The sequence below is a fragment of the Jatropha curcas genome, chromosome 5 (genome assembly GCF_041381405.1).
Source record: "Jatropha curcas cultivar XTBG-Jc1 chromosome 5, XTBG_Jcur_1.0, whole genome shotgun sequence".
NCBI classification, from domain to species: domain Eukaryota; kingdom Viridiplantae; phylum Streptophyta; class Magnoliopsida; order Malpighiales; family Euphorbiaceae; genus Jatropha; species Jatropha curcas.
Genome location: NC_143155.1, coordinates 8,421,214 through 8,487,429, shown reverse-complemented (window position 1 = coordinate 8,487,429; position 66,216 = coordinate 8,421,214). Strand labels below are relative to the sequence as shown.

Genomic DNA, 66,216 nt, shown 5'->3' with positions numbered 1-66,216 from the left:
GAAATTCAAACTACAAGAGAAGATGGATTCGGGGAAGTTGAAGGCAGTGAATTCAGAGGTAGTCAAGACAATGGGAGTTGCTGCTGATGTTCCATGTTGAGTGGGGTCTTAGGAAGGGAACATAAACTTCACAGTGGCTCCGATGGATGACTTCTATATTGTTTTGGGATTAGATTTTTTGAATGTGGCGAGGGGCATGCCGATCCCTGCTGCGAATTGTCTTCTTCTGATGGGGGAACAACCGTGTGTTGTGCCAGTAACTGTTAGTCCAGTTAATGAAAAGAAGCTGTTATCAGCCCTCCAGTTCAAGAAAGGGATAAAGAGGGATGAACCCTCGTATGTACTAATCCCAATCCATAAAGAAGAGACAGAGCCCACTGCCCACCCCGATTTCATCAATGAGGTGATGTTGGAATATAAAGATATTATACCGGAGTAGTTACCTAAAACCTTACCTCCTCGTCGAGATGTTGATCACCAGATTGAGCTGCTACCTGGGGGCCAAACCTCCTGCCTGGGCCCCCCTATAGAATGGCACCACCAGAATTAGCAGAGTTGGAAAGACAACTAGATGAGCTTTTAGAGGCAGGATTTATCAGGCCCTTTAAAGCTCCTTTTGAGGCCCCAGTACTATTCCAGAAGAAGCAAGATGGTAGCCTGAGACTTTGTATTAATTATCGAGCTCTGAATAAGGTCACGGTGAGGAATAAATACCCCATTCCACTGATACAGATCTGTTCGACCAGTTAAGACAAGCTCGGTATTTTATCAAGCTAGATCTTCGATGGGGCTATCACCAAGTCCGTATAGCCGAAGGGGATGAATCTAAAACAACATGTGTGACTCGGTATGGAGCATTCAAATTTCTTGTCATGCCTTTTGGTTTAACTAATGCACCTGCTACTTTTTGTACTCTAATGAACCAGGTATTCTATGAGTATCTGGACAAATTTGTGGTGGTGTACTTAGATGACATCGTGGTGTACAGCAACAGCCTAGAAGAACACAAAGCCCATTTGCAATTGGTATTTAACAAGCTTCGAGAGAATAAACTGTTCCTGAAAAAGGAAAAGTGTGCCTTCGGCCAGCAACGTATCAAATTCTTGGGACATGTCATTGAACAAGGCCGGGTTAGAATGGACAAAGCAAAAATCCAGGCCATTAAAGAGTGGAGGATCCCGTCTTGCGTGACAGAACTACGATCCTTCTTGGGATTGACCAACTACTACAGGCGCTTTATACAGGGATATTCGAACGAGGCTTGGCTGTTGATGGAACTATTAAAGAAGGGGCAGTCTTGGGTATGGTAGCAGAAGTGTCAAGAAGCTTTTGAGAATCTCAAAGGGGCTGTAATAGCAGAACCCGTATTGGCTCTTCCAAATATGCTACAGCCTTTTGAGGTGCGGACGGATGCCTCTGACTTTGCCTTTGGGTGGAGTGTTGATGCAAGAAGGCCATCCAGTAGCGTTCCGAAGCCGGACGTTGACTGACATTGAGAGGCGATATGCAGCACACGAGAAAGAACTATTGGCTATAGTTGATTGCTTGGAGGAATGGAAGCACTACCTTTTGGGATCGAAGTTTGTGGTGAAAACAGATAATTCAGCTGTTAGCCATTTTCTTACTCAGCCTAAGCTAACTAGTAAACAAGCTAGGTGGCAAGAGAAACTAGCTGAATTTGATTTCTCCTTGGAGTACAAACCAGGATCGACCAATAGTGTAGCAGATGCATTTTGTAGAAAAGCTGAACTCGCATCCTTGAAAACAATTGCACATTTATCCAGGTCCCAAATAGCTACCTCTCTTAAAGACAAAATCTGAGCACAACTGATCAAAGATCCTCAAGCAGTCACAATCTTGAATTTGGCAAAGGTGGTGAAAACGAGACAGTTATGGATAGAAGATGATTTATTGATGACGAAGAAGAATAGAATTTATGTCCCAAAAGCAGGTAATCTTCGGAGACTACTCCTTCAAGAATGTTATGATACTTTATGGGCAGGTCACTCAGGCTGGCATAAAACCTTGGCACTCATCCAACAAGGATACTACTGGCCACAAATGGAGGAGGATGTACAGGAACATACGAAGACTTGCTTGACTTGCCAACAGGACAAGGTAGAAAGACAGAAACTTGCTGGGCTCTTGGAACTGTTACAAGTACCAAGTAGACCATGGGAAAACATCTCTCTAGACTTCATCAGCGGCTTGCCCAAAGTCGGAGAGTTCGACACCATATTGTTCATCATTGATTGATTTTTCAAGTATTGCACTTTCATTCACATGGCAAAAACATGCTCAGTAGAGGACACGGAGCGAGCATTTTTCCAATGTGTGGTCAAGTATTGGGTGTGTCCCAAAGAGCATCGTCAGTAACAAGGATAGCAGGTTCATGGGATCATTTTTGGAGGGTTCAAGATGCTCGGCTCACAGTTGAACTTGTCCACCAGCTTTCATCCCCAAACTGATGGTCAAACAGAACGGTTCAATAGCCTGTTAGAGGAGTATCTTCGCCATTTTGTTTCTGCTAGTCAGAAAAATTGGCCCACTCTACTAGATATTGTCCAATTTTGTTTCAATGCTCAAAAGAGCTATGCTACTAATCGAAGTCCATTTGAAATTGTTACAGGTCAACAGTCATTGCTACCTCATATACTGGATAGATCACACACTGGGCGAAAAGCAAAGGCATACTTTATCTGTGTAGAACACTGGAAGATTCCTGTCCTTGGGGCTTCTTACTGTTACCCATCACCCATGTTTATACAGATTTTCATCAATATTAGATAAAGAGGGAAAATTATTAACTCAAAATAGGACTCTGCCATGGTAATGTATAGAAGAAATTGCTTCTCTGACGTATATCTTCATTTATGTTCATCTCATAGAGACATTACAAGTGGAATAACCTGCACTTTGTTGTGGGATTTCATTTTTTTTATTTTTTATTTTTAAGCTTATGAAGAAATAATGTGTAAAGTTGGTGCTGTATTGTGTTCTAGAAGGATTGATATATAATAAAAAACAATGTGTAGAACTCAAAAGTACTGTTAGCACTTTGTATATTGATATATAAGATATAAAATACATTGATTTTGTAAGTTTAGTTGTGTTATACTTTGATTTTGTAGTATACATTCTCAAAGTTCAAAAGCTGAAACTTTTATCGTGTGACTTCCACTGAAATAGACTATTTATATCTGAAATAGTTAGATTGTCTTCTCATCTGTTTGATAATACCAAATATAATAATAAAATAGTAATTAGAACTTAGATTTGAAAAGTTAAGTTTGAAGATGAATTACATTCCATGCATACAAATCATACTTTATATGTATTGTTGTTTTACATAAAATAAAATGTGTCCCAAAAGTCACCGTCAAAAAGGCTATTTACATCTCAATAATCAAAAGAAAAAACAATGCATACATCGTCAAACATAGTCATAAAGAGAAAAGAAGTTTAGTTAGCATTAGAATGATGGCAGCAGTCTATTTATCTATATCTAAACTACATAAAAGTAGATGGTAGCAGTCTATTTATCTATATTTATACCATATATCAAAGTGAAATAATGGGATTAACTCTTGAAAGTTTAGAAATCCTATAATATCCTTAGTCATTGGATAATTGATAATAGTTTAAGTTTATAAAATAACTTGAGTTTTAATAATTGATAAATTATAATTTTTTACTACTTTTATTATAAAAAAGTATATTGTTATATTATTTTAATAATATTATGTTTTGAAAGGTAATATTATTATTTTAATATATTATTCTAATTCAACTTTCAATGATTGATTATTTACATTAATTGTTTAAAAAAATATATTATTATTTTAGTTTTAAAATAAACTTCAAAAATGCAAAAAAAAAAAAAAAACAATACTGTTACTTTTAAATTTTAAATTTTTTTTTCTTATTTACATCTATTTATCTATATCTAAGTATTTCACGAACTCAAATCAACATTCAATAATATAGGATCATATTATTTAATTTTTTTTAAAGAAATTGATGCTAATTAAAGTTTGACCTTATCATTTTTTAAAAAATTGAAGTCTAATCTTATAATTAATAATGGTTTTTTATTTTATCATCTATAATTATTTTACTTACTATACTTGACTTTTAGTGTTGCATATCATATTAAAGTTAGTCTAAGAAAAATATTATTCGCTTATAATATGAATATTATTAATCATATCTTAACATTATATAAATATTAGAGAATAGAAGAGAAATATTTTAATCATACTTAATACTATATACTAGTAAATTAGTGAGTATAAACAACGTGCAACACACGTTACAAAAAACTAGTATTATATATAAATATGAGAATAGGGAAGGAATACTGAGATTTCGTATATCACCTTAATGAAATTAAGAATATCCTAAAATAGACTTTGCATTTTATACCAATAAGTGTTTGAATGAGGAGTTCGAAACTTTTCTTCCTTAAGTGAGGTCAAGGGTTCGATTATCATGGATGAAGCAAATATTCGTTGAAAGCACTTTCCTCTTCTTAGGCCGACCTAGTGCTAGCAGGGTTTAGTTCTAACCCAGTGGACTTGAGATAACTGTGGTTAAGACAAAAAAAAGATACATGTGGTTAAGACGAAAAATCACATTTTACTATTTGATTGGATATGATTTCTAAAAATTATTTTTAAATAAATACATATAGATAATAAAAAAAGAAAAAGAGTATACTGTTCTTTTCATGTATGGTTGTTGAGAAAATTGAGGGTTTATTTAGGAGGATGGAACGTTTATGTAATCTTTTTTTAATTGATTAACTTATTTATTTATTTTTTTAAATTTGCAACTTAGAAAAGTAGAGAAATAAAATTATCCTAGCATTATTTGCATTGTAATTTTCATTTATGGAATTTGGCCATAATCTTTTTTTTTTCTTTTTTTCTTTTTTTGTCTATCAACTTCAAATTTCATTAAATTACAACATTTTCAGTTAAAGAAGATTTATATGTTAAGTTCTGAAATTCTTAATAATAATTTTTTATTTTTTATTTTCTTTTTCGCTACTAAATTAATTTGTAACTACTATCACTTTAATTTAGTAAGAGATTTATATCTCTTTGCAATAAATAGATGGCCTCTTGATGATTAAATATTTTTAATTCTCTTAAAATTTTTTCTATAATATTCTAAATCTATTTAACTTGAAAGAAAATATTGTTTAGAAAACTGAAAAAAAATAGAACTATATATTTCTATTTTGGGTCACTTTCAGGATTTCAAGAATTTGTGTGTATGTGCATATATTCCTTTCTCTAATGCACTAGGTAAGTAATAATGTCATTATAGCCAAAATAATTACCATTGTCAATTTCTACTCATTTCTTTTCTTTACCAAGTAGTAAAGTAAATATTTTATTATTATTATTTTTCATTACAGTTGTATATAGATATTGATTTATGATTGAAGGCAGGAGGTTGGAGATTGAATGATGGCTTGATTTTTTTTTTGAGGAGTTTTAAAAATCCTCATTTATAAATTAGGGATTGAATGATTAGGTATAGAGATTGGATTTAATTTTATTTTTAGACCACTTCATTATAAATAAAATAGAATTAAGTGCATAAGCCTTTGCATTACAAGTAGCTTGTACTATAAAATCCAATATAAATTAAGCAATTATAATTATTTTAATCCAAACAAAAATTTATGTTTTAATATTACATAGATCAAAAAAATTAAAAGAATAATATATAACTAGTATAATCAAAGTGCTAAGGCACGTTGTAAAAAAGACTAGTCATATATAAATAAGCGAAAACAAAATATTAATACTTATTTTTGAACAAATTTATATCTCATGCTTATACTACTTAATAAAATAAAATAAAAAATTATACACTTTAATCATAAATCTTAAGAAAATTTATCAGAATGTTAAATTAATACATCTTAAAAAGAAATCAGTAAGGCATTCTCCCTTTTAACACCATCGGCAGATAACAGCAGCAGAGCTGGAGGCTTTCTTGTGGCCTTAAGTGGTAGGTATCCAAGGCAAGGTGGGAGAGATGTATAACACCTACTTCAAACAGATATAAATAGTTCTAGCGTGTTGATATGAAGTATTAATAAACCGTATACCAAATGGGTATAGAAAGAGTTGCTAGTATGAAGATATACTGTATACCATATACCATATACTATATATATATACTCAGAGTTAATTTCAACTATCTTATACAAAGTAAAGGTAATATTTATTCTTTCCAATATTTTGCACACAGGTGCTGTTATGATGGGGAAAAAGCTATTGGTAATAACTAAAACAACATACAATTGTTGCATAAGAGGATATAAAAAGAGGATATTGACTTCTAGATTAAATAAGAATCAACAAAAAAATAAAGCTAATAGAATCCTAACTAAAGACATCTCCTATCAATTTTAACCATTAAAAAAAACAAGAAAATAAGATTTTATTAATGAATTAAATATTTTATTTAATTTCATTCTTTTATATTCCTTCCTCTTTGGCCCGATACCATCTCTACTTCTGAAATCATGTTATGTAAAGTATATTTTGCATAAGTTCAAATACAACCTTTAATCAACATTTTCAACATACTATGCATATCTTTTATATACACGATATCAAAGAAATTATAAGTTGAAATATTTAAGCTTAATTAATTTTGTACTACATCACACCTATGTATCCCTTTTTTTTTTCTTTTTTCTAGTAGGAAGTGTGTTAGATAAGGGGAGGGAGGGTGGGAAATAGTTTTGTCAAAATCAATAAACAACAAAACATAATTAAATGAGTTAAAAAACAATGATCATATATAAATAAAACCTGGTTTTGGCAGTTCCATCTTCAGATTCCAATAATGTCACGCTTACCTAACTTATTTATTAGGAGTAAAGATAAGATTTCAACCAATGACAGTTGTCGAAGCTACCAAAAATAATTCCTGCTCTTTCTATTCTAAGTAATTATAGATAAGGGGAGGGAGGGTGGGAAATAGTTTTGTCAAAATCAATAAACAACAAAACATAATTAAATGAGTTAAAAAACAATGATCATATATAAATAAAACCTGGTTTTGGCAGTTCCATCTTCAGATTCCAATAATGTCACGCTTACCTAACTTATTTATTAGGAGTAAAGATAAGATTTCAACCAATGACAGTTGTCGAAGCTACCAAAAATAATTCCTGCTTTTTCTATTCTAAGTAATTATAGATAAGGTGAGAAGGATCAAACCCTAGAGACTAGTTTTGATTAAATCTTTCAAAAAACTAGAAAATAAAATAATAAAAATAAAAATGGGGAGGGGGTGGTTTGTAGTAGAGAATGAATCAAACAAAATTAATTGAAATAAGTCAAGAGCGCAATAAAAGGAGTGGGTTTAAATGAATAGGAGATAAATTCAGTCAAAGACAATTCTTAGTAAGAAATTCTCTTGATTGATCATTGATTCTAAGATAACTCAATAATTCCAAGCAATAGACAAGTTATAATCTTTGAACGAGTGTAGTTGATTAATCTTTTCGTATTCTTAGATTAGACAAGACAAGCACTATGAATAATCCTTAACTAGCAAACAATCCTAAACAAGCGACAGAATTCAATTTGCTAATAGCAATAAGAATTAGAAAGACCCTGCCCTAATTAACAAACTCTACAAGCAAGGTTCATTTAAACTAGATTGTGAATGAATATAATCCAAAAGTTTGGTTACTATCAGATTATATTATTTGCTACTTCAATCAACTCAAATAAACAATTATGGATTTAATCTTATTGATTAGCTATATGCTATCCTATTAAATTCAACAACTGGCCACATTAAACAAACAATAAGATAACAATAGAGATGAAGTTTCTCATATATGCAAAAAAATAGATGAATATTTATGGAATTAAAGAAGAAAATAAATAAATTAAGATCTCACAATCATAGAAGAACTTCTACATCGAACTCAACCTTTGACTGTAATTAAATGTTTAGCCACGCTTGGCCATGTAGAAAACGCAGAAAATAAAAGAAAAACCTAAAAGAACAACTGCTATTCTAAAAACAAAAAAGGATCCTCTATTCAATAGACTTAAGGTTCTATATATAGGAGAGGGAAAAAATCCTAAACTAGGAAAATAAATCTCAAATTAGTTATAAAAATAAAATATTTGATTTTGAGTATCTTCCTGATTTCCAAATTAGTGGTCTAGTTGCTTTAAATGACTTTCTAGAGTAAGCCCGAAGTAATCCTACTTGGCAAACACCTTGATCTCTATCAGCCCTGGACGCGTCTCCCTTAGCCTTGCCCGAGGTTAATTTGTAAACTTTTAAGAGGTTATGAATCTGTTCTGGACGTGTCTCCCTTAGCCTTGCCTAAGGTTAATTTGTCAACTTCCAGTAGATTTTAGCAATTTCTTGGAATTTAGCTCTAACTTAGCATATTTCTCCAAAACTTCGAGAATTGACCTCAAAAGCTCCTTGCTAATGAATTTAGCATCATCTAAGAAAAATATGAAAACTAGGTGAAAATTCTCATTTTAAAATAAAAATATCCACAAATAATATTTTAAAAAAGAGCATATTATGCTAAATTAACCACTTATCAAATTTCTCCACACTTATGCCATGCCTATCCTCAAGCATGACCAAAACTCTCAATCGACCTCACATAGAAGTTCACTTTACCGTATCACAGCATTCTCTAGCAAAAGATTGAAAAATTTTAGCGAAAAGGCAAGTAAGGTAACAACAATTCATAATACATTCCATCAAATCCATACTAGTATATAGCAACCTCAAGCATCCTCTTCAGCACAAAACATAAAGACTTGGATATTTTAGGCATGCAGTAGATGTTGGGTTTTAATATCAACAATACGCAGTGGAAAGAGATAATTATAACAAAATAATTATTTTAACAGAGATCCGTTTAAATGATTAAACTGATAAAATTGTTTAGAAGAATACCTCTTTTGTAGATTCTCCGAAACTTCGATCTATGCAGCTAAGTTATCACAAACCAAAAGTCGTCCAAGTGTCCGGCTTCTAGTAATATCCATACGAATGAACAATCGAAAAACTCTAAAACTGTTTTAGAGGGTTGAGAGATTAGAGAGTATGATGTTGTTAGTTATTTTACACTCTATGTTTAGTTTTGTGGCTATGAACAACAACTGTCTTTAGACAGTATCTTAAACCTTATATATAAAAATCCTAGGTCATAAATAAATTATTTAAAATTACTTATTTAAACCTTTTAAATAAATAAATTATAACATCTATTTATTTATTTAAACAATTAGATAAATAAATCATAATACATACAGTAATAGGATTTTCAATTTAATCAATTATATTTATTTATTTAACTATTTAAATAAATAAATCGTAATTAAAATATTATGTTTGTTTCATCTAAAATTTATCTTAATAAATTTTAGACATAAATCAATTAAGTCAATACTTAATAATTTCGGTAAAGTTGTAATTAAATATAAATTACAATTTTGTCCATAATATCCCAAAACTTATTTGTAATCAAGTTATATTTGATTCGATTTCTCGTTTTCATTTTCTCATATTCATTCTTATATGTGTGACCTTCTAGGTTTTAAATATGTTGACAACAAATATAAATTAATATTTAAAGGTCAAGTACATTGTCTAGCAACATGTCATGACTACCCAAATATTTGAAAAGTCAAAGTGGGTTGACTTAAACCTTTCTATGCATGATTTATCAGTGTAATTAATATCCCTTCATCATTAATGTTCTGATTTAGTAATTAGGCATGGAATATATCTGCTTTACTAAATTATGTTAGTTCTCTTAATCTTAGCCATTGATTGTTTGAATGAAATTTCAAATCTAATTTGCTAATTTCATTCTACCTTGCGCAAGGATTTCTTAATCAATACTAATAGAGAACAATTAGAACATTTTCCCTGATTTACCTAGGGTGATGAATCCTCTCTTAATTACACAGTATCTCCATACAGTTCCTATTATGTCAAACTAATCATTGCTTATTATTCATGAATGAATAATGTGAACAAAGAATCAAAACATCATCATCTCCATATAAGGTAGCTTAGTAATTTCAAGTCAAAGGATCACTTACATAACCATTACTTGAGTATTCCATAGACACAGGTAACTCTCATATGGAATTCTCATGCAGGTCAATTCAATGGACTTGTTCAAATACAAGCACCTACATATTAATTCCAGATATCACGTATATCTTAGCTTATGAGAACAGCTGCTTCCCTAAGGAAGGAACATAATATGTACCAATCTCAACAGCTCTAATCATCGTCAAATAATGAGGAAAACATTAACCAAGAATATTTAGAGACATTGCTTTAATACAAATATAAAACTCATAATTATAACCACATTACAATTTATTTCGTGAAGCAATATTGTCTTATGGACTTTATCTTTTACCAAGATTCAATAAGCAAAATATAAAAGATAAATATATGCCTTTTATTAATAATAAAATATTTATTATATGAAATGTTATATCCCAAAATACAACCAATCAAATTGGCTATAAGGCATATAACTAATAGTAGATTAGGTTCCATAGTAACTTAAGGTGGTGCACTTCAAAACATAAGCCTAACTTGTTAAAGCACAATACTCTAGGATTTGGTGCAAATATTTGAAAGGGAAAAAAAGAGCATTTTTCTCTGTTTTTTTTTTTTTTTTTTATGGAAATTTTGGAGAACTCATGTGCATTATCGCTTTTTTCATTCTCTTTTATTCTTCACTATATGCATTACCGCTTTTCTCTATTTGCATCTTTCAATCCCCCAAAACATGCAACCATGTAGCCAAGAATAGTGCCTTAAATAGGTTAAACAAAGTTTTGAAACATACACAATAGTGAATTAAGCACAAACAAATTGATGATTTCACCTATTAACTCAATCCTAAATGATTTATAGAAAAGAGAATGATTAAGGAATAATATCTTTGGTATGGAGAAAAGGGAAGTCTATCATTAAGGTTACTATTACCTCGCCTAAAATCTCAAGAATTCAACCTAATGTAGAAAAATCTGCTTTAGGACAAAGCACTTCTCTCAAAAGGTCAAAAGAAAATTATTAATCAACCTATGACAAGAAAGAAGTCCTGAAATAAAAATCTTCGTTTAAGACATCAAACAATCAAAATTTCCATGGGATAAGCACTAAAATCTATCAAGTTTTAAGAGCACTTGCCAAAAGAAATATTTAAATCAGGTTTTAGAATATAGATAAAATGCTCAAAAATTCAGTGCTTTACAAAATATAAATAAAAATTAAACAAATAAAAACACCTCCAAAATCAAACTCCTCCCCACACTTACTTCTCACATTGTCCTCAGTATGGAATCATTAATTAGGCAGAAAGGAGTTTTCTACAACTAAATAATTGAGAAAAAAAATAAAAAGAAATGATTAAAGAGTGAAAAAACTTCCCTGTGGAGGAGGTTGTTGTCGCCTCTTTCTAAGTTGGTGGTGAAGGGTGGCTCACCGGCAAAATGAGATGAAGGCACTAACAGCGATGGTGATGACAAGACTCTTAGATTTTCTGAATCGCAGGATGTGGCTTTGGAGCATCTTTGATGGAGATAAATCAATTATGGAAGTTGCGCTTGTGGAGGTGTAGAGAATGACGGTGCTGGTAGAGTAGAGGAGCTAGGGTTCTCTTGCTGTTTCTTTTTGTCCTCTCTCTCTCTCTCTCTCTCTCTCTCTCTCTCTCATAAAAGTAAAAAGGACAAAAGTGAAAATAAATTGCGACTAATGGTAAAGTAAATAAGGATGATAAATCATTTAAGAGAAAAACAGATTAAAAATATTTTAACAATTACATAACCATTAAAAGCCTCTCTTTTTACCACCATAAAAATAAACATTAACCATTAAAAGCCTCTCTTTTTAAGTTTTTCACCATGAAAGAACTACTTTAACCTTCAGAAATTCATTACTTACCTAGTAAAGAAAAGAATAGACTACCTTAGGATAATTTAGGAAGAAGTTCACTAAAACAAAATAAAATAAAATAATCTAAAAACAAAATAAAACTATGAAAATTAGGCTTGGGCAAGCCTAGAATTGGGTTGCCTCCAACAAGCGCCCTTGTTTAAGGTCATAGGCTAGACATTCTCAAAATTCAACCTACCCCTTCTAGACCTTCTAAAGTTATTTCCTTGATATCATGATTTAAGGGATCAATAACGTCAGCACCAAAAACACTAAGAACATCACATGGATCATTATACACATTAAATTTAACTATTTCTCCATCAAATTCCATAATGAGTGTCCCATCATGAGCATCAATTTTGCTCTAACTGTGCTAAGAAATGGTCTTCCAAGTAAAATTTCTAATGAAATAAAGGATTTATCATCCTCCATATCAAGCATATAAAAGTCAGCTGGAAAAATCAACCCATCTACTTGTACTAAATATCATCCAATACCCCTTTGAGGTAGGCATGGCGATTTTCTAAAACCGTCGGTTCGAAATCGATGAGAATCAGAATCAAAACTGTGCGGTATCAGAATCGGTCTGAACCGGGGGCTTGCGATTTCGATTCCAAGTTTTGAAGAACCATGAAACGTCAGTTTCAAGAACCGGCCGAAACCGGCCATTTTTCCAACCGGTTAGAACCGGCGGTTCCAACATAATGTTTCTTACTTTTTCAAAATTTTTTGTGAAATCCCCAAATTAACTTTCCTAACAACTAGATAATGACTAGTTTTAAGGGTATTTGTAGAAAGTTGATTTTGTGGATTTAATATAAATACCCATTATTTTCATTTATCCTCACACAAAATTATTTCTCTCTACTATTCTCTACTCTCCAATATTTCTAAGCTCTGCCATTAATTGTCCAAATTACTGTCAAATAATTTCTCTAAAGTCCAATATCTAATTATTGTCCAAGCCCTTTTTTTAATTTTTTCTTAAAGTTTTTTAAAAATTATTTCATAAAAATATTTAAATTTTAAATTTTCAATAAAAAATGTTCCCTAATTTTTTATTTTATAATTATACGATTCACCAAAAATCGATTGGAAAACCAATTGGAACTGTTGATTTGGAACCATTGAGGAATCTTAACTGGAACGGTAACCGTTCGGTTTCAAACCATAACTGGAACCGTCAATTTTCGGTTCCGTTTCCATTTCCACATTTTTTGATACTGGAACCGGCTTCCTACTTCAGGGCAAACCATGGACTTGTCCACCAATTGAATTTAATAGATGTTTCTTTCAATGGACCAACATTTAAAGAAGAGTATATGGACAATGGTATAACATTTATTGAAGAGCCTAAGTCACACATAACTCTTCTTATTCCAATATTGCCTATTTTACATGGAATAGAAAACGTATATTGGTTCTTGCATTTAGGGGGCAATTATCTTTGTAACATAGTGGAAACATTCTCCCCTACACTTACCATTTGATAACCAGACAACTTCTTCTTATTTGTAGAAAGTTCCTTTAAAAACTTTGCATAGTAGGGAACTTGCTTAATTGCATCGAGCAACGGTATATTCACCTCCACTTTGCGTAAAGTCTAGGATTTCTTTTTTTTCCTTATCCTTTTTTTATTTAGCCAATCTTTTAGGAACAGGGGGCTAAGTTACCATTGGTCTGGGCAAGTTTACTTATGATTTTTCAGTTTGTCCATTCTACTGAACTTCTGCTTCTTTTTTAGCATCTTTTTTCAAGCTACTGTCACATTTATTCAAGGTTGGAATTCCCAGCTCCTTGCCATTTCTCAAGGTAATTACACTTATATTTCGCTTGGGATTGATGACAGTTTGAGAAGGAAGCTTCCCTTGGCACTCCAATTTACTCAAAGAGGTTGCTAGTTGGCTCACTTGGTTCTCCAAATTTTGAATGCTAGCCTTGGTCTCTTGCTGAAATAATTGAGTGTTAGTTTGCAAGAGATTTAACAATATCTTCAAGGGACATACATGATTTCAAAACCATTTATGACTGTTGTTAAGGCGGTCCGAGTTAATATTGATGGGAGTTTCGTTGTCTTGCTCCATAGCTAAAATTTTGATGATCTCTCCATTCTGGATTATACGTGTTTGAATAAGGATCATACATCCTTTGGGGCTGTCTAGGAAATCCTCCAATTGCATTTACTTGTTCTTGAGATCCTTCTTGTAGTGTAGGACACATATCGGTTGGATGTCTAGGAAAAACACAAATTCCACAAACCTTAGCTTGTAAAGACATACCCGTGTTAAATCTCTTGCTATTTCTCATCAAATGGATAACAGATTAAATAATTTAAATTCAAATATGGATGGAGTATCGCTAGCTTATTGTTATTGTTATTGTTATTATCTCATTCTTGTATTCAAATATAAAACACAAATATAGGGATTAGTTGTAAACATATTAATCATTGTACAACTATAAATTCGGATGCTTAATGAATACAGAACACAATTCTTTTTGCTGCAGTTCAATCTCTTTCAGTTCTCTTTATGGTATCAGAGCAATAAGCTCTAAGCTTTTTTTATCCTATAACTAATCTTTCTTTTTCATTGCTATGGCTTTGTCAACCAATTCCATTATCACTCATTCTTTTGGCTAGGTTATAATTGTTATTAATGCTATCCAATTTCATCTCAAACTTACAACTCAAAACTATCCTACTTGGCGTGCTCAGGTTTCTCCATTACTTCGTGGGCACAATCTTTTTGGTTATGTAGATGGGACGAATAAACCTCCTGCTGCCACTATTACAAAAGATGGCCAAGAATTAAGTAATCATGATTTTGATGGTATTGTCAAAAATCAGTTGATTGTAGTAGCTTTGTTTGCATCAATCCATTTCTCGGTTATACATATTATTTCCAATGCAAAGACTTTTGTGGATGCTTGGGAAGAACTTCAGGTTTCATTTGCTAATAAATCGGCTACAAGGGTTCTTTCTCTCAAAGAGAAACTCTCCAACACAAAAAAGGACACCAAATTGGTAACTGAGTATTTGCACTCTCTCAAGAATATGGCTGATGAACTTGCTCTTTGTGTCAACACCGTTTCTGATGTTGATTTGGTGGTATATGTTGTTAAATGGCATCGGTAACGAGTTCTGTGATATAGCTGCGGCTGTACGTGCAAGGGATACTGTTATCACGTTTGAAGAGCTTCAAGATAAGTTGTTAGCTCATGAATTATATCTCAAAAGAGTTGATCCGTCCTATGATCCGATTCCAATGATTGCCAATGTTGCTCAGAAGAGTTTCTTACCAAAATAAAATTATCATCGGTAATTCTAGTTTTTCATCATCTAATATTGTTACTACTAATGTTTCACATTCTCAAGGTACTTGCAATCCTAGGTATGCTGCTGGTAATGGTGCCAATTCTAACTTTAGGCGTGGCAATAATTCAAAAGTACAATGTTAAATCCATGATGGACCTAAAGAGATTAAATAATAATATGATAAAATAAATTAATTTTAGATAAGAAAAATAATATTTTTATTTTTTTTCCTAGATTTTTCATTTTTGGAGATAACTCGGCTATTATTTTAATAAATTATTTTTTCACTTTTTCAATTTAAAAAAAAAAAATTAGAACTTCACTGTGAGAGAAGATAAAGTACCCGTCCAGGCATGAGTGTCTTGGGATAACTCTGCAGACAATAATAGGACAAAAAATTAGTTTTTTTTTTCTTCTTTCAAATTAGGACAAAAATTAGTTAGTAAAACAAATAAACAACAAAATTCTATTTTTAGGTTTTCTGTTTTTTTGATAGAATTTTTCGAAAAACAATGTAAGAGCCAAGAGGGTAATAATCGAAAAAAAAAAAAAAGAAAAGCAAGAAAAAACCCCATTTTCTTTACCCTATTGCGTGGCGGCCACCATCATAAACAGCTTGAGAAATCAAACCAACACTCCTCCATAAATCAGATCAATATTTCTTGATGCCTGTGAAAGAGGAAAATTAGAAACAAAAAAAGAACAAGTCTTTATCTATAAAATTCAATTACATTTTTTAGGCAGAAATAAAAACTTAGAGAACACACACACACACACACACACAAAATGAATGAAATTTTATTTTTAATACTAATTTAACTAAGTACTTTTAAATAGAAACTTGTTAATTATCTAAGTTGTGCTGTTATGTAGAATGTAGTTCCAAGATTGATTGCAAATTCATTAATATCCCCATTAAAATTACTAAAAACCCATTATATTAATGTTATGAAGGTTAAACAAATACATTTTATGAAATTTATTTTACAATCAAAAATGGAAAGTTAGAAGAAAAACAAAAATAAAACAGAGCAAAAACAAAGGAACCAAACCAGAGTAGGAAAACCAAAACAAGTTAATGATTCCAATAAAAGAAATGAAAAAACATTTGGAAAGAAACAAATTAGAAAAACGAAACCATTTTGGGAAGCAGTTTTTAAATTATGGAAAACAGAGGAAAAAACAGAGAAAAAAAAGTTTCTTTAATTTCATTTTACCAATTCTCTTCCAAGTTCAATCACAGCATCTTTGTAGCTACTCTTCTTTCGCTACTCTTCTTTCCAGGAGTACTACCACAAAAAACACAAATTCTTTTGAATTTTGATTGTCTCATCTCTATCTCCATTATCTCTGAAGAAAAGAAGAATGAAGAAAAGAAAGAAAGAAGAAAGAACACTGTTTCAAAAAGACCCACAAACAGAACACAACTCAGGCTTAGGTGAGCTCTGGAGAGTGGGTTCATATATATATATATATATATATATATATATATATAACCGGAGCACATAGGCGTACATTAGCACCCGTAAAATCGCATCCTCAATAGTTCATTATTTTTTTGAGAGGGTTTTTTTTTTTTTTTTTTTTTTTTTTTTTTTTTTTTTTTTTTTTTTTTTTTTTTTTTTATGTTACTCATCTGATGTTTTTCGTTACCTCACAGTCCAATCAAATTTGCCTCCGTTTTACTTTGTTTTATTCCTATTTTTTTGGATTGCTTAAATCGTTCGTTTAGTGGAAATATCAATATAAGATTTTTTTTAAAAAAGAAAATTTAATATATTTAGAGATGTATTGAACATAGGCTACATATTATTGTGCTCCCACTTCTATTTTTTATTTTACAAAATTGATCATAATTATTTATCGGAAAAACTAAGCTATTGATCCTCAGAAATCTCACATCTATTATAGGCGTGTATGAATTATATAGATTAATTTGTTTTTATAGAATTGCTATAATTTTATAAAGAAGTTTCTTCTGTCTCTAATTGGTATATGAATTGCATGTTCCCTATTTAAATGATAAAAAAGTCATTTTTTTTATATGCTAAGTGAGTGTATTATTTGGACAATTTATATTAGATACATAACTCGTAATTTTAATTATTATTACAAAATTTAATTTCTATTGAAATATTTCAAAATTTAATTATTAGACGATTTTTTTTATATATAATCAAGAGGTGTAATCTTTTTCAAATCGTAGAGCGTAAAAATTCTTGCCTTTGTAGTAAAGTGTGTTTTTCAGGTATTGAATTTGTATTCTTATTTTTACAGAGATTGAGATTGCTTACCACTCCGATCAACATATTATTAGTTATGAGATGATTGTTTTATTAAAAAGAGTACTAATTTTTTTTCAAAATTTTAAAGTGGAGACTTAGACTCAGACTCAAGTGGAGACTCAGACTCTAGCACGCCCAGACCATGCTATCTAGCACGTTCGTGCCTAAGGACAACATCGACACAAAGGCGTGCTTGCCTAAGCAAGCACCGTGATGCATTTCATACTGGAAACCCAGAGCCTAGCACACCCTAGCCGTGCTATGGGGCACGCCCATGCCACAGATTCTTCTCTAGACATGCCGCTGAGTACGGTCCGTGCTGAACCATCCTTAGAACTCAGACTTTGCCACGCCCAGACCGTGCAGAACTGCACGCCCGTGCTATGAATTAAGTGCTGTCTTAAGTCGAGAACGCCAGCCAATCTCTATAACTTGCATGAGCTCACCTCAGATACTTTCCTAACGTACAAATCAAGATCTAATCCTATTTAGGCAGATGGAAAAGTCCTAATTGAGAAGAAATACAAAGTCTAAATAGTTTTCTATCTCTAAAAAGACTTCTTACTTAATAAGGATTCTATTTCCTAAACGAAGTCGGATTTTCTCTTAGGAAGTCTATATAAAGAGAGGAGTCATTCATTATATAGGATCTCGAGCTTTGATAGTTTCTTTTTCTATTGTTCTTCTCTCTTTCCAAGACTTCAAGCATTCAAGATTTGTGCAAGGATTCAAGGAAGCCGCCCAGAATTAATTATTGACTAGTTTTTATCTCTAAACTCTGAATCTTGTTTTACTTTTCATTATTCACATTGATTATGGAATTTTTATCAAGTATTATTGAGTTTTATTTAATTACTATGTCGAACTAAACTCTCATAGTTTTTTATTACATGATTAATCATATGAAAATTTTTGGGAAATTAATTCTTAAAGCTCATTAGGGACAATGTGCTAAACTAAGTTTGGGAAAGGGAAATTTTTAGTCAAAATTTTTTTTGCTAATTTTTAGTCAAAATTGTTTCTTTGTTTTGTTTCATTAGTTTAATATGGTTGAAATAATTGTCAGCAAACTTGAAAATTATCATAATTTATTAAACTATGATGAATTTAGTTGTTCTTCGAAATTAATTATTTTTAGCTTAAATTTCAATTTTTGACTTAACATGATTCTTTAGTTTAACTATTTGTTTCTAAGATTATAAATACTAATTTTTGTGAATTTTATGATATATAGGTATGTTTTAATCAAAATTTATTTAACTTTGGAATTCCTAGAACAAATTAGAATTCCCTTTGAGACAAAATTTTAAATGCTTACAATTAGAAAGAGATGATTTAGGCATTCTTTGTTGAACTTTATTTTTAGCCTAGGCCACCTAAGTTAAAATATGACTTTTGCAACCAATTTGAAATCTATACCCAAAATTTTTCTTATTTACCTTTATTAAACCTAGCCATTGAACCAACTTAATTTCCTACCCTAAGTGTAATAATGTATAATTGAATGATTTGATTTCTATTAAAACATAGTAACAAAATGGACAAAAATTTCATTAATACTAGCAAGTGAAGCAAGTAGAAAAACAAAGAGAAACACCGCATAAAAGAAGAAATCAATCAAGAATTCAAGTTTGGGGAATTAAAGCAATGCAGAAATTATCAAAGTATTAAGAAAAGACATTGCCAAAGTATCTTTAATTTTGAGCTAGTGAAGAACTTCAAGATTAATCTCCCTTTACAAAGAAAAATTTGTTTTGATATAATGAAAATCTTGATATTATGCATTTTCTGTGCTCTTTGTCTATCTTTTTATCATTTTTCCTTGTTTAGCTAAAATTATACCTCTAAAACCCGATTACAACCGAAATAAAGACCTTTTAATCCTTTTAAATTGTATGCATTACAATTGTGGAGAAGGGATGACTAATTTTGCTTATGGCAATATTGAATTTATATTGTTAAACATCTTAATTAAAGGTTAAATAATTTTTGTGAAACTTCATATTCTACTTGTCATAAGTTGAATAATTATTGGTGTTGAAAATCTTATTAACTTATGTTTAAATTAATAAATGTGTTTCATTGGAAATTGAATTTTTGGTAGAATATAATTAGCATGGGAAACACTTGATTTATTCTCATGTTAATGATTTTTGATACTTTTGAAATTGTGAATAATTATCCCCAACCATATTAAGCTAGCTTTGTTTAGTTTGTTTAGCTTGTATTTTTTAGTTTTTAGTTTTGTTGCTTGAGGACAAGCAATGGTTTAAGTTTGGAGAATTTTGATAGTGTTATTTTTTACAGTATTTTTACTATAGTTTTATTAGGATTTTTAATATTTTTATTACTTTATTTAGTTTTTATTTAATTTTTACTTATGTTTTAGTGTAAAGCTTCCTCGAATCATAATTCATTTAATCTTAAGGAAATTTGTAGGTTTTGGCACAGAAAAGAGCAAAATAAAGCAAATACAATCAACCTCTAGCACGCCTTGCCCCTGCAATCCAGCACGTCCATGCTAGATTCAAGGAAAATTAAATGGAGACTTAGACTCTAGCACGCCTAGACCGTGCTATCTGGCATGCCTGTGCCTAAGGAAGACATCAACAAAAAGGCATGCTTAGGCACAGAAAGGCATGCTTGCCTAAGCACGCCCATGATGCATTTCATCCTGGAAACTCAGATCCTAGCACGCCCTAGCCATGCTACGGGGCACGCGTGTGCCACAAATTCTTCTCTAGACGTGCCGCTGAGCACGGCCCGTGCTGAACCATCCTTCAAACTCAAGCTCTGGCACGCCCAGACCGTGCAGAACAGCACGCCCGTGCTACGAATTAAGTGCTGTCTTAAGTCAAGAACGCCAGCCAATCTCTATAACTTGCATGGGCCCACCTCAGATACTTTTCTGACGTACAAATCAAGATCTAATCCTATTTAGACAGATGGAAAAGTCATAATTGAGAAGAAATCCAAAGCCTAAACAGTTTCCTATCTCCAAAAAGATTTCTTACTTAATAAGGATTCTATTTCCTAAACGAAGTCGGATTTTCTCCCAGGAAGTCTATATAAAGAGAGGAGTCATTCATTGTATAGGATCTCGAGCTTTGATAGTTTTTTGTTCTATTGTTCTTCTCTCTTCCAAGACTTCAAGCGTTCAAGATTTGTGCAAGGATTCAAGGAATCCGCCCAGAATTAATTATTGACTAGTTTTTATCTCTAAACTCTTAATCTTGTTTTACTTTTCATTATTCACATTGATTATGGAATTTTTATCAAGTATTATTGAGTTTTATTTAATTATTATGTCGAGCAAAACTCTCATACTAGAAATTTGATGTAACTTAATTTCTTCTCCAATTTATAATATTAGATTTGTTTTTCTTTGTTCAAAGTATAATTTGTTATTAAACTTAATGCTTTCAGGCAAAGTTTCTCCCCTGAATTGATTTATCATTAATCACTATCGGGAGTAAGGGTTTTTGATATGAAAAAGGTAATAAATTACATGAGAATAATAACTTGATGCGGAAGCTATATGGTTTGACTCATGGGGGGTTTTCATACGTTAATGGCGTTAGGTTATGAATTCACAAAATAAACCAGGAAACTTAATGATTTAATTCATGTTTGATTGCGCTCTTGGAAGATAGGTAATTAGACCGGATTAAAACAGTTAACAATACATCGAGAGAGCTTGTTAGTGATTTTAGGGTTGTTTCCCCTACTTGAACAATTAAAATTGATTAACGAACTAATAAAATATATTAGATAGAATTAAGTGAAGTCAAAATCCCTAGTAATTTTTAATCCTTGGTTTCTTTTAATTAAAAATTACCTTGCTTGATTTCTTTTTATTATCTTCTATTTGTTGAATTTAAAAATTGTTTTTCTTAAGAACATTCAAAAAGATTTGCTCTTGCTGAAAGTAATATGAAAAGGAACTACAGTCGACCTAAATTAATATTAAAGAAGGCTTTGATCCTTTATTGGAAGAGATTCCCGCCTCTAAATTTTGCTTTTTCCTTTTAGTACATCATCTTTTGAAAATAATTTGTTAAAAAAATAAAATTATAAAAGCTTTATATTTTTAAAAATATTATTAAATAAAAAAATAATAAATAATAAATAATAAATTGTGATACTCATAGTTGAATATTTCCGCTACTTGACATCTGAATGTTTCACTATCAACACAAGACTTTATTGTTTACATAAAGACTCCCAAATTCAGTTTAACAACACAATGAATCTTATTCGAAGATGGCGGTGGCAAAGCGACAATTCTTTCTTTTTTTTTTTTTTCCTTTCTCATAGAATAAATTACAACATTCCACGCATTTTAACCGTTATGAATCCCATATTGCTTAAATATCAAATCTACAAAAGATATATAAGAGTGACGAGTTAATTGGCTAATATATTAATATTAACTCAACTGCTACTCTTTATAATTTTTTAATATGATATTAGAGTAGGTCCGGTCTGATTCAACTGCATTTCAATTTGGGCACATCCAAATGTAAGGGCCAAATAAACACATTTTTTTATGACGTGTATAGCATATTGACTATGTTTGTTATATACTTATCTTTTTATATATTTTTTTTATTTTTTTATCTATACAATATTAAAGCATAAGTTTCTCTTTATATTAAAATAAATACAAGTGGTTAATTTGTATTAGATTTTGTCGTACGAACTACTTGCAGTGCTGCTTCTTATTACTTAATTTTATTTTTATATAATGAAATGGTCTCAAAATAAAGTTCAACTCAATCTCCAGATCTAATATTTTAGTCCCTAATTTTTAAATGTAGATTATTAAAATACTAATAAATGCCCCAAAAAAAAATCAAGTCATCACTCAGTCCCCAACCCCTTGCCCTCAACCCCAAATCAATATCTATATATAACTATTATAAATAATAATAATAATAATAATAAATTATTTTTTACTACTAGGTAAAAGAAAAGAAATAAGAAGATGATCTGAATTGATAATGATAATCACTTTGACTTCGGTGGTAATATTACTTACCCAATTCATTAGATAAAGAAATATATGCACATACACACAAATTATTAAAATTCAAAAAGTAACCTAAAACAGAAATATATAATTCTAATTTTTTTTCTAGTTTACTAAACACTATTTTCTTTTAAGTCAAACAGATTTAGAATATAAAAGAAAAAATATTAAAGAAAATAAAAATGCTTAATCATTAAGATGCCATCTATTTAATGCAAGGGAGATATGCATTTCTTATTAAATTAAAATAATAGCAGTTACAAATTATTCAATAAAGTAAAAGAAAAGAAAATATTATTATTAAGAATAAAATTCTTTTCAAAACTCATCTAACAAAAAAGTTTCAATATATATAAATATATATAGATGTATAAATATATCAATAAAATATTATATATATTTTTAAATTATAATTTTCAACTGTTTGCCATCCCAAATTTAATTACGTAAATTCTTTTGAAATTTTATTTTTAAAAAACATCCAATCAAATCATATAAACATAAAGGAAAAAAATATTACATAAAGACAATATACTTTTTTCTCTCTTTTTGTCTCTCTCCTAAATAAAATATTTATGTATGTTCTATTTCAAAATTTATTAATAAAAAGAATATTTTTTTTATTTCTCTCCTAAATAAAATATTTTAAATTATAATCAAAATATTCAAATATTTAATAAATAAATATAAAAAATTTCAAATGTATGATTATCATATATATATATATATATATATATATATATATATATATATATATATAATAAAAAACTAATTTTTATAGATATATTCAATCAATTAATAAAATATAATTTTTTAATTGGCTATGACTCAGTTTATTTTAGAATATTTCAAATTTCATTAAGAACATTACCAGAAATCTCATTATTCCCAATATTTCCACATTTATATATAGAATAGATAGATTAACTTGCATTGTAACTTTATATTATACTACACCAAGAGAATTATAAACTATTTTTTTTATCTTATTATATAAAATTTGAATTTGAAATCTATCATAGTTTTTATTTTTTTCTTTTCAATTATTTGTTGTCTTCAATTTATACATAGCATAGGCACACGATGTCATTGAGGAAAAGAAAACACACACATATATATATAAGTGTTAAAGTTCATAATTTTGTCCATTAGAGTGAAATAAATTATTGATTTAATTTCTATAAATTCTCATAGAATCAAGAGACTTCTTAGAAGAGCTTCTTCCTTGCGTTTTGGGTGATAAATTTGTCGTTTTCTCCATATATACACGCATAAAAAAATAAATATATAATTGCAAATGTTAGGACATGAGATTGTGGACAGTAGATTGACATGAGGTATCTGTTTTGCCTCCTGACCCATCTTAGTTGTATCCCTAACCACCTCATCTCACTAGACATACTTGTTCTTTGCATGGGAAATATATTACTCCCTTCGTACCATTTTGTTTGCATGATTTGATAAAATACACATATTAAAAATTTAGTCAACAAAGATTATTTTGCCCTTCTTTACCCTTAATAACTCATTAAGATATTAAAAGTCCTTCATTCAATGAACAATTATAAATATTATTACGGAAAAAATAATTGTTTACATGTCTAAATTTAGAAATCTTGCAAATATTTTGAGACATCTAAAAAAGGAATAATAAACAAATAAAATAGGACGGAGAGAGTATTTTTTTCATGTAGAAGGCCAACCATAAAGTGACACGTTAGGAAGTCCTATCCAATTTGGCTTCTCCAAATTAGAAATAATATTGGGTACCTCAAAAAATATTTTCTCTATTACAAGGGCTTTTCTTTTTAAAAAAATTGAGAATTTTAGGACAATTATATGAGAGATTGGAAACATCACTAATTGAAAAGCACTCATGTACTTTTTTGCTCTTCCAAATTTGACAAAGAACAAAGCTACTGCTATTTCTTACTATGTTGGTGGTTGATACAAGCATTAAGGAACATAATCTTGTGCTTTCTATCATCAACGATGTTCGGTAATATTGAATTGATTGGTTTTTTTTTTAACTTGTCTATTGCAATTATTATCTTCTAAGTTTGCTTTAATCCAATTTATCTTGTTCCTTTCTTGCTTTTATTTTGTTTTTTTTTTTCTCTCCAAATTATTGGGAGAGAGAGAGTTTGTTATTTTTAAACTTGAATTACAATATTTTACTTTTATAATTATATATTTTTCAATAAAAATTAAAATAATAACACTAATTGATCCACATAGATATAATCTATATGTCATAATGGTACGTAACGTAACATAATAAAAAATATATTTAATAAAAAATATATTTAATTATGTTTAATGTAACGTAAATGTGATTTGGATATACACAGATGTAAATCGCTTAATTTTCAATGCTAAAAAAACAGAAAAAAAAAATACACAAAATATTTTAAGTGATTTAATTTGAACATGTGATGGTTTACTTTTTACCTTATTTTTATTATAAGCTATTCCAATTCTTTTATGTTCGCGAGACAAGAATGTTTAAGATGAAACAAATATGTTAGCAAGATTCATGAATTTGAGATTCAAATATGAAATTGAAATCCTTAATTAATTATGAAACTTCTAAAAGAATGTTGTTGCACAAAATAAAATAATTAAAGAAGTCCAACAAAGAGGAAAGAAGGAAATTAGTCAAATTTAGTTTGCTTAATTAAAAGTATGACTATTAAAAATGCAAGGAAGCATATATATATAGAGAGAGAGAGAGAGAGAGTTCCCCTTAATTCTTGCCCTATTTCTTTGGAGTTCCCATGAAAATGGTCTAATTGTTATTTATGTAATAAACAAAAATTGGGTTCCACTTTGAAGTGGTGGGATTCCTACTCGAGATAGCTTAACCACAATTGCTTCATCTCCACTATCCTTGTTTATGATATGCTTTTTTTTTTTTTTTTTTTTTTTCCTACTTAGAAAACATATACTAACCCTTGATATCACTTCTTGTTCCTATTCAAAGGAACACCTATATAAACAAACCAAACCAAGTCCATTCTTTCCATTTTCGGATCAATTTTAGATGATGATTCAAGAAATTCCCTATGTTTGTTTGCTTAAGTAATATAACCCATACAAATAAATAAATAAATAAATAAAAGTCATCTATCTTCTTTGTTGTTTAACTTCAAATAATTATCACCAATTTTGTTGATATATGAATTTTATAATTTTAATTCTCAGAGTGAAAATAAATTGCTTTTCATTTTGGTTTTCCAACCGATATAATATTCGTCGCTAATTCTAGCGCCAATAATTCCCGCCAGTTTGGTTTTCATTTTGCGACTCCATTGTGACTAATTTTGCAATCGATTCTGCGACGTATTTGAGACCCTTTAAAAGTCTGTCGCAAAATTGTGCGCTACAGTTCAGCGCTAAATTTAGCTTTCGTTCTGCAACCGATTGGTGATAGATTTGTGACTGACACTTTTGCGACAGATTGTATTGGTCGCAAGTCAGTCGCAATTTTTCTGACCATAAAACGACATCGCATGATTAAAAATTGCGATCGACTTTTAAATGAATTGCAACCATAGGGCTTTATAAGCCCTTTGTCGCCTTGCGTGAGTGCAGCTCTCCTGCTTCCTTCCCCTTCTCCTCTCTGTCGCAGCCGTTCCTAGCCCAGCCGCCTCCTCCTCCGCTCTCTTGCAGCGCCGGTCGTCAGAGAAGCCCCTGTCGCTGGAGATTTTTCCTCCTCGGTTCACATTCGCCTGGTCAGGTACGCCTCTTGCTGTCTTTTTTTTATTATTTTTTTTGTGGATTTCATTTTTTATGTGAATGTTGTTCGTTTTTTTTAGTTATTATTATTGTTTTTTTTTCTTTGTTTTTTTTTTTTTCAATCTGAATGCAATTGTAGAGTAATTTGTAGTGTTTGTAGTGACTAAATAAAAATTAAAACTACTTAGTAAATATCAATTGCAAATAATATAAGAAATACATAGTTGAGTAAAGAAATGACTTATTTTAAGAAATAACAATTATTTAACTAAAAAAATGACTAAATAAATTAGTAATGAATAAATTTGAAATAATATTATACATTTATTTTCTTTTATTAACTTACTTAGTATAATTACTTAGTAAACAAATGATTTATTTTATTAATTATTTAGTATAATCAATAATACGTAGTATTTATAATAATAGTATATAGTACGGGCATACAACTAGTATTTATGCAGTATTTATATATAGTTTGGTTCAATTAACATAGTTTGCATTGGATTATTGACTGTAGAAATTATCTAATATTTGTTTCAAATTTAAAATATAATCCGAAATATAAATGTGAAAATCTTAATTTAAGTTTTATTATTAAAATTATTAAAGGAATATAATGGGTCTCTACTCTCTAGTAATTATGTAAGGCTGAAAGATAAGCCTGAAAGAGAGTAAAACAAAATAACAATATTTCATTAATTGTAATTTGTAAAAAAATAATAATAATGACTGTAATTTATAACCCTAGTTATAGTATTGAAATAATTGTAATTTATAAAAAAAAAATTAATGAGTGTGATTTAATAGTAATCAAAATTTATACTAATCAAATTTTAAAAACCAACTTCTATATTGTGTATTGAAATTAATTTTTTTGAAATTAGTTTATGTTGATTTGTGTTTTCATTTGATTGGAAATCACATGAATGATGCGTTTGAGTTGGAGGCCTAGTAGTGGCCATTTTGACTTTGGTGGATGTTGGGATGATATAAAAGTATTTATATTAGTGTGTTTTGACTTGAGAATTGATTATGTTATGCGAAAGTGTTGCCGAAATTTTTTTAAAAACTGAATATGAGGAATCATACACTTATTGATATTACAGTAAGTTTATATATATATAGTTAACCTTAGTTAGAAATAATAACCTTAGTGAGTTTACATATATTAGTTACCCTTATTATAGAAATAACCTTAGTACGTTAGAAATGTAAATGGAACATTACTTTTGGCATGCTTTAAGGATGATTTAGGACTAATGCAATTACATATAATTTGCCATTTATAAACAGAGTGTTAATTAGGTAAAAAATGTGGACTAATCGAGATTGGATGTACTGGAGATACGAGGTCAATGGGATACTAAGACAAGAATTTTTACAAGGATTGTAATCGTTTATACAGTTTGCAATTAGTAATCCCAATTGTACGGATGGTAATAAGTTGAGGTGTCCATGTAATCACAAAAAGTGTCCAAATAGAGCCTTCTTAGATATTGATACAATTAAATTTCATTTATGCAAAAATGGGTTCGTGGAAAATTATTATGAATGGATACATCATGGTGAACCTCGAGTTTCCAGTGGCTCAGGCCACTCTATTCCTGTAAGTTCAGAAGGTCAGCCTTATCAATTTCAGTATGGTAATCGATGCGGGTAGAGTAGAATTTTATTGGGATAATATGGAGGAATCGCCAAACTATGCAGCACTACAATTGTTTCACATGTTAAGTGCAGCTAATAGTGAACTGTGGCCTGGATGCAAGAATCATTCAGTTCTATCTGTTGTGGCACGATTACTGCACATGAAAGTAGAGCACCATTTTTCAGAAAGGTGTTACGATGATTTTGTGCTGTTAGCCAAAGAAATTTTGCCTGAAGGCCAATCGATGGTTGATAATTTTTACCGGATAAAAAAATTAGTTCGGGGATTAGGACTACCTGTGGAAAAGATGTATTGTTGTCGAAATAATTATATGATATACTGGGGTATTGCTCCGAATTAAGAGAATGCAAGTTTTGTAATCGTCCAAGATATCAACAGCGGGGTCAAGGAATTGGTAGAGTACAAAAAGAGAAGGCTTTGAAGAAGATGTATTATTTCCCTCTTGTTCCTCGCCTTCAAAGGTTTTATGCATCTAAGGCGAAAGCTAAACACATGATATGGCATGCTTTGCATGAATATGAGGATGGTATAATGACTCATTCGTCAGATTCTGAAGCCTAGAAACACTTTGATAACAATCATCCTGTGTTTGCTACTGATATGAGAAATGTGAGATTGGGGCTTTGTACTGATGGGTTTCAGCCGTTTGGCCGATCATGACAACAATATTCATCATGGCCTGTCATTGTCACACCATATAATCTACCACCCTCAATATGTATGAAAGATGAATACATGTTTTTGTGTGTTATTGTACCTGGCCCTAATAATCCGAAATACAAAATTGATGTGTTTCTGCAACCCTTGATTGCCGAACTTAATTATTTATGGGAGTATGGGGTTGAAACGTTTGATATTTTAGCCAATCAGAATTTCATAATGCAAACTGCTTTGCTTTGGACCATCAATGATTTTTTCGGCATTTGGAATGTTATCTGGGTGGAATACGGTAGGCCAATTGGCTTGTCCTCATTGCATGGAAAACACTATGCATTTACACTAAAAAATGGAGGTAAACAATGTTGGTTTGATTGTCATCACAAATTCTTAGCAGAATCTCACCCTTGGAGGAGAAATCGACAATGCTTTAGAAAGAACGCGACTATTACTGATCCCCCTCCACCTGTGAAGTCTGGAGATGAAATATTACAAGAAATTGAAGATCTGGGGCTTATGAAAGTTAAAGAGTTAGGTGTAGAAGAGGTAAATGGTAGAATTGGCAGGAATAGCGGATGGAAAAAGCGAAGCATCTTCTGGGATTTGCCATACTGGAGGTCACTTCTTATCCGTCATAACCTTGATGTGATGCACATAGAAAAAAAATGTGTTTGAAAATCTGTTTAACACTGTCATGAACATTTGAGGGGAAATCAAAGGATAGTACAAAAGTGAAAGCAGACATGAAGGAAATTTGTCATCGACCAAAACTCGAACAATCTGTACTTACTGGCAAGTTTCCAAAGGCATGTTATTCTTTAGATAAACCCGAAAGGAAATTATTACGCAAATGAGTCCGATCATTAAGGTTTCCAGATGGATACTGTTCAAATATGGGTAGATGTGTCGACATGAGGAAATACAGATTGTTTGAGATGCCATGACTGCCATATTTTCATGCAAAGATTGATTCCTGTGGCATTCCGGGAATTATTGCCAAGGAAAATTTGGGAAGCAATGACAAAATTTAGTCTCTTTTTCAAGGAATTGACGATGACTGTTATCTGATGCGATGATATGAACCAATTAGCACAAGAAATCCTAGTAGGGATATGCAAATTGGAGCGAATTTTTCCACTGGCTTCTTTGATTCTATGGAGTATCTGCTAGTTCATTTGCCCTATGAATGTCGTATAGCAGGACCGATACAATATAAATGGATGTAACTATTTGAGAGGTGAATCACTAACATCCCATTCTAATCATTACATATTTTATTTCAACTCATACTTACATATTGGCTTTGTGCAATTACAGACACCTGCAGAAAATTAAAAAGAATGTGCGCAATAAGGCAAAGGTCGAGGGATCAATTTGCAATGCATATTTTGTGCAAGAAGCTTCCACCTTCTGTTCACACTACTTCGAACCACATGTTTACACTAAGCATCGGAGAGTGCCACGTAATGATGATGGAGGAGATCGAATATAATCTGAGTTAGAAGGAAATCTAACAATTTTCACCTATCCTGGGTGTACGATTGGTAAATAAAAAAAAAAAACGATTGACTAATGCAGAGATACGAGCGGCTCAAACCTATATTTTGTTGAATTGCAAAGAGTTTACCCCATTTATACAGTAAGTATAAATCTTGTAGAGAGTCTAAACCCGATCTAGGGCTTAGTTAAATCATATTTATGGTAATTTTGTTTATTCATAAACAGGAAATATATCAAGCTTTTACGGCTTCAAAATCCCAATTTGACTGATACTGCAGTTGATGCAAAACTGGACACTGAATTTACAGAATGGTTCAAATGTTATGTAAGTAACTTTCTAGTTACACAACATATATATGTACATTCTTAGATTTCACTCGTGTCATTACTATTTCCCATAGGCTCGAAGCTCGGGAAGAGATATTGATAACAGATTCATTACTGATTTAGCAAGGGGACCTCTACCGGTTGCTAATGCCTACTCTGGCTACTTTGTAAATGGTTATAAGTTTCACACCGAGGGTTATTGGACAAGCAGAAAGACAATGAACAATGGTGTTTGCATACAGGGATCAAACTACAGTGACATGTCAAATGATTTTTATGGCAAATTGGTTGAGGTTTTGGAGTTAGTATATCCATCCCTACCAATCAAGTGCACAATCTTATTCAAATGTGAATGGTTACACCAAACATTGGCATGAAGGTTCATCCTAAGTATAATCTTGTGGATATTAATCAAAGAAGAAGATATACGAAGTACGAACCTTTTGTGTTGGCGATGCAAGCTGCATATGTGTACTATGTCCCATATCCATCATTGAAATAAGATTGTGGCGATTGGATGGCAGTATGTAAAATCAAGCCTAGATCAGTTGTTTATGCAGTTGAAACCAAACAATCTGTTTGACTCGCAGTATCTGAGCCATTTTAAGAAGTTGCGGTTGATACGCAACCGATGCAAGTTGTTGAAGATTTAACGGATAGATTGGATGATGAAAGCAGAACTTATGTTGAAATAGTAGCATCGGATGATGAAGGAAGAAGATTAAATCATTATGGATACCTCAGAAGACGAATATCAAGAAGAGGAAGAAGAAGAAGAAGAGGAAGCAGATGATGATGAAGACACTTAATACTTCGAACCACATGTATTATGGATAATAAACTAATAGATGTATATATAATATTATTAATGAAGAATTTTAATGTTATTCACTTTCTTTATACATATTTACCACATGTTCTACAATTCATATAATTGTATACATATATATGTAAGTTTTGTTATCTGTAGTACAAATGGCTAGAGGCAGGGCGATTGATTCAAACGCATCTGGCAGTGTTCTGTGTGGAGGTTGTGGCCGAGGACACAGTACACGTGGACGAGGAGGGACTATCCCTCCTCCTTCTTTAGGTACGTCTGGGGCTTCATTCTCTGCTCAGCCTCCCGTGCCGCCAGCACTTCCTTCTTGTTCCTTCCTCTTCTATCCCACTTGCTGGACCAGTAGAGTCTTCACCAGCTTCACAGTCACCTACTGCACCAGGTAATCATAAATATCATTTACTGTCATTTCAGTTATATATTAATTATTTATCTGTATTGATAGCATTTGTCACTTCTTTTGCAACTTTATCAGAGCCACGTAACAAGCTAAAGTACTTATTTACTTTTTCCTTTGAACTTGGTTTTATTCAGATTTTGATGCTTTCGTCTACTTATATTTCACTTATGTTTTCTTTTTTCTTAGCATATATCCATCCTCTCGTGCATCAAGGCAAATTATGAGGATAATCAAGCTGCATCTCGAGAAAGATGGATACATATGGGATGCCGTACCACAGGAGTCGAAAAAATTTTGTTGGGAAGAGTTTCAAGTACGATTTGGTTCGAGTTATATCTTCATTCAATGTAATTAATAATCAAGCTACATCTCTTTATTGAAGTTTTATTTTTCATTCTTGCAGAAGCATTTTGTATGGGAAGAGGCCATTACGGCTATGCTAAAAGTGGCTTGGGAGAAATCATGCGCTCTATGGTAGACTGACTTCACCTATAGGATGCAAAAAAATGATAAGAAGCAGCAGTGCGTCTCTTAGGAGATATGGGAGAGTTGACAGAAGGCTTGGAAGGATCCTGCATTCAAGAGAAAGTGTGACATATTTGCACGAAATAGACGCAGTGAGACTGGGGGTGACAGAGCAGGACCTTCTCGACACACATGCGGATCAATATCTGCTATAGAGACATCTCGATTATTAGTGAGTCAACTAGTTATAGTTACATTTATTGATGTTTAATGAAATGACACCATATTAATATCTCATGTACAATTAAATTCATTACAGACCAAAAAATATGGTTCTGAGCCCACACCGATGAGGTGTTCACTTACATTCACACAAAGGACCACGATGGAAATACGTTTGTCAACAGATGTGCGTTGGGCGTCAATGTAAGTAACAGTGAAGAATGAATACATTTACCTTTTAGTCTTCTCTTATGTGTACAAGTTCAATATAATAAAGCTTGCAACTAAATTGATCAATTAATTTTATTGTTTTCAAGAGAACTACAGTACAGCTCGTGAGCGTGTTATTTCTTCTCAGGCTGGATCTGAAGCTGAGTCAAGAATGGATGAGCTAGCACTTTATCTGGAGGCCATATGGGGTGAAAAGAAGAGGAAAGTATATGGCATCGGGTCTCAGGCATCACAGTTTTACTGCGGCTTAGCCTCAGCATCTAACGCTTCTGTAGCTTCCTCACGACCATAGCCCAACCACAGTGCCGAGGAGATTAGTGCATTACAGGCTCGTGTTGATGAGCAGGAGAGACAGCTTGCGAAGCTTCGAGCGCATATCATGCGGATGTCCGATCAATATGGTGTTGGTACTTCTTCCTTTGATCCTCCTCCTGCTATAGATCGAGATGTTTCTATAGCTCTGATCAGCCATTACCGTCTCCTCTTGATCCAGATACTGCAGACGATACATTGGTCAGTCCTGCCAACACTACGACACATCCAGCATATACTCCTGCCAATGCTACGACACAGGATCGTGTAGAGGACCAACCTCTTAGATTTGATTTCGGACCTTTTTAGCTTTCTGTGATTTTTCATATTTTGTATAGTACATTACATTAATAGTTCTATTCTTACATTATTATTGTGTTGTGATCTTGATGATGATGATGCTTGTGATGGTGATGTATATATATGCGGATTTTTGACAGGTGCAAAAAATATTGGTTTTTAATATTATTCAAATTTTTTTCTGTAATTACATTTTGCTACCGACTTGCAATCAAACTGCAACCAAAATTATAACCATTAAATTCAAATTTGCGACAGATAAACAACCAATCACTTTCAAAATTTGCAACCGATTTACGATCACTTTACGTAATTCCGACCGACGCATTCTGCGACCAATTTGCGATAGGCTTTTCAGAATGAAAACACGATGAAAATTAGTGACCAATAGTCAGAATTTTGCGACCAATTAGTAGGTCACTAATTTGCGAACACTAAATAAATCGGTTGCAAAACTGTTTGCGACGAGCACTTTTGCGATCAATACATATCCGTCGAAAATCGGTCACTGATGTCATTTAGCGACCGATTTCTCTTATTTTGTGACAGATTTATCGATCGCAAAATCACATTTTTTTTGTAGTGAGCAAAATTCAATATAAGTCTAGAGGCTTAAATATTCATGTTGTCAAAAAAGAATCCAACTGCATGTATTACTATTATAGCCTAAATGTATAATTAAATTTACCTCTGTAATTTACAAGAAAAATCTTGTAATACTTCAAACTTTGAGAGAACCAACTGTGTCACTAAACTTTACAATTTTATTAACATTGTATCCCTTACCATGCTAGAATAAAGTATTGTATTTAGGTATACAAAGAAGAGAGTAAACATACAAAAAAATATTCAACATGGTAATCTCTCTCTTAGTTTTAATATTCTCTCCCACAAATTTTTTTCTATTTTTCTATTCTAACTCTCTCCCCCTCTTTTCTCAATCCCTAAACAACAATTGCTACCTCCCTCCTTTCTCTTGATCCTCCTTTGATCCATTTATCCTTTTTTTTTTTTTAATTCTAGATCTCGATATTTTTTAAGTTAAAAAAAAGAACTTAATTATCAAGATAAGAGAGATAGAAGAAAGTGACTATAACTATCTTCTAGAAAAAGCAATAAACATATTATCTTAAACACCATATCTCTCGATATTTTTATAGTTAAAAGAGGAGTTAACCATGGAGGATAAGAGTGATTGAAGAAAATGACTACAAGTATCTTCTAGAAAAGCAATAAACTCAAAAATTAGTGCTAATGCCAACATTCCTTGAAAGATCACCTTTTGCTTTTCTTTGGGTTATTTGTAAATATATAAATTCACACCTAAACTTTACAACGTTAATCTTATGGTATTCTGAAATGGTCTAAAGTAAAATTTCAAGGTACCATAAAATTTTTTACGCAAACTATATGAATGAATGAATTTATGCATTGAGTGATTAAAAAGTGACTATCAAAATTTGTTATATCTAACTTGCTAGACTTATCCTAGTACCTCACAAAAGGACTATAATCTGTCAAATTCAAAGCTAACATTTGAAGTCAATAATTTGGTCTTCTAAATAATTTAATATATTAGAATTTATAAATTATTTTTGCAGATGACAAGTTTGAAACCATAATAAGAATATTCTATTAAAATTTGTAGACTATAGCAAACACATAAACTTATTTGCTTTCTTAGCAAGGGATCCAAGTGCTAGCAATAGCATTAATAAAGTGATAAGGCAGACATCCCTTTCACTATTTATGAATTGAGAGACTTTTGTTGCCTTATTCTTTTATGAGGACCACTCTACTCAAACTTGTGACATTTAATTGTCTAAAGACCTTTATTAATTACTACTAATTTATTACTCCTTTTGAGGAACAATATTCAAGAATCCATGACATCTTCCATAGGAGACAATATTTTTCTGATCTTTCTTTAATTTATTACTATCTTTGTTCTATAATATTTATCATATTTGATATTTCTCGTCCCTTAAAAAAACATTAAATTTGTTTAAGTTACAATAAATTATTGAGTAAATTAATTATATTACACTTAACTTAATACTAATTCTTTAAGAAAACTATTAAATTGAAATAATAATTATCGATCATATACAAAGGGTAAATATAGAAAAAAAAAATTTATTACTCTTTGGAACTAAGCGGTTACTCCAAAATATCCGTCTCACTTCCATCCCCGTTGATGAGTTAGAAAGAGTTGCACTTCAATATTTATTAAAAAGTTTAAATAATTATAAGCGTTTTGCCTCAAAATTAAAAGATCAAATCGTTCATTGATCGAACTCCAATTAATAAAGAAGTGGAATTCCTATTTTAATCAATACCATTAACCTCTAACAGATAAATATTTTCCCCAACTATAAATCTTTACCTAATTAGTAATTAAGGGAATTTATTTTTTTCATAATGTTTATATAATACCTAAGTTCTAGTAATGTAAAATAATTTTATTCCTTAATTTCAACATTACATTTATCTCGATTTTTCTATATGAAGGTTCATCAACATTTTCAAACTAAGTTATGTATCAATTAAAATTACTATGCTCGTAGAATCAGAAATAAATTTTTTAATAGAATATTATTTCAAAAATAAAAAAGAAAAGAAAAGTTAGCTTTTTTTCTCCTTGACAATGACTATGCAAGTAGGTTCCATTGGGGATATTCCTTATCAAAGCCACTGCCGGCAATGCTTTATTGATGTTTATTTTTCCTATTGGTGGTAAAGTACCGATCATTAATCCGTAGCTTCATTCAATTTTTCAACATAAACTATTCTTTTCTTCTCTTTCCTTCACCGCCATTCCAAAATACCCATGGGAATCTTTTCCGTTTTCTTTCTGCCTCCATCCTTTATATTCTAATTAAATAATTAATATTCCAAAATGCAATTCTTCCCAAGAAATATCAATTTATCATTTTGCTACTAATTCTTATAAATTGCATGCCTATATCCTTATTAAATTATTTCATTTTAATATATAAATTGGTAATATATTTGAAATTTCTTCTTGTCAAGATTTTAATATTAATCAATCAGTTGCTGCTCTCAATAAAATTTTTTGTTAGATAAAAAAAAAAAGAATCAATCACTTGTTTATTAAAATGTAGCAATTATTATGGTTAAAAGATAATTTTATTCATACTCTCTATGTTCTTCTCTTACTTTAGAGAAAATAGAAAAAGCACTAGGATTAAGAAAGTTGTTAAACAAAAATCTTTGCTCATTTTTTGCCTATAATACCCTTAATCAGCTTTAAATACATAATTAATGGTGAGGAAGCCAATTCATTATTAGAGTATTTAAGGATACATTTATTAGTCAAAATCTTTAAGGATTGCAAGAGTCTCCTCAACTTAAGATTCAATAGATTTACATCGTTTTTAAAAATAGGGCACTAGTAAGTAAAAAGTTGTCCTCATACATGACGAACTCAACTTCTTCATACACTAAGTCCAGAAAGAAGCGCGTTGAGTTTGTTCGCTATGACGAAAATTTGTGCCAATATTAGTAAGGTGTAATGTCGATTTAAAAATAATTCTTAAAGATAGGATACAATAATATAAATCTGTGACCGTCTTATGAAAACTTTTCAAAAAAAAAAGTCATATTCGTGTTCACATGTGTAAAGTTGAGCACACTTCAATATAATGCGTATACACAAAATTCATGAAAGAATTTCAATTCAATTTGTTTGATAAATTTTAAATTTGTGCGTAGATTAATGAGACGTAACATCGTAAAGACTTTTTTTTCATATAAGTAGGATGCAACAATTAAAATGTGTGACTATATTAGGGTACCTGGTCGGTGCAATACTCTTATTCGTGCTCAAATTTGAAAAGTTAAACACATTTCTTATAAATTGCTCATAAATGTAGCAATTATTCATGTTTTGGAAACATAAGCTCATTAATTGTCCAGCTCACATTTTGTTTGCCACTATTCTTGTTAATTGAACCAAAATAAAGGCAATAATGAAAGTTATTGAAGGACATTTTAGACCTTTTCTTTTGACATCCTTCCCAAAATTTCCATTTATAGTTCTCTATATAAAATAAACACACAAAATGAAAATTTTCTCTAAAATAAGAGAACAGAGAGAGTATAGCTTTTATGTTATACCCATTTTAAATAATACATGAGCAATTATTATATTGGAATACTAAGTAAGAATTAATGAGGGTTTATTGAAAATAAGGTAAAATTTAACAAGTATAATAGATAATTTAAGGATTAACTATAATGCAAAAAAAAAAAAAAAAAAAAAACTATATTTTGGGATAAACCAAAAAGGAAAGATAGACTATTTTTTAAGAGGGAGGGGTATATAAAATTTATTGGAAGCTTACTAGCTCAACTAATTCAGAATAACGCTAGGTAAGCCCGTATTGGGGGTAAAGTGCTCCCTATCAAATTTTAAAAATGTTTATACCCATAATTTAAGCTCGAGACTTGGAAAAAGATCTTTATCATCTCTTCTCACCCTTTGGTAGTATTGTTAAGAATTAATCTCAAATAATTCAATAATAACCTAGATCGTGCAAACCACTAGATTCAACAAAATAGATTGAATAAGAAAAGGTTGCGTACCTGACATCGTTGTTCGTCGATCTTGATGTATAGAATTAGGTTTGCAGCCTTCCAGAGAATTGAAGAATCGATTTAGCGGAAGCAATACGAAAGGAACGTAAAACTGAATCGTATTCAACTCCTCTGGGGACCACGACCTTTATATACCTGTAGGGTTAGTACAATTCCTATTTCGGTCCTTTAACGAAATAGGAATTATATAATGGTCTCTACACTTAATATCTATAATTAGTTGATACCTCAATAGTCAATTATTCACAATCAAGACCACATTTGAAATTGACTTTACAATTAGACTGCTGTACATATTTAATTTTACATATTAAGCCCACAATAGAAAATTAAATCCAACAATCTCCCACTTGGGCGAACATATGTTAAATAAAATACATACACCAAAATGAGCTCAACAAACGCAGTCATACAAGGTATCCAAAAACAATCTCGTCCATTAGTTATATTGATAAAGAGCTGAAGAAACATCCGCCATAGATCTCATGACTAAGTTCATCATCAACTACATTACCAATATCCCTAAATGACATAGATTCATTATAGAAGTGTAGCATGAAAACTACATGCAATGTGATCATCATGTCTGTTTCCAACTGGTCACCAACAAAAGTGAGATCAAGCAAAACAATAATAGTAATACAGAGTGTAACCATCAACCAAAATGAGTACTCAACAAAATTTCATAATAAAACATATCCAAAACAAAATAGAGCATTCAAAAACATAATGTATACATAAAGAGCAAACTCCCACTAAAACTAGACAGTCTCAAACAAAACGATACCCATATGAGCGGTGTGCTCATGGAAAACTTTCGGTATCACTGCCTTTGTAAGCGGATCTGCAATCATAGAGTTTGTTCCAATATGCTCTAAGGATATCTGTCCACTCTGTACCCTCTCCTTCACAGCCAAGAACTTAATCTCAATGTGTTTTGATCGAGAAGAGCTCCTGTTGTTGTTGGAGAATAAAACGGCTGACCTGCTGTCACAATACAACTTCAGTGGTCTTTCTATTCCACCTACTACACGCAGCCCAGTGACAAGGTTTCTCAGCCAAATAGCTTGATTGGATGCCTCATAAGATGCTACAAATTCAGCTTCCATGGTGGAGGTTGCTACTAGAGTTTGTTTGACACTCTTCCAAGAAATAGCACCGCCAGCCAATAGAAAAACGTAGCCAGATGTGGATTTTCTACTGTCTTGGCATCCAGCGAAATCAGAATCAGTATACCCAATGATCTCAAGCTGATCTGATCTCCTATATGTGAGCATATGTCCCTTAGTCCTCTGAAGATATCTCATGACTCTTTTGGCTGCTTTCCAATGATCCATTCCTGGATTGCTGAGATATCTACCTAACATGCCAACTATAAAAGAAATGTCTGGACGAGTACAAACTTGAACATACATAAGACTTCCTACAGCTGACGCATAAGGAACCTTTTGCATTTCCTGAATTTCAAGTTCACTCTTTGGACATTGTTGATTACTAAATTTATCACCTTTTGCAATAGGGGTATCCAATGGTCTAGAATTCTGCATACCAAATCTCTTGAGCACTTTATCAATATAGCTCTTTTGTGATAATCCAAGAATACCTCGAGAACGGTCTCGATGTATCTGAATCCCTAAAACAAAAGAAGCTTCACCTAAATCTTTCATCTCAAAATGCTTTGAAAGAAAAACTTTGGTTTCATGCAACAAGACTTTACAATTAGTAGCAAGAAGTATGTCATCCACATATAAGACCAAAAAGATAAACCTACTCCCACTGAACTTATGGTACACACAATTTTCAACAGCATTTGCCTCAAAGCCAAACGAGACAATTACTTGGTTGAACTTAAAGTACCATTGACGAGAAGCTTGCTTGAGTCCATAAATGGATTTCTTTAATTTGCATACCAGATGTTTTGGATCTCCAATTACAAAATTTTCTGGTTGCACCATATATATTGTTTCATCAATGTCGCCATTGAGAAACGCAGTCTTAACATCCATTTGATGAAGCTCAAGATCAAGATTTGCAACTAAGGCCATGATTGTCCTAAAAGAATCCTTCGAAGAAACTGGAGAGAAGGTTTCTTTATAGTCAATCCCTTCCTTTTGAGTAAAGCCTTTTGCTACAAGACGTGCTTTATATCTTTCCACATTACCTTGAGAATCCCTTTTGGTTTTAAATATCCATTTGCAACCAATGGGTTTCTTTCCTTCAGGTAATTGAACAAGATCCCAAACTTGATTGTCTTGCATAGACTTATACTCTTCGTTCATTGCCTCAATCCACTTATGAGAGTCAGAACTCTGCATGGCATGATAGAAACTAACTGGATCATCATCTATCATGTCTACAGTATCCTCATGTTCCTGAAGAAACACTATATAATCATCTGGAATAGCACTTCTTCTCTCCCTAGTAGATCTCCTCAAAGGCATTTGAACAGGCTCTAATTCTTGAGGTTGTTGAATTTGTTCTTGAGGAAGAATAGCATTGTCTTGAATTGGATCTTGAATAGTTACAGGAGCAACTGGAGTCTGTACGCTATCAGAAACAACAAAAGGAATGAGAACCGAATCATCCTTACTTGGTTCCTCTTCAAAGACAATGTTTCTTTCTTTATTTCTCCCTCCAAAATCAACATCCTCAAAAAATGTTGCAATTCTCGTTTCAAAAAAAGTTCTGGAAGTAGGATTATAAAACTTGTAACCCCTAGACCGCTCAGAATATCCAACAAAGTAGCTGCTGATAGTTTTGGAGACCAGTTTTGTTTCATTCGGCTTGTAAGGCCTTGCTTCAGCTGGACATCCCCAAACATGAAGATGCTTTAGACTAGGCTTACGTCCAGTCCAAAGTTCATAAGGTGTTTTAGCAACTGCTTTAGATGGAATCCTATTGAGAAGATAAGCTGCTGTCTTTAACGCTTCACCCCACAGAGACTCTGGTAAAGTAGAATGACTAATCATACTCCTTACCATATCCATAAGAGTCCTATTACGTCTCTCAGATACACCATTCATGCTGGGTGTACCAGGCATTGTATATTGAGGGACAATTCCACATTCCTGTAGGAAAAGCGCAAAAGGTCCTGGACGTTGTTCGCCTGAACCGTCATATTTACCATAATATTCACCACCACGGTCAGATCGAACAGATTTAATCTTCTTTCCTAGTTGATTTTCAACTTCGGCTTTATAAGATTTGAACACGTCCAAAGACTCAGATTTTTCATGAATGAGATATAAGTAACCATAACGAGAATAGTCATCAATGAATGATATAAAATATCTTTGGCCATTTCTAGCTGCAATATGGAATGGACCGCAAATATCTGTATGAATCAGTTCTAAAACATTGGATGACCGAATGACACCTAGTCTCTTTTGTTTAGTCTGTTTTCCTTTAATACACTCAATACAAGAATCCAAACCTGTGTAATCAAGTGTATCTAAGATACCATCAGAAACAAGACGCTCAATTCTTGATTTGGATACATGACCCAAACGTCTATGCCAAAGTACAGCTGAGTTATCAATATTCAACTTTCTTTTGGTACCTCTTGTAGTAACATGCAGGGATTCATGATAACTAGTATCAATGTCTAACATATATAGATTATCACATTCATTCAAGCAACCAGTACCCAAAACTTTTGAATTCATAGATAAAGTGAATATACTGTCTCCAAAAGAACAATGAAAACCAGATTTGTCCAAAAAGGAAACAGAAATCAAATTCCTTCTAAAAGAGGGAATAACAAAAGTATCTATAAGATCCAAAAAATAGCCAGTACTTAAACATAATCTAAAATGTCCAATTGCCTCTACTTCAACCAGATCGCCATTTCCCACATAGACGTATCTTTCACCGTCAGTTGGCTTTCTGTAGTTGAGGCAGCCCTGCAATGAAACACTTATATGAGCGGTAGCACCAGAATCCATCCAATAAGTGTTTTTAGGAGCTGAAGTTAAATTAACTTCACAACAGACTAAAACAAGGTACTTACCCTTCTTTGCAAGCCAAATAGCGAATTTAGGACAGTCCTTTCTCAAGTGATCCGTCTTTCCACAAAAGAAGCATTTTGGCACATAAGGCTTCTTTTGTACTGGATCTACAGCAGTAGCAGCAGCAGGTTTCTCAATAGCCTTTTCAACAGGCTTTGCAGAAGGCCTCTTTCTTTTCTTGTTCTTACCCTTCCCAGCTGAAGAAACAAAATGTGCACTCTCTCTTTTGTTAGAATTCATCTTTTCCTCCTCATCAACACAATGAGAAATGAGCTCGTTAAGAGTCCATTTATTCGGCTGACAATTATAGGAAGTCCTAATTTGTCCATACTGAGAAGGAAGAGAATTCATAACCAAATGGACTAAAAGGTCATCTGGTAAAGCCATACCCAGCGCCTTCAGTCTCTTTGCAATCTGAGACATGCTAAGAATATGCTCCCGAACACCACCATTGCCAGCAAACTTCATGGAGGTTAATTTTCCTAAAAGTGTTCCCACTTCGGCTTTGTCATTCTTGACATAAGCCCTCTCCAGCTCGGCAAGATAGTTTTGAGCATTGTTCTTTTCAGCTGAGACAGAGTCTCGAACATGTTCTGGGACTCCTTTCTGCATGATCATTAGACCTAAGCGATTAGAACGCTCCCACTTCTCATACTGAACCCTTTGAACATCAGTGCTCGTATCAGTAAGAGGAGCAGGTTCGTCCATCCTGAATGCAAGATCCAAATCCATACAGCCCAGAAAGATCATAATATCTGATTTCCAAGACTCAAAATTTGATCCCTCAAGTTTAGGGACACAATCAGGATTAAATGACATGTTAGCTGACATCAGAGAAAATAAACAAATAGATAAGTATAAGCTCACAATCCACAAATGAAACAATTCACATAAGTAGAGATTAAAAAATGGAAATAAGATACAGACACAACATTAATATTCTCATCTTTGGATGTAAAACATTAACTTGTAATTAGTATCTCAATGCAGCAATCAAATATTGATAACATAGTCCTGACAAATAATAAATCTTCCTTTGGGCCGATATATCATTGTCATGGAAAATAATCAAACAATTATCACATATTTATTGCCAAACATGTATTCAAAACTCAGCCAGATAGCAACCTTCCTTTGGGCCGATTAACTATCCGCAACGAATTCTAATACACCTGTCTAATATTCTAAAATAAATCAATTCAAGCAATAGAGGTCACTTTGGTGACTTATTGATCAAATCAATTTATTTTAACAAATATCAAACACAATAGGGACTTAATCACTCCAAAATTTAATCTCAAGTCGACAAATTAAATCATTTAATTGTAATTAAAACAAAACAATTGCAATTAAATGAATTGATTGTCTAAATATTTAATAATCTAAAATTATTTAGTCCAAAAAAAAAAAAATTATAATCTAGTCTTTAAGTCACTAAATTAGAGACTAAGTTATAAAATTGGACTAAATAAATTTGAATAAATAAAGTTTGGGGTCTAAACGAAAGAAAACAGAAATTTAAGGGCCTAATACGAAAAACAGAAGATTAGGGGCCTAATCTGAAGTTACAGGAAATTTAGGAACCTAATCTGAAGTTACAGAAAATTTAGGGACCTAATCTGAAGTTACAGAAAATTAAGGGACCAATATGAAATTACAGAAAATTAAGGGACTAATATGAAATTTTCCATGGACCTAACCGTAATTTTCCATCCCTAACCTTGACACAAAAACGAGCAGAGACAAAACAAAGAAAAAAAAGAACCAGGTCCGCCGCCAACTCTCTCCACCTGCCGTTCCAGCCCCTTTCGGCCGCCAACACCACCAGTTCCAACCGAAGACAAGCTCCAATAGCCATTGGACAGTGAATGGCAGCCAAGGGAGTCAAAAAAAAAAAAAAAAAAACGGTGTTGAAATCACAAATCTCTAAACTGCAATTTCAAAACTAATTTGCCGGCAACAATGGAGGTTCTCAGGTGGGTTTTGAGGTGTTAAACCAACGGCAACCATGAAAAACACAATCTTTGTTCAATAATTCCCTAAAATCATCAATGGCGTTATACTCAAGCCAAGATTTCGATCAAAATCCACAAACCTATACTGTTTTTTTTTTTTTTTTTATTATTATTAAACAAAACCCTCTATCCGTAAACAGTAGGGAAAAAAAAAAAAACATTACGAAAATCAATCTAAAATCTAGCAATTATGCACAAGGCTCTGATACCACTTGTTAAGAATTAATCTCAAATAATTCAATAATAACCTAGATCGTGCAAACCACTAGATTCAACAAAATAGATTAAATAAGAAAAGGTTGCGTACCTGACATCGTTGTTCGTCGATCTTGATGTATAGAATTAGGTTTGCAGCCTTCCAGAGAATTGAAGAATCGATTTAGCGGAAGCAATACGAAAGGAACGTAAAACTGAATCGTATTCAACTCCTCTGGGGACCACGACCTTTATATACCTGTAGGGTTAGTACAATTCCTATTTCGGTCCTTTAACGAAATAGGAATTATATAATGGTCTCTACACTTAATATCTATAATTAGTTGATACCTCAATAGTCAATTATTCACAATCAAGACCACATTTGAAATTGACTTTACAATTAGACTGCTGTACATATTTAATTTTACATATTAAGCCCACAATAGAAAATTAAATCCAACAAGTATCTCTCAGCAAGCTTTACTTACAAAGTTAAATGGTTTCAGATTTGAGATCGTCATTATTATAAAGTTTTACCTAAACATCATTCCCAACTTGAATATGAAAATACATGTTCGAACTGGAGAAAAGAAAGTATATAATACCTAGCAATATTTATTAAGAACAATAATTGAATAATAATTGAAATCCATAATTTTCACCGTGGAAATAATTGTACTAATTAATAATTATAGTAGAATTAACATGCATAATTATATAATTTGAAGAGTCAAGAAATGCTAAACTGAAGTATGCCATGAAAGTCAAAGGCAAAAGGTGTTGTGGCTTTCAAACTTTTGACAAACCAAGTTCTTTTTTATATTGAAAACATTAAAAAGCAACGACCTCCAATTTGTCCATTAAGAGGAATGAATGTCAAGTCACTTTCTTCTAATATCAACAAGCTGAGGTTCACTCACCATTCCATGGTCAAATGTAAATTTTCAATTACATATATTTATGGACAGGAGTACCCAAACTTATACACGTAATTTCCATACGATTTTTTGCCTTATCTTCTGCATGTGATTCACTAGCTTCAAGACATATACGTTTATTGCCTTTTCTATTCTAACTTTTTTTTTTTTTTTTTCTAAAATTGGATATTTTTCACATGATACTGATACAATAAATTATAAATGCGAACACTTTTTTTTTTTTATTAATTCCAATAAAATTTGAATATATATGTAATTTGCAGGGCAATTATTATATTGCAGTTTTATGTCTTAACTAGTTAACTTCACTTCGAATTAGTATTTGACATAGTCAAAATATATTATAAAACCATAAAATTCTGCAGATAGTATCATCTCCTTTTTTCTTTCTAATTTATCTAACCTTGATTTTGTTAGGGTGCCGTTGTTAATTAACGGTAGCTCCCTAGCCCTCTTATTTTTCATTTTTTCCTTCTCACTCCTGATTTTTTATTCATTTTTAATAAATTCAGATCTATTTTCTTCTAATAGATCTTTTTTTTTTTTTTTGTTATTGTTATTGTCTCCATATTTGGAATTTTTTTTGAGCCTTCTTCTGTGAGAGTTTAGTTCTTTCTTTGTGAAGGTTTATTACTAAAAGGTATGATATTTGATTTTATTTGGTTAGATAATTTAGATTTTGTTTTACTGACGTGTATTTTCGATTAATGGAGCCTGAAAATTATATAAGAAGACAAGTTCAAGTTCTCAATTAATTTATAAATACTGAACCATATATGATTTTTCACTTAATTAGTAACTATTAGTATTTCATTTTCTTTTAATTAAGATTAAACATGCCAAATAAATGTCAATTGTGGACGTTTATTTTAAGAAGGGGAGACATTAAAAGATGAGATGCCATCCAAAGAACTTGCAAGACTTGTCTCCTCTTATGTATATATTTAATAAGGAATTTTTTATATCTTTTCTTGACTTAAATGTCCAAAAATCCCAGTCCAATACCCCAACAAGGCTCATTGCTGTGTTATTGTCTCAGTCCATTTTCTATTAACCCTTCATGTGAAATGAAATGAAGTCTCCTTCTTCATGTTCATAGTTCACATGCTGTGTTATTGTCTAGCTTGGACCAAAATCATATTAATTGTGGATTTATTTCCAATAATTGTGATTGTTGCATATTCCAATAATATAATGTATGTATTTTTTTTAAAACTTATTATCCATAAATATAATTTACCTTGGACCACAATCTTTTTTATTTTATTATACATAGCTTTTATTTTATCTATGAATATTTTTAATTATTAATTATCAGTCCTAGTAATTTGAACACGTATAATTTAATTTGAAATAATTTTAAAGAATGGACTTAAAAAACACAATTGCACATAAACAATAGATTTAGGTTCGAATTCCCTCTTCAATATTTAAAAAAAAATGATTGCAAATGCACACGTCCCCCTATGTTTAAATTTTAATGTCTGTCGTGGGTTTTTCGCACTGTCTTCACAAGTTCTTTTTTTACGAAATGAAAGATTATTTTATATTAAAATTATAAAATTTACAAACACAATTGAAAAAAAAAAGCTTTTTTTTCTTTTAACTTCAAAATTAAACCTTAATTAATAGGTGAAAATACTTATAGATATACTGTCTGTTCGACAAAATTAGCTATTTTAGTAGTTGTTAATTGTTTCAGTAGTGTTTAGTTGTTAGTTGTTTGAGTAAGTTTTTTATGAAGTGCTAAAAACTAAACGTTATATGATTTAACTTTTCACAAAATACTACCTTAATCTCTAAAATCTAATTCAAATGTTATACGATTAAACTCTATAAAAAGTAGCGTTTATTGTTGTAACTGACTATTTAAAAAGCCGCTGTCGAACACAGCAAAGCGAACATGTTTATGTATTCCAAAATAGACATTTCATTACCAAACTTCATGCATGCCAACTTACAATGGTTTCTTTCATTAGAGACCATACACATGTAAAAGTATAACAATGATATTTGGTACACAATTGTACCATACAATTATGATAATGTTCATGCCTTCCAATGAGGTTGAGAAAAGAGTACCACACCAATAATTAATTGGTTACAAAAATCATATAGCTTTTAAGCTGCCCTAAGCCAATTATTGTTGCCTCCAAATGATTACATTTGAATCTTAATTAATATAAATAGTGATTAATTAGGGTACCCTATAAATATATGTCGAAGAAGACTGCTCTAGAAAGTCATGGAAAAAGAAAAGAAAAGAAAGGAAAAGTTCTTTAGCCTAAAACTTAATTAAGCGGTCAAGATTCTATAAGAATAATAAATAATTAATTTCCTAAAGTTGTTGTCACAGCTTTTGGCTGTAGAAAAATGATAAACTTTAGGAGCAATAAATTATGTTTTGTATCTTATCTTCCAATTGAATTCTAAATTGTAAATCATTCTAAAAAGGAATCTAAATTTTAAGTTGTTCCAAAATTTATTCAAGGCTTCGTTCAATCATTTAATTAAACATCATATCAAATATTTTACAAAATTTATCAATTTTTTATCTGATAAATTTATTAATATTAATATCCGTTTAACACTCCACATAACCCGAATATTTCTCGTTCACTCCAAGAGAGGCATAGGAGCTGACCCGTGAAGATTTTGCTTTGAGAGGGGACTTGGCCGATGACCTCATGGATCCTCAACCCCTTCAGGTGCTTTTTGCCACTAAACTATCCATTTGGATTAATTATTTTAATTATGATAATTAGCACCAATTTATATAAAGAATATTGGATAAATGGTAGCTCAATTGTAATGATTAGCAAAATTTGAAATAAATGGTGTCAAGATTTAAAAATAAACAGTATCAATTTGAACTCATTTATCTCAATATATCATGAATAAAATGTACTTAATTAGTTATTTATCCTAAATTTTGTACCTTTGATCTCAATTAGTCTATTTTTGAAAACGTGAATATATATATAAAAATCAGTATGATTTTTACCCCTTGTGGTTGAACTTTGCTAGACTTATCACATGGTAGCATATGACAATTCAATTTGTGGGGATTTTGCTATAATGGAAAAGGGAACTTTTTAGGGTTTTTTCATCTTTTATGCCACAAATATTATGTTGCAATAATCAAAAGTATTCTTTTAAAAATCTTAATTCAATTTTTCTATTCCCATATTGTATGTGCAAAAATTTTTAAACCTTTATATGTTTAACTTATTATCTCCTTTAATATTAATATTTCAGTCTTAACATTAAACTTCTATTTCTAATATTGAATCAATATCAAAATCCACTCTTTGTTGTTTACTGACTATATTTATTTTTTGAATATATTCAAGAGATGTATTTTACATTGATAGAATTCCAATTCTATCACCTATTTATAGAAAATTCATATTAAAGGTTAAGGCAATGTTTGGTAAAATTTAAAATTAAAATTGCAAATTCAGAATTGAATATTAAATGTAGAATAATATAAGGTGGAATTTAATTTGAAAAATTTGTTAAAAGCCAATTAACTAACTCGATTTAGTGTAAATTTAATCATTTTTTGGTTTGTACACGTTTTCTTATGCTCAAACTGAGGGTAGTATTCGATTAAAATCTTTTCAATTTTCAATTATTATTTTAAGTAAATTTTATTTTAATTGAGACTTTTAAATAATATTAGTCTTTTTTATAACATGCGTTGTACATTGACTATACTCGTTATATACTCAGATTTACTCTTTTAATTTTTTTTAACTATATAGTTGAAACAACTCGAAAATTTATTTTCAAAATTTTTCATTTAAAAATTTAATCGTAAAACCCTACCAATGAAATCAACGGAAAAATATTTTATTATTACTAAACCGGACTCGTAAATCAGTTTTGATTTTTTGAAAACCAAGTGAAAAAACCGATAAACCAAATAAAAATCAAGTTGAATCGCTGATTTGGACCAACTTTTTTCCCCTTCTTCTCTTCTTCTCTGCTTGCACAGCGCCGTTCCTCCCTCTCCTCCTCGTTTTTGGTCACTGCTCAACTGAAGTGAAGTGGCGGTCGGCTCACCTGGTGCCATTGGTCATGATTTCGGTCTCCTCTCACGCGGAAAGGGCCTCTGTCAACGCGACATAGGCTGAGTTTCTTCGACAGCCCCTCCTCCTGCAACTTCCGGCGACCCACGCCGTTTCAGGCAATTCCAGGCCACGATTCTTATGCGATCGACCTCCCCTTCTCCCCTGTTGCTGTTTCATGGCTTTAATCTGAAGTGAGGTCGCCTAGATTAGAGAAACCCATGGAAGGGCGGCCGGCCGAAGGCTCAAGGGCTATTTCCCGGCAAAAAAACCACTACCTCCTCAAAACGACACTATATTCGTCTTCCATAAACGATTTCGAGTATTTTGGTGTGCGAATTGCAAAATTTTGGGTTGCTTGGGATTTTCCGGCCACCGTGCACGGCGGTGGCTGCGATACTCCGGCGAGGCACCAAGAGACAGAATCTTCCTCTCCTCGCGTGGATCCTGGAATCGTCACCCGAATTTCGATCGATACACCCTAAGACCTATCTCCCTATTTGTGTTATAAACTTCAAATTTAAAACTATCAATTGATTAAATTGAATTCGAATAAATAATGAATCAAATATAATCTTTGCTAGGAATTAGTTAATGGGTATAATGTAGTTACAAATTAATTTTAACCATTGTCAAATAAACTACATGAATTATTATTATAATTAGGTGATTTGAGGAGGAAGATAAATTGGAATTAGTTAATTAGTTGATTAGATGATCATTAGTCTAAAACTAGTTGGTTGTGCATAAAAAAAGTAAGACGAGTTTTAGTCGGTTAACGGTTAGCTGCGAAATTTTGATAAATTAAGGTTTGGGAGGCCTAACCACTTTCGATATTGACTTAAAAATTGAATTTAAATAGGTAGTAGTTATAATTAGTTATTGTTAAGGTAAGTTTTAACAGCTTAACAAATTAGTTACCCTAAAGCTATTAATTTAGTTAACTTATGATTTATTAAATAATTTTATATTGGAACTGATGAAGATTAAGGAAGATGGGTTCTTAAATTTGATTGATTACCCCACGGATGGATTGGGTGAGTTGAGTAAATAAGTAGATGAATGAATAATGATTATGGCGGACGGGGTTAGTTGTTTTGAATTTGCCCGAAGGATGGGCTTTGAAAACGTACTATTGCATTGTGGTTTAGTTAAATTTTAGGAAAGGTGCTACCAAAATTTTGATAGAACCTAGGCTAGTCTTAATTAATAGTAATTAATAGGTTTAATTAGATTAATTCTTTATCTCTACTTATATTATTATTATCATTATTATTCATTTATTTATTTAATTATTTATCTATTTTCATCATTATTGTTTATAATTGTTATTATTTATTTTATTATTATTGTTTATTGTTAATACCATTTATTTATTTATTTGCATTTGAATATGGATGTCTAATTGTGCATTGCATTACAATGTTTAATTGATTAATATGTCTGCATTTCATTGCAATGCTTGATTAATTGTGATGTGACAATGTTTTGCCTTGTTTGTGTGGAGTTGGAATGAAGTGGGTCACCATGGGTTTGTGAGGGCGGTCTACGAGACCGTTGGCCGTATGAGAGATCGGCGCCCCCGTGTGCACCTGATATGATATGGATAATATGGATAAACCACAGGGTGGCCTCCTGTTGATATAAAAAAGAAAAGAGAGAATGGAAAACCAATGAGAGGGCTGGTCAAGTGAGGATTAGACCGGTTGGCCGAATATGGGGGATCGGCTCCCTGGTGCTCACGTTATGAGAGGGTGGGCCATGTGTGAGGACGACTCATTGGGGGTTTAGGTGACGCCACAGACCAATTTTCACATGAGGTGATTATGTGAAGATGTTAATAATTGTGAGTGTTGGTGATATGCCATTTGTGTGACTGGCTGCGTGAGCATATAACTAGTCGGATGACTAGATTGATATGTTTAAAATTTTGTGTGAATGCGTGTGTTGTGCAATAATTATTACTCCTTAGAAAACTCACATGTCTTGTTTGACTTCTTAGGAAGTAATTTTCTCTTTAATTCGATTTAAGCTCGGTTTTTTCGCCGCAGGGCTAGAAAGAAATTTTCCTAGTTCAATAATTATTTTGCTATGTAACCATGTGTGTAAGAATCCATGTATATCTAACAGTTAGTGACTTCGTAGTTGTAAAATTTATATACTTTTAGTCGTGTATTAATATAGATGAAATAATTCTCAGAGCCCATATTATAAATGTGATATATTGTAAATTGGATTCGATCTGTGAAATGTTTAAGATTTTAAATTTGGGCCGAGGTATAAAATAATTATGAGATTTATTTTGCACAGTAATATGGGCTGAATGTTTTAAATTTATATTGAAAAAGTGAAATTTTAGTGATTTAGGCTTACTACGAGTCTCGGGGGCCTTAAGTTTACCTGTGCCCTAGTGCCAGCCGGCCCATGGAGACGGGTCGTGACAATAGTGTTAGAACATAAGTTTTTTTTATATATAAAAAAAAACAAGCGGTTAATTTGTATTACATTTTACCGTACGAGCGGCTTGTAATGCTATTTCTTATGTATTTAATTCTATTTTTATATAATGAAGTGGCCTCAAATTGAATTAATAATGGTAATCATTTTGGTTACAGTAGAAATACTACTTATCCAGTGTATTAGAGAGAGGAATATATGCACATACACACAAATTCTTGAAACCCTAAACCCTAAACCCTAAACCCAAAAAGTGATCAAAAACAGAAATATATAGTTATAGTTTTTTTTTCTAGTTTTTGTAAACAATATTTCTTTCAAGTTGAACAGATTTAGGATACAAGAAAAAGAAACAAGAAAATTAATAATGCTTAATCATCAAGAGGCAATCTATTTATTTCAAGGGAATATCAATCTCTTACTAAATTAAAATGATAATAGTTTCAAATTATTCAATAACGAAAAAGTAAATAAAAAATAAAAAATAAAAAATTATTATTAATATTAAAACTCTTTTCATAACTTAAAAAAGAAGTTTCAATATATATAGAATATACAAAAATATCAATAAAGTATTATATATATTTAAAATTAAAATTTTAAACTGTATGTTAATCCCACACACACATATGTTCATTTTGTTTAAAATAAATTTTGAAGTAAAAATTTAAAAATTTTGAAAAGTTTAATTATGTGTATTTTATTTGAATTTTTTTTAAAAAATAAACCCAATCAAATCATACAAACATAAAGAAAAAATATTAATAAAAATAATATACTTTTTTTCTTTTTTATCTCTCTCCTAAATAAAATATTATGTATATTTTATTTGAAAATTTATTTTTTAAAAAAATATATCCAATCAAACCATACAAATATAAAGAAAAAAGAATATATATATATATATATATATATATATATATATATATATATATATTTATTTATTTATTTATTTATTTCTCTCGAAATAATATTTTAAATTATAATTAAAATAGAATCAAATATTTTAAAAACAAAATATAAAATTTTTAAATGTCTCCTTACAATTAAAAAAAATTTTAAAAAGATAAAATTTAAAATTTGAAATGCTTAATTATCTATGTGTATTTATTTAAAAAATAATTTTTATAAATATATCCAATCAACTGATAAAATGTAATTTTCTAATTAGCTATAACATATTCGAAATTTCATTAAGGTTACTATCAGAAATCTCATCATTCCCCTCTTATTTCCACATTTATATATAGGGTCTATTCGACAACATTAACTGTTTTGGTAGCTGTTAACTGTTTTAGTAGCGTTTAGCTGTCAGTTGTTTGAGTAGTTTTTCATCAAATGCAGTGTCGTGGCTTTCTTACAACAATGTTACTCTATGCTATCCTAAGTTGGCTGAGTTTGCTGTTTATAGGCATGCAAGGTTGGTGCCCTTTCCTTCTAGAGCTTTCTAGGCATGTCTTGGCCTAGATCTTGGTAGAAGGTTCTAGAAGCCCCTAAGCAGCTGCTGTGACTTTCTAGAAATCTCTAAATGATGCTCTAACCTTCTAGGTGGTTCTAGATTGTGGCAAAACCTCCTAGATCTCCCCAAATCCTTCTAGCACTCTCTAGGCTTGTCTAGAACGTTCCACATGATTCTAGGCTCTTCATTGGAGTCTCTTCTAGAATCAAGGAGATTGGCCTAGTTCCTTCCTCCACACATTTTATTGGCTATATATACGTATGATGGGGCACCATTAGAACTTTTATGCCCCCTTGGCTCCCTTGGCTTTAAGCCCAAGAGAGGCAACTCGTGACATTCTCCCCTACTTAAACACGTGACGCGCTCGTTGCGTCTTGTTTATAAGCGAGGACTTTGTCTTCGAACTGCCACAAGGAAAGTTCATGTTCCCAGCTAGCTTCGGCATCGTGTAGGCTCTTCCATCTCACTGAGTACTCAGTATAGCTTGGATGGACTCCCCTTTGCAGAATCACACGATGTGCCGAAATTTCTTTAACTTCATGCTCATGTGTAATGTCGACGACTGTGGGAGCTCGCTTTGATTTACCCCTTGTAGGATCTTCTGTAACCTCATGATATAGCTTAAGGAAGCTCATATGAAAAATCGGATATAGCTCCAAGTAGGGCGGCAAAGTGACCCTATAGGCCATCTTTCCTATTCTTGCATCAAGGGGAAAAGGGCCCTCATATCTTCAGAGTAAAGCTTTGTGGGCTTTGGCATAATTGCGAATGGTATGGCGAAGGAGCTTCACCATGACCATGTCTCCTCTTTTGATCGGCCCACTGCTTCATCTTACTTGTAGCCTTTACTAGGGATGCTCTTGCTAAATTTGCTTTGCCCCGTCGTCCTCTAGCAAATTGGAATGCTTCAAGGCTCTTACCTTCATAGGATGTTGCCATTGTATATGGCGTGTAAGGTTGTTGTCCTGTAGCTAACTAAGGGGCTTGAGCTCATTGCTTCACTTCTCCGCAAATGGTAAGAGAATTGGGCTACATCTAACAGTTTGACCCAATCTCTTTGGTTGGCACTCACAAAATGCCTCAAGTAAAGCTCTGTTAGAGCATTCACCCGCTCAGTTTTCCCATCGATTTGGGGGTGAAAGCTAGTGGAGAAGTTAAGCTCCATGCCTACTAGCTTAAAGAGTTCTGTCCAGAACTTCCCCGTGAACCTAACATCTCGATCACTGATGATGGATCTTAGCAGCCCCCAATGCTTGACTACATGATGAAAGAACAACTTGGCTGCATCTTCTGCATTAAACTTGATCGGGTAGGGATGAAAAACAACATGCTTATGTGAATACCCAAATTTTGAGGCTCAAAGAGCCAGTTTTTCCAGACTGCAAACAATCCGGCCGGACCGGAGGCCATTCGGAAAGTTCACCGGAAGTATGCCAATATGATACTTGAAACGTCCGAAAAATTACGAGGATTGCAGAACTGGTCCCGGAATATTTTTTGGAGGTCCGAAATTCGCGAAAAAGCCTCCGGAACGAAAAAGTGGCAAACCCGCCCGCCACGACGGCGGCGTCCGTCGGAAACGGCGGCCGCCCTCCAGCCCGATTTTTGCCTATAAATGCAGCCCCAACACTCCATTTTTACTCACTCAGTCTGTGTTGACGGATGCTCCTTCTCCCCTACGCTCCTTGCGATTCTTTACTGCTTTTCCGCATTTAGCATAGGCTTTTATTATTTTATTGTTGTGATACTTGGTCACTTAAATTAAATTAAATTAATCAATATTCCCCAAACGAGGAGCTTAACTTGGAGTTTTCAAGCTGAAGCTAAGAAGCGGCCGTCGAATAAATCAGGTACATAACTAAACCCTGTCTATTTAATTTCAGCATTTCATGCATATTTCTCTTCTACTCCTAATTCTACAACTGCATTCATGACATCAACTTTGGCAAATAAACTGCCTCAATAAAACATTGTTTAAGCTTAAACGCCCGGTTAATTAATAATCGTGGTGTTAAAGCCTAAATCCGACAATATTGGCTAAAAAGCCTAGTTAATTGATAACTATGGTGTAAGTGCCTTTATTTCGAACAGTCCGGCTTAAGTCCAATTAATCAATAATTGTGACTAAGTAGCCTTAATTAAACACATTTTTCTTGGCAATAAATTGCCTATATTGCAATTCAATTGATCACTTTTGGCAAATAAATTGCCTATAAGTGAGATTAACCATTTTTTCTTTAGCGATAAATCGCTTAAATCAAAGTTTTGGCAAATAAATTGCCTAAAATCTACTCATTTTGGCTAAAAGCCTTCAAATCAAACACTTTTGGCAAACAAATTGCCTAAATCAACTCATTTTGGCTAAAAGCCTTCAAATAATCAATTTTGGCAATAATCGCCTAAAACACATCAATTTTTGGCAACAAAATTGCCTAAATCAATCTTTTTGGCTAAAAGCCTTAAATCAACATTTTTGGCAACAAATGCCTAAATCGAATCAATCAATTCTTTGGCAAAATGCCTAAACAAAATGCACAAAGCATACACACACTCATGCATTAAGCATACCCATTCAAAGCCCTTTTAAAAAGGCCTATCGAACTACGTTGACTTTGATCTTCCATTCAAACGGAAGTACGTAGGCACGTTTGGGATTTAACCCCGAGCGGCAAGTCGAAATCACTTAAACATTCCATTGGTCCAATTACCTTGCAAAGCATTCATTCATTGGTTAGTTAATCAGCATGACATAGTCTCGGGATCCACCTCAGGTTCATAGATTGTGCCTTAAACATTGGGATAATTAATCTAGCAATTAGGTTAATTAAAATTGGAGCAACTTAGGGTTTTTCCTAATTTACCCTAAAATAATTAAACAAGGTGGCGACTCATACATTCACGTGCATTTCTGCCCTTAGTCATATGCATTTATATGCCTGTTTTCGGGGGAGCTTCACCAACTTCACCAGCTTCAACTTCACCAACTCCAACTGCACCAATGGCATCACTCACTGACATCCAAAACCTCATTGAACAACTGGAGGCCAGAATGGAGGCCAGAATGAATGAGGCATTGGCTGCCCAAAGGACTGCCCTGATAGTTGAATTGGGTAATGGTAATGGAAATGGGGCTTCGGCTGGGGGAAGTGGACCTGCTACCTCCAATCAGGGACCTGCTGCTGAACCAACAAACCCTGCCCTTAACCTGGATGACATGCCCTCCAGAACTGCTTCTGAGCTGGAAGCTCAGAAAATGAGAGAAAACTGGAACTGTTGGAAAGGTCTATTACTGCCCTTAAAACACACAAGGAAGTGGTGGACATGGACTCCTTGTCCTTGTTTCCCGAAGCAAGACTGCCCACAAAATTCAAAATGCCCAACATGGACAAGTTTGATGGAACCACTTGTCCCAAAACGCACCTGAAAATGTATATGGGTGCCCTTAACCCGTTTGGATTGAGCAGCGAGCTCCTTGCTCAGTTGTTCTAACAATCTCTGACTGGTGCTGCTTTGAGATGGTTTGTCAGTCTGGACCGGTCTAAGATGAAGACCTGGGAGGACATCTGCAATGCGTTTAATATGCAATACCACTATAATATGGAGGTTGATGTTACTCGAAGGAACTAGAAACCACCAAACAGAAAAACAACGAACCCTTTTCCTCGTTCCTTATGAGTTGGAGGGCAAAAGCCGCCCAAATGATCAACCGGCCTTCTGAGCAAGAACAGGTGGACATAATTATAAAGAACCTGCAGCCTGTCTACCAACAACAACTACAGACCCAGTACCTACCAACGTTTCAGTCGCTTATTGCCACTGCTACGAAGGTAGAAGACTTAATTCAAATGGGGCAACTGAAAGAAGACTCGGGAACCTCAAAATACAAGAAACCTAGCCAAGCTAGCAAAGTCCACGAAGTGGCAAGCATCACCCCCACGAATCCTTTACGTGTGGGAAATATGAGAAGTGGCGGTCAGTCAAGAAGAACATATACTGATCTCGGGATGCCAATCCTTTTAGTGTTCCGAGAGGCTGTCAAAGCTAATTACATTAAGCCTTTGGAAGCCAGGCCACCACCCAACCCATTACCAAGGAACTACAGGACCGACGAATACTGTGAGTACCATCAGGGTAGTGGGCACAAGACTGAAGCATGCTGGACGCTCAAGAACTGCATCCAAGACCTGGTGGACAACGGTTCAATTATTCCAAGGAGTAAGCCAAACATTAGTACTAATCCCTTACCAAATCACGGGGTAAATGCTATTGTTGCTGACCAGGAATTGATCGATCCTTTCGAGCTATTCCTAGAAATGAATGAAATCTGTGTCCTGGATCTGAATGACCTAACTGAAGAGGTCGATGCTATAACTAGGAGCGGGAGACAGTATGAACCATTAGTCCTGGACAAAGTCCAAAATAACCCCTACCAGAGGGCAGATGAGCCAAAGGAAGATCCGGTACTCTCGTAGTTGAAAAAGACCCAGGCTAAAGTGTCAATCTGGGAACTTCTGGCATCATCCTTTCCTCATCGCCAAGCTCTTTGCAAGGCTTTGAGTCAACTTCAAACATCGGTGGAGGTTAGCCCTGAAGTGCTGGTATCCACCCTCACCCAATTATCAAAGATGCAAAGCATCGGGTTTTCTGATGATGACTTGCCCAAGGAGGGAGGCAGTCACAACAATGCCCTTTACGTCACTGTTCAGACCAGAGACAAAACTGTGCCCATGGTTCTCATTGATAATGGGTCAGCACTGAACGTCTGCCCACTAAGGGTAGCCAGCTGTCTAGGGTTGGAAGAAACAGATTTCAGTCCGTCGGACCAGATAGTCAAAGCCTATGACAGCACCCGGAGGGAAGTATTGGGGGTTGCTACATTGAAGTTAGCAATTGGGCCAGCCACAATGGAGGTACCGTTTCAGGTAATTGATGTGCCTACTAGTTTCAACCTACTTCTGGGTCGACCATGGATACATCATACTAAGGCAGTGCCCTCTTCCCTGCACCAAAAGGTCAAGTTTCCTTACGGGGACAAAGTTATCACTATTCAAGGGGATGACTACAGCCAACTCAAGAAACCAAAGGGCCAACCTCTCTTTGAGGTCAACCCTGAAAATGTCAATCTGTCCCTCTCGGGATTTCAATATGACACTGTGCAGTTCATAGAAGGAAAAACTGTAAACTCTCGAATTCTCTTTGATTTCGGGACGATGCAAATAAACTGCATAGTGCCTTTGATGCTGAAAATGTCCTATCTGCCTGGAATGATTATGGCAAGGTCCGGAAAGACATACCCCACACTGCAAGCTTGGGAATGTCCGGTGAATGAAGGGACCTTTGGACTAGGTTATGAGCCCACTGATGAAGACCGTGCTGAGAGGACCAGGAGAGGAAGGAAGGAGAGTATACAAATGTGGCCTTACCTTTTGACTTTGAATGGTTACTTCTGCAAACCGGGAGAAACGATTCCTTATCGTGGCTTCCAAGAACCATTTCGCTGCCCGACTGCTAAGAAGATGCTGCCTGGGTTAGAAATATTCTCTGATGTCTGCGGCAACAAGCCCGAAACAATAACATAACTAGAAGTGGAAGACTTCATGCAGCCTAGTCTTTTTGACGAGGTTGCAGTCATTATAGGAAGTGATGGGAATCAAGACCTGCTGAGCCTGATCAAGCCATACGAAGGGCCTCTCACCAACTGGTACGCCAAGGAGGAGCGCGCTGCTGATAAACCCCCTCCCGAGTCAAACCTAGAGTCTGTAATCAAGTCCTGTACTGAGTCTGAATCTGACCCCGAGTCTGAAACCGAGTCAGAGTCCAGTTCCAGTTCTGAGTCATCTGTGTCGGATTTAGAAAATCCAGACTTTAAATTTGATGTAATTTTTGAAGACGATTCCGTCATAATCAATAAAGGCTTGCAAATTCTTGACTACCCTGCGTGTCTATTCCAAGCATTTCCAAGCAAAAATAATGAAGATCAAATAAATGAAATAAAAAATGAAAAGGAAAAAATAATAATTGGCAAAGAAGAAAATGAACATACATACATTGCATCTGACTATGTGAACAGGGAATAGGTCAGTAAATGTTTGAAGAAGTTTGCCGATTGTTTCATGTGGAAGGCAAGTGACATCACGGGAATTGACCCGGCAATAGCGGTGCACAAGATTCCAGTATACCCTGAGGCTAGGCCAGTAAAACAGAAGCTAAGAAGGCTGAAAACAGAATGGTCCTTGAAAATCAAGGAGGAAGTAGCCAAGCAATTGGAGAATAAGTTCATAGAACCCATTGCCTACCCGACGTGGTTAGCAAACATAGTGTCGGTTCCTAAGAAGGATGGAAAGGTGCGAATGTGTGTGGATTACCGGGATTTGAATAAAGCATGTCCGAAGGACGACTTCCCCCTGCCGCATATTGACTTATTAGTGGACCGAATGGCTGGACACGAGATGGTCTCCTTGACCGATCTTGCTGTCGGGTACAATCAAATAATGATGCATTTGCCAGACAAAGAAAAAACGGCATTCATCATGGAGTGGGGAACCTACTGCTACAGGGTTATGCCTTTTGGGCTCAAAAATGCCAGGGCAACCTATCAAAGAATGGCAACGACCATCTTCCATGACATGATTCACAAAGAAGTAGAAGTGTATGTGGACGATATGGTTGTTAAATTAAAAACAGCCGAAGAACATAAAACAACACTTGAGAAGTTCTTCCTTAGACTTCGAAAGTACAATTTAAAGCTCAACCTGGCAAAATGTCTGTTTGGAGCTACATCTGGAGTATTTCTGGGGCATATGGTCAGTCAGAAGGGCATAGAGATTGACCCTTCAAAAGCCAAAGCCATTCTAGAAATGCCAGTACCAAAGACGGAAAAGGAAGTTCGGGGTTTGCTGGGAAGGCTACAGTACATCAGCCAGTTCATTAATCAATTGGCCGATACTTGTGGTCCGATTTTCAAATTACTCAGGAAAGGAGTAGCCATCAAATGGAATGAGGATTGTCAGAAAGCTTTCGACCAAGTCAAGCAATATCTATTATCCCCGCCAGTTTTACAGCCACCAAGGCTAGGAAAGCCTCTGCTACTATACCTATCAGTGACAGAAGAAGCGATGGGTGCAATGCTAGCTCAACAAGCAGAAGATACAAGGATAGAAAATGCCGTGTATTACCTCTGCAAAAGGATGCTAGAATACGAGCTAAAATACATTAAGATAGAGAAGTTGTGTCTGGCTCTAGTTTGGGCTTGTACAAAGCTGCAGCACTACCTCCTTATGGAGAGGCCCGTTCTTGACAGTAAGATGGCTAAGTGGGTGTCGGTGCTCGCAGCCTATGATTTAAAATTTGTACAAAGGAAGGCAGTGAAAGGCGGAGCCTTGGCTGATCAATTAGCAGAATTACCGGTCGAAGACCAAATGCCGGAGGTAGAATTTCCTGATGAAGACTTGTTGAGCTTGGAAAGTGAAGTCTGGGAAATGTACTTCGATGGAGCTTCAAACTACCATGGAAATGGGGTTGGAGTCGTATTCAAAACTCCTTGTGGAGAATACGTCCCAATCGCAGTCAAATTAGATTTTGACTGCACCAACAATGAAGCCGAGTATGAAGCTTGCATAAAGGGGTTAGAAGCAGCCCTGGAAAAGGAAATAAAGGTCCTCAAGGTTTTTGGGGATTCCAATTTAATAGTCTCCCAAGCTTTGAGAAAATGGAAAATTAAAGAAGAGCGTTTGGTTCCTTACCTACAACGCTTGGACGAATTGGCGCAGCAATTTCAGGATTTATCTTTCCACTACTTGCCGCGAGCCAAAAATCAGTTTGCTGATGCTCTGGCTACCTTGGCCTCCATGGTTAATGTAGGGGGAGACCAAGTCATTCAACCTCTGATAGTTCGGCTACAGAAACAGCCAGCACATATCATGAATTTGGTCGATGACAAGCCCTGGTTTTGGGACATACAGAACTATCTTCAGAATGAAGCCTACCCGGAGGGATCCACCGAGACTGATCAACGGACATTGAGACAGTTAGCATCCGGATATTTCCTTACTGGGGGAGTACTGTATAAAAGAAGTTGGAACGGTTTGTACCTAAGGTGCGTTGATGAGGGAGAAGCTCAAACCATTATGGATTCCTTACATAACGGGGAGTCCGGTCCACACATGCACGGGATAGCCTTGGCTCGAAAAATCGCGAACCTGGGTTATTACTGGTCAACCATGAATGTAGATTGCGTGAGGCACGCGCAAAAGTGCCATGAGTGTCAAATTTTTGCTAAGCTGCAAAGACAGCCTCCGGTCAATTTGAATCCTATTGCTTCACCATGGCCTTTCGTAACTTGGGGCATAGACGTGATCGGAAAAATCCACCCGAAGGCTTCCAATGGTCGCCAATTTATCCTGGTTGCTGTTGATTATTTCACTAAGTGGATTGAGGTAGCTTCCTATTCGGTCTTGAATGCCAAGAAGGCAGCACAGTTCGTTCGTACTAACATCCTTTGTCGATACGGAATGCCATTTGAGATCATTACTGATAACGGGTCCCACTTTCAAAGTCAATTTTCTGACCTGCTGAAGCAAAAGAAGATCCAGCATCACAAGTCCTCACCCTATCGGCCACAGACAAATGGGGCTGTGGAGGCTGCAAATAAGGCTATAAAGGTCATTCTACAAAAGACAGTTCAAAAGCATAAAGCTTGGCACGAACAATTACCAAATGCCTTATGGGATACAGGACTTCAATCAGAACGCCTACTGGGGCAACCCCGTATTCCTTAGTGTATGGTATGGAAGCAGTGTTGCCTATTGAGCTGGAAGTTCAGTCGGCGAGGATTATCTGCGAAAGCCAGATCAGCGAAGCAGATTGGGCTAAGAATTATCATTTGCAACTCTTAGGTATGGACGAAAAACGATTGCAAGCGATCCATCAAACTCAAGTTTACCAGAGAAGAATGGCACGACATTTTAATAAGAAGGTCAAAGACCGAAAACTAGAAGAAGGTTGTTTGGTCCTGAAGGAAATTAGACAGCCAATCATAGACCCACGTGGGAAGTTTCGTCCTCATTGGGCTGGACCCTATGTGTTGAAGAAAATATTGTCTAGCGGAGCCGTCATTTTGACTGATTTGGATGGTTTGGAATTCACGAATCCATGTAATTTAGATCAGTTAAAAAGATACTTTGTATAATAAGCATTGCATAATGTAAAAAGAGCTACATTAGACTTGATTCTCCTCGGAAAAAAGAAATTGTGTATCGGAGATATGTAGGCAGCCCTCTTTGGGCGCGGTCTAAGCATTAATAAAAAAATCATTTCATATTTCATTCTTCTTTGCCAAAAAAAAAAAAAGAAAAAAAAAGTGAAAAAAAAAGAAAAAAAAGTGAAAAAAAAAGAGAAAAACCCGCTAAGTCGAAAACCCGAAAGGGCGACTTAGGCAAAAGTCGGGGCCCGCTAAGTTGAAAACCCGAAAAGGGCGGCTTAGGCAAAAATGGGTAGCTCGCTAAATTGAAAACCCGAAAGGGCGGCTTACGCAAAAATAAGAGCTTGAATAAATAAAGTTGGAAAATGCTTGGAAAGCTTAAAAGTCGAATGACATTCCCAATTAAAGCAATAAAGTCAAGCAGTCCGAAGTCAAGCAGAAAGCAAAAGAGTCCCAGAAAAATAAATAAATAATGAAGTCTAAGTCCAAGTCCAAAAAAAAAAAAATACATCCAAAATCCAAAGTCAAAATCCCAAATAAAAAGTCAAAAAGGTCAAAATAAGGAAAAAACAACAAAAGTCCAAAAGCCTATAAGAGTTTAGGTGTCCCGTCGCCTCCGTTGGGCAACATCCTCCGAGTCATCCCTAGCTGCTAAACTCTCTCCAACCTCGCCTGTCCGAGGAGCCAACACAATCTCCTCATCAGTCCCAACCTCATTATCAGCGTCAACCTGAGCCCAACCCTCAAGTGTACTCAGCAGTGCGGTCCTCCTTGGCCTCTCAATCGGCCAAACAACGGCAATGAACCAGGTCCGATACTCAGGAGAAGTCTGAACACCGGCAGGATTAGGTAAAGGCCTAACCATGTGATGGTCTCTAACCCAAGCCCTAAGGACGGCTCGGGTAACACCCGTAGTGATGGCTGAATCAGCTGAAATGTCATCCATAATCGGAACAGTCTGGTCTATCCCCATCTGCCTCAAAACGCGCAAAGCGCAGTACCAAGTACAGTGTGTAAGGCCTAAAAGGTAAACCCGAGTATGGCGAGAGCTAACCTGGATAAAGCAGGTGATGTCATACCAGGAAATAGACCGTACCTCCCCAAATTGATCTTTTCTACCTTGGAGAGACTCTTAGTCTAATTGTGCATGCTGTGGTTATAAAAGGGATTCATTTTTGAAAAAAAAAATCAGAAATTGAAAAGAATTGAAAATTGAAATTGTAAGAAAATCTCGTTTTTTTTACAAGTTAAAGCGGATAATCATGCATACATATAAAATTTTCAGTACTAACCAAATGCAGGTACAAATAAAGTATAGTACAGAAAATACAGGCAAAGAAAAGTACAGACAACAACAGAAAAGCCTAGCAACCAGGGCATCAGCGATGGGGCCTCCTCCTCCTCTGATCATCAAAGGCCCAGAAGTTCACTTTTTGGCCCCTAAGGCCCAAAAATTCCCAATTTGGCCCCAAATGCCCAAAATTGCCGTAATTTGGCCACAGAGGCCCAAAAATTCACATTTTGGCCCCTAAGGCCCAAAAATTCACAATTTGGCCCCAAAGGCCCAAAAATACCCAATTTGACCCCAAAGGCCCAAAAGTTCACATTTTGGCCCCTAAGGCCCAAAAGTTCACATTTTGGCCCCTAAGGCCCAAAAATGCCCAATTTGGCCACAAAAGCCCAAAATTTCACATTTTGGCCCCTAAGGCAAAAAAAAAAAAAATCGAAGAAAATGAAAGAAATCAAAGCAAATAGCCAAAAGGCAAGTCTTCTGGACGCGTCCGATTTTCGCCTTTAAAATATGTGTTTCAGACAACCACCGACTCCCATAAATCATTTTTATGGTTGCTGATGGGGGGCAACTGTGAATACCCAAATTTTGAGGCACAAAGAGCCAATTTTCCCAGACTGCAAACACTCCGGCCGGACCCGAGGCTATTCGGAAAGTTCACCGGAAGTATGCCAATATAGTACTTGAAACGTCCGGAAAATTACGAGGATCGCAGAACTGGTCCCGGAATATTTTTTGGAGGTCTAAAATTCCCAGAAAAGCCTCCGGAATGAAAAAGTGGCAAACCCGCCAGCCACGGCGGTAGCGACCGCCCTCCAGCCCGATTTTTGCCTATAAATGCAGCCCCGGCACTCCATTTTTACTCACTCAGTCTGTGTTAACGGACGTTCCTTCTCCCCTACGCTCCTTGCGATTCTTTACTGCTTTTCTGCATTTAGCATAGGCTTTTATTATTTTATTGTTGTGATACTTGGTCACTTAAATTAAATTAAATTAATCAATATTCCCCAAACGAGGAGCTTAACTTGGAGTTTTCAAGCTGAAGCTAAGAAGCGGCCGTCGAATAAATCAGGTACATAACTAAACCCTGTCTATTTAATTTCAGCATTTCATGCATATTTCTCTTCTACTCCTAATTCTACAACTGCATTCATGACATCAACTTTGGCAAATAAACTGCCTCAATTAAACATTGTTTAAGCTTAAACGCCCGGTTAATTTATAATCGTGGTGTTAAAGCCTAAATCCGACAATATTGGCTAAAAGGCCTAGTTAATTGATAACTATGGAGTAAGTGCCTTTATTTCGAACAGTCCGGCTTAAGTCCAATTAATCAATAATTGTGACTAAGTAGCCTTAATTAAACACATTTTTCTTGGCAATAAATTGCCTATATTGCAATTCAATTGATCACTTTTGGCAAATAAATTGCCTATAAGTGAGATTAACCATTTTTTCTTTAGCGATAAATCGCTTAAATCAAAGTTTTGGCAAATAAATTGCCTAAAATCTACTCATTTTGGCTAAAAGCCTTCAAATCAAACACTTTTGGCAAACAAATTGCCTAAATCAACTCATTTTGGCTAAAAGCCTTCAAATAATCAATTTTGGCAATAATCGCCTAAAACACATCAATTTTTGGCAACAAAATTGTCTAAATCAATCTTTTTGGCTAAAAGCCTTAAATCAACATTTTTGGCAACAAATGCCTAAATCGAATCAATCAATTCTTTGGCAAAATGCCTAAACAAAATGCACAAAGCATACACACACTCATGCATTAAGCATACCCATTCAAAGCCCTTTTAAAAAGGCCTATCGAACTACGTTGACTTTGATCTTCCATTCAAACGGAAGTACGTAGGCACGTTTGGGATTTAACCCCGAGCGGCAAGTCGAAATCACTTAAACATTCCATTGGTCCAATTACCTTGCAAAGCATTCATTCATTGGTTAGTTAATCAGCATGACATAGTCTCGGGATCCACCTCAGGTTCATAGATTGTGCCTTAAACATTGGGATAATTAATCTAGCAATTAGGTTAATTAAAATTGGAGCAACTTAGGGTTTTTCCTAGTTTACCCTAAAATAATTAAACAAGGTGGCGACTCATACATTCACGTGCATTTCTGCCCTTAGTCATATGCATTTATATGCCTGTTTTCGGGGGAGGGGTTCACAGCTTAGTAAAGCGCTCCACCACTACCATAATATTGCCAAGTCCTTCTACTTTTGGTAAGCCAATGATGAAGTCCATGGAGATGCTCTCCCAATGCCTTTCGGGGATAGTAGTGGCTATAGCAGTCCTGCTAGCCTAGCTTACTCCACTTTGTCTTGTTGACAAACAACGCAAGTCTTCACATATAGTTCTACATCATCTTGTAGCCTAGCCAATAATACGCCCATTCCACCAAAGCTTGCGTGCGATGTGTGCCTAAATGGCCAGCCTAGAGTGAGTCATGAGACTTCTTTATGATTTCTCTCCTCAAGTTCCCTCATTTTGGCACATACAAACATCCTCCTTGGGTGCGAATGAGCCCATCGTCCAATCAAAAGTGGCGGGTTTTCCCTTGGCAAATCTATCAAACTCTTGGCCTGCATGTCTTGCTCTAGCCCTTCCTTTATGCGATCTAGCAAGGGAAACTTGGGCTGTGTGATGGCGATGAGTTCTGCCTTTCGAC

General features: G+C 33.7%; 1 long non-coding RNA gene across 1 annotated transcript; it reads right to left on the bottom strand.

Moving 5' to 3' along the window:
- Positions 1-14,861: 14,861 nt before the first annotated feature.
- LOC119371196 (uncharacterized) lies at positions 14,862-16,709 on the bottom strand. Its single transcript, XR_005178763.2, has 3 exons — positions 16,519-16,709; positions 15,886-15,970; positions 14,862-15,674 (listed from the first exon to the last, which is right to left on the bottom strand). It is a non-coding gene; the product is annotated as an uncharacterized LOC119371196 (long non-coding RNA).
- Positions 16,710-66,216: the final 49,507 nt, after the last annotated feature.